We start from the raw sequence: 51,700 nt of genomic DNA on the forward strand, positions 1-51,700 counted from the left end.
ATTCCAGTGACTCATGAGATAAACATGGAAGCTTTAATATGACCTTAAATAACTTACCTTTACAACACAAACCAGAGACATAGGATGTAAACCTGACTATTTATCTGCAAACAATAAATACAATTTGGAAAGAGCTTCCCATAATATTTCATTGGGTGATTGAATATATGAATTAGCTTATGCAAGACAGAAAAATAACACTTAAATCAAAATAACTACTTGGAATGTGTTTTATTAAATAAAGAGTTAATCTAATATTACCATAGAGAACTATGGGTTTTGAAAGCACATTCTTGAATTTGAACATTCATATCCAGATAACAAGGAATAATGAAATGAAAATAGCCATGTATAACTGTGAATGTATTAGGTTGGGCCACACTATGATTCCATATGCCGCTAACCATAACATGTATGAACATACATTGCAGAAGTGTTAATACGCTCTCAAATTCTGGTCTACTATTCCTGTCACTAACTTGGCTAATATGAGTACAGGAAACATGTGCAAAAACTATCATTGTACAAGAAATTATACGTCACATTATTTGTCTCACAAGTGCTAGCATGTAACACCCTTCTATAAGATTAGAATTTTTGCAGTAGTGAAGAGCAAAATACATTTCAATCTCTATGAAAGAGAAGAAAATTTGGTCCAAAATATGCAACTGAGAGACTTTGTGCTACAGAGGGTAATAATCAGATATACAAAACTCTGGCATCACTTCATTTGTAAGTGTCCCTTGATTTTTGTCCGTGCCATTATGCAAGAAATATTTAAATTAGCAGATTAAAATACAAGTAATACTCTGTGATCAATTCAATATCTGAGTGTTATAAAAGACAGAAAAACTTTGTATAAAGTAATGGGATCCATTTACAGCTCTATTAGTGGAAAATTAGTGGTCAGGTCAGTTTTTCCAGTACAGCTGTTTTCTAGGAAATGTTGTATTCTCTTAATGTTTAGTATTTCACAGCATGACTACAAGCTTAAATGACCCCTAGTGTCAGAAAACAGCATGCTTAAGACAAATCACAAGAACTGTTTTTCTCTTTTGAACATAGTTGTGTGAGTAAAAATTACTCTGAACCACATTAACAGTCAGGAATAAGAGTAACCTGCTAACTGCTTCACCGGGTTTTTTTTTAAGGAAAAAATGGAAAGAGAAAAAAACCTCTCTTTGGTTATAATAATGAAAGAAAACAGTCATCCATTTGTCTTTCTTGAGACATCACAACCTCCTCTGGGTAAAAGGTGCCCTTTCTCTAAATTATCTTAAATATATAATTGCTTCACAAATCCATATGGTACACATACATTTTGCAGCAAGATGAGACAAGGGATATCATATTATCAGAATTGCCAAGGTTGGGAGCTCTGTAAGGGATAGTAGGAAATTGAAAACTATCTCATGGTAAACCCGCTTAGAGAATTAAAGTAATTCTAGTATAAGGTACCAAATGAGTAAAAATTCCTGTTGGTGAGCTGCAAATTCTAAAAAGCTCAATTTAAAGTTTATGGAATGAAATAATTATGTAAGAGATTTGGGTTTTATATTTTTTGTATTAAAATTACATGGAAAATAAATATCTTTTTAGTTTTCTTAACTGGACATGTATTTGTGTATTTTACCCAAAGAACTCTGAGATGGAGAAACAGTTCATAGTGAAATAAAATGAATGGCCTAGATTGTAATGTGCAAACTGCAGGCTAGAACACATCCTTCAGCAGAATAACCTAAAGAGTGGATAAAACTACTTCAAAACCTCAGAGCTCACACTTCAAGTTTCTGAGGAATTGTGCCAGTGAGACATCAGGGAGCAGTGGTCTTGACCTAAAGAAATTATTGAATATATAGCAAAAGTGTAGAACATTCCCAAGGAAACCACTTTCTTGTGGGAAAAGTCCCATGAAATTTAATAGCAAACAATAACCTTTCTATAGGTATTTGACTATTAAAATAAGTTTTTTCTAGATATCAATAGTGGGAAGACTAAAATAAATAGGACAGTTGAGTCCCTCTCAGTACTGATTAGAGCAGTCTTCTGGGTTCCTTACTGCATGCCCAGCTACCTATGGTCCTGTGGGACTTGCCCTAGTTTGTGAACCCCAAGGAGACAGGACCACCTCAGTCACACGTCCTTCTACTCCAGAATGCCCAACAATACCCTGTGTCTTGTGGTTGTTTTGTGGTCACTTTGCACTGGCATAGCTGCCACAAAGTTGCCACAAGGTAGCCATGAATTGGGCCCTTGGAAAGGATATAAGACTTTTTAAAGAAATTTCTATATAACACTATAGGATTGAAATTCTAAAGGATTTTTTCTTAAGGGAGAGGGTGTGGGGAGAAGGGAATGACTGTGAGTCTATTGACCTCACACAGGTGTAGAACAGAGAAGGAGGCTGCTTACAGTATTGGGGTACATAGGGTACAGAGAGTCAACATTAAGTCACATATGTATTTGTAGCATATTTTTGTTTCCTTTTGGAGATGCTGCTGCATAGAATGGCAGTCTTTCAATTTCAGTCCCTAGCCTGACAATGTCCCAAAGCCTATGGAGCCCTGACCAGTTAGTTTCTGTGGACAGGCTCCTGTGGGTAGAGATAGGAAAAGGACAAAACCTTTTAGTCTTTTCTTCCATCCTTATGTGCTTAGAGGACCATTTTAGGTTGTCTCTGTGCACCTTTCATCCCCTCACTGTTGTATTGCAGGTGTAAAGGGTGTAATTTTTAGTGGGTCATAACTCAGTCAAATAAAAAAGCCCATTTTCACTCAAAGGCACTTTTCAATGGAGAGTTATTTCCAGGACAAATTTTCAACACTATCCAAAGCCATTTCAGTACTGAAAGGTCATAATTTTATAAAATGGGGAAAGTGTATTTTTGTCATTCACCTCCTACTCAAAATAGAGCGGAACCATTTTTGGTCAAAGTTTCCAAAAATTTCCCTTTGAGGCGAGACAAAGGCCCTTATGCACTTTCTTAACTTTATACCCATGAATAATCCTGAATTTCCACTTGAAAGGTGAAATTTTGTAAAGTTGTGAGTGACTAAAATAAATTAGAATAAAACCAGTAATCCAGCTTTCCTTATACTGGTCACTGCAGCTCCTATATAACTTATTAAAAAGTAGACTTTGGATTTCTATTTGAATGCCATGTATGTAAAGAATAAAAAAGCCTATTCTCATTATATGCTTATAGGGATGAATCCTCATTGGTGTAAATTGTCACAGCTCCATTGATTTCAATTGAAGGATCTGTAGTGGAAAAGTACATTATGTATTGATGATCTTATACCAGTATTGGATCACAGCTTCTTTCATTTAAATCTTTCAGATATTTTTCCATTCTTCAATTGGCACATTTGCATGATCGTATGATGAAGTGCTGGAACTGGAATGTCTGCCAATGATACAAAGTGATATTAACAGTTAAACTGTCCTAATTTTTAGTTTTCAGGACTCTTAGTAAAAAAAAGCATAATTATAACAGTTATAAAAATATAATTACTGTCACTTTTTGATGAAAAGATCTATGTTCATGTCAGAAGAAACTCAATCAGCTGTCAGGAAAATACACTTTTTTCCCCCATTGGATGACGCAGAAACTAACAGCAAAGCAAGTATTTACAGTATAAAATAGTGTCAGAAGTAGCATATTTTGTATATCTGTCCCAATCAGTTACAGTAAGTAAACTGCACCAGAATGAAATTATGCATCTGATTTTATTCTGCATGTTGGGATTTGCTTTTCTTCGCTCTGCTTTGAAAACAGAATATAATATCACGTTGACTTACAGGAATTTGTGTGTTGATATCCCACTACAGTTAGTGCAGTTGAGACAGTAATTCCTATAGGTTTATTTAAAAAAAATGTATTTAAACAGATGGAATGGATATCTGGGAGAATTTTTCACCATTCTGCAAGCCAAAAATTGTTCACTTTCCTGCCCGAGTCTGACTTTTTATTTTTGTAATCGAATACCCTCTCAATCAATACCCTTTAAAAGTGTACAAGAAGCTGCCCTGGAATTATTTTCAGCTCTTGGAAGACAAAACAAAAGTTAGACTCATCTTCTTTAATATCATGTTATATAAAACTAAATTTTGCATTACATCAGTGATTGTATATTTCCAGCAGCAAACCCTGCTGAAGACCTTCCAAAAATATATCTGATATATTTAATAGTAGCAAATAATTTTTATAATCAAGACTAAATTTTAAATGAATGTCACGGTGTTAAGAAATACATAAATCCTAACAGAAACCCAAGCCGAAAATGCTTAATGCTTTATTAGGAGTGAAAATTGAGAACTGCTAAGATATCCTGTAATTATTAGTATTTTAACCTCTTTTAAAATATTGATTTCACTTTAAATTAATTGCAATTACCTTTTCAATTTCAGTAAACTGATTTATTTTTATTATTAAGACTAAAGTAGTAGAGGGGAGGGGAAACTGTCTTACTTATGTAAGGCAAACATTTGCACATGTTTATTCACATGAAAAGTTCCTTTAGGGTTTATAACATTAATGAAGTTACTCACATACGTAAGTATTTGCGGGATTGGGCTCATACCAGGCACTGTATTTTCAGGCAGAACTTGCAAGTGCTTTGGTTCTGACTAAAGATTGATGGCATGATGTGACTTTTGGCATGTAGGCTAAAAAGTTGCAGGCAACAGGCAGAAAATAAACTAGAGGAGGGGATAAATATGTCAACTCCCCTAAAACATATGTAAGTCATAAAGTAAATGCAACACTCATAGAAAACATTTATTTATTTTAACTAATCAAATATGCAAACTGGAAAGTACAAGATATTAAGCTGAAATTGTCCTTTGACTAAAAACTAGCTGTACGTTTAAAAAAATTATAAAAATGTACCAATGTTTAGGACTCTCTAGTTGCACGTAAGGACTTCCCTTCCTCCCCAGGGAACCTCAGAGGATTTTCCTCCATAATCTATACCATTGCCTCAAATTTCTTGTAAGTCTGTTCACAGGTGTGTATACTCAAAAACTGGACAAACTGTGCAGTCTAAATACAGCAGAAATTACTATACAAGTTGTAAATAAAATACAGCTCATTAAACCTCAATCTGAATATTAGTAGAACTCCACTGAGGTTTGGGGTAACAGAATCCATTCCCCAATATACAGGCAAACTATAGGCCTATAGTGCAGCCCCCCAAATAGTGACCTCCGCCCCTCTATGTCCCCTACGTGATGGCTTTGAATCTGTGAAGGCAGAGCTCCCAATAATCCCTCCTGTAGCTTGCCTCCATTCAAGTCTTCTGTGTTGGTGGTGGGGGTTGCACAAACCCCCTGACTAGATGCTCCATATGCATAACCTTATCTGGATTATACATCATTCGGAGGGGTTTTTACAGGCCCTGTAACATGGGGTAAATGTCACCTCAAGAGAATTTGTAATGACAAAAGAGCTTTGTAAAAATAGTGCAAGATTTTGGACAATGGCTAACATACCAACACAAATCCTGCTCCTATTCACAACCTTGGACCCTGCTTTAAACTATTAGTCTCTCTAGGGTCTTCTTATAGGATGTTTCCAACAGACTTGAATAATTGGGTTCCAGGAGTGTACACCTGAGAGTGTAAAATATGGCTACACCTCACCAAGCTCCGGGCAGTGATATAGAATAGATTTTTTAGTATAGCTTACTTGAGAGGAACACAGATCGTACCACAGTGATTTCTGAACACCAATAGCTTATTGTAAAAGCGTTCAAAACACCGTACTAACTACACTAAAGTGTAGAGGTTTGGGCTGTTACTGTAGTGCCTATACTATTTAAAAATGAAAGTAATGAAAACAGTATTTTTCTCAGCAATAAAATAATTGTGTGGAATACTCCATTACTCTAAAAGCATTTACCTTCCTCATCTCAACATATATACACATGCTGAAGTACTTTTAATGTACAATATGTAACATGAAAACCTTTCAAGTGTATTTTTCTAATACAAACACACTACATGACTGTGCAGTTATGAGCAAACACTTGTAATTCACAAGATAGCCTCCCCAGGATTTTCAGGTGTATAAAAATCTTTGGACTAGCGATTAAACTCTGATATAGGTTAGTTGTATCCCATCTTTTGCAGTTCTTTATTTTGTCTTTGAAATAGTACTGCAAGAATGTGGTATTTGTTCAAAATGTCTGTTTTAAAGCATGTGGAAACTCTGCGAGTTCACTGACTGGATACATACCCAAACTGACTAGATGGCATTTTAGGTTTTTCATTTTAGAAACTGCATTTAATTCAGAAAGTGGTCATGGTTTTCACAACATTCTGATAAACCGAGCGCAAGGCCATTTTCCAAAGACCTTTAAAAAAAAAAAAAGGAAAAAAAAAACATGTTTAGGCACAAACTAGCCACATAAGCAAATAAAACTTCATCTAAGTCCTAAAGCTGAAACACTGTTCACTGTGTTGACTGTGTGTAGCACCCTACCACCTAGTGGCCTGTTGTATAAATCTAAACATGTAATAGTATGCAGTTTACCTAATCTCTCTACTGCAGATTTCTCTTCAGTCACCAGCTATGTGAATTCAATGAACATATCCCATCTTGTTGAAGCAGCTGTTTCTGCTAGTTGCTAGAACATGCTGGCCTGCATTTACCTCACTTCAAAGAAGAAATGCAGTTGTGCTGCAGCATGGAAACAAAGATTTGTATAACTATTAGCATGTTGAATGGCTGAGGCAGAAGACAATTGATGCATAACTACTATATTGATGGAAGTGGCTTATCTAGCAAAAGAGTGCGCTGTCCCCAGCACAGAGGCGGCTGGAGGGGTGCTGTCCTACCCTTTCTCTGTGGAGCTGTCAACCCCCCAGCTGCAGTGATCTCTTGGGCTTTTGCCACCATTTCCACTCACACACAATATCCAGTGTGGTGCTCCTGCTGCTCTTTTTCAGTGCAGTGGGATTTGTGGGGCAGGGCTGCCAGTCTTCTCCACACCCCTTCCCGATGCACTGTGGATGCCACTGCCCCTACCTCACGAGCAGCCTGGTAGGGCAGCTCTCCATCCCCAGTTCCTCTAGCTTTCTGGGGGCACGTCTTCACTACCCGCCCGATCGGCAGGTAGCAATCGATCTATTGGGGATCGACTTATCGCGTCTTGTGAAGACACGATAAAATCGATCCCCGATGGCTCTGCCGTCGACTCTGGAAATCCACCGCGGCAAGAGGCGGAAATGGAGTCAACGGCAGCACGGCAGCGGTCGACTCGCCGCCGTCCTCACAGCCAGGTAAGTCAACCTAAAATACGCAACTTCAGCTACGCTATTCATGTAGCTGAAGTTGTGTATCTTAGGTCTACCCCCTCCTCCCCTGTAGTGTAGACCTAGCTTAAGACATACACTGCCCCACCCCCCTGCCACAATTGGCTCATGGAGCTGCTAGTACACACATCCATTCCCATCCAGGTAAAGTTTGAGGTGAACTGGAGCTGCTTGCTGAAGTCTGTACAGCTTAGGGTGACCAGATGCCCCGATTTTACAGCTACTGATGAATGAATATCAGTCTGGGTATACTTCTGTGAATGTCAGTCTCTGGTGCTATTGTCCTAGGAACAGACATAATTATGCAATGCCTTCAAGCAGTAGTTTTCAAACTGGGGTACGTGAGCTCTTGTTAGGAGGTAGGCAAGAAAAATCCTGTAATGGTAGACAACTCATTTTATTTAGTAAGACCTGGAAATCTACTCATATGTATATTATGATCCTAGCTCAGATGGAGGTATGCGGTAGACTACATTATTTGGCAAGGGGTACGCAGCCTAAAAAGTTTGACAAGCACTGCCTTAAAGTAAAGAAATAATAAAAGCGATGCTCCGGGTCCTGTCAAATCTGAGATATCAAATCCTACCCACCAAGTTTTCCCCCCAAAGGGGATGAAAACAGCAAAAAAGCTATGGACCTTGCCAAAAAGGAGGTGCTATTTCATCATGCAATGAACTTCTAAGGACAGCACTAAGCCAACTGACATCTCATCTGGTAACGCCAAAGAATAATTAATGGCAGACATAGAATATCAAGGTTGGAAGGGACCATCTAGTCCAACCCCCTGCTCAAAGCAGGACCAATCCCCAACTAAATTATCCCAGCCAGGGCTTTGTCAAGCCTGACCTTAAAAACCTCTAAGGAAGGAGATTCCACCACCTCCCTAGGTAACCCATTCCAGTGCTTCACCAACCTCCTAGTGAAAAAGTTTTTCCTAATATCCAACCTAAGCTTCCCCCACTGCAACTTGAGACCATTACTCCTTGTTCTGCTACCACTGAGAACAGTCTAGATCCATCCTCTTTGGAACTCCCTTTCAGGTAGCTGAAAGCAGCTATCAAATCCCCCCCTCATTCTTCTCTTCTGCAGACTAAATAATCCCAGTTCCCTCAGCCTCTCCTCATAAGTCATGTGCTCCAGCCCACTAATCATTTTTGTTGCCCTCCGCTGGACTTTCCAATTTTTCCACATCCTTCTTGTAGGGTGGGGCCCAAAACTGGACACACTACTCCAGATGAGGCCTCACCAATGCCGAATAGAGGGGAATGATCATGTCCCTCCATCTGCTGGCAATGCTCCTACTTATACAGCCCAAAATGCTGTTAGCCTTCTTGGCAACAAAGGCACACTGTTGACTCATATCCAGCTTCTTGTCCACTGTAACCCCTAGGTCCTTTTCTGCAGAACTGCTGCCGGGCCACTCAGTCCCTAGTCTGTAGCAGTGCATGGGATTCTTCCGTCCTAAGTGCAGGACTCTGCATTTGTCCTTGTTGAACCTCATCAGATTTCTTTTGGCCCCAATCCTCTAATTTGTCTAGGTCCCTCTGTATTCTATCTCTATCCTCCAGCGTATCTACCACTACTCCCAGTTTAGTGTCAACTGCAAACTTTCTAAGGATGCAATCTACGCCATCCACCAGATCATTAATGAAGATATTGAACAAAACTGGCCTCAGCACCAACCCATGGGGCACTCCGCTTGATACCGGCTGCCAACTAGACATGGAGCCATTGATCACTACCCGTTGAGCCTGATGATCTAGCCAGCTTTCTATCCACTTACAGTCCTCTTACAAGAAGGCTGGTTCCTCTTTTCCTCACTCCAGAAGCAGGTGGTGGGCCAGCATTATTTTTAGTGACTGGGCATTGGGTTTATATAATGCACAGCTGTGGAGCTGAGTAAAGTTTAGAGGAGCACAAACATACACAGGCCCATATCTATTTTTCTTGGCATTCCCGATACTGGAAACACGCCCCAACAGACTTATTTTTAAATCTATTAAAAGATCGCCCACATTTCCCCCCTAGACTGATACCTTATATGACATATTTCAGCTAGAAGCACACTTTTCCAGTGGAATTAAAATCCGCTGAAGACCCAGGGTTATATAACGGAAACAATGAGAGCTCCTTAACTACAATGACCTCAGAGCACTACTATCCCTCAAATAAACCATTTCCTTAGCACAGCTCTCCTGACATGGTGGTTAGAAACCATTGAATAAGTTTCATAACAGAAGTGATAATTGAAGAAACAATGAATTCTGAGTTATCAACTAATTCACTATAGCTTCATGAAAAACAAACCACCACTTTTCCCCCCATGGTCAAACGTATGAGCATGTGAATTGTAGTAGCCCAAGAATCTCTATTTTTTTATTTAAACATTAAGTATATATTAATAGCCTAAATATAACTCAGAAAGTTCATTATTGTCTATTACAGCACCCCCCAGGTTGCTTTAACTTGTGTCAAGACAAAGGCAGATCAGGAACTGCAAGATTCCCTAATAGCATCCTGCTATGCTGCATTCAGCACTAAATCTGCTCCAATGAATTAAATTAATCTCTGGTGCTACTGGATTGATTTCAATAATATACAAAAGCTTTTGCTCCAAGAAGAAGCCTTCGGGAGAGTACTTGTATCAATAGGAAGTGAAGATGGAAATACAAAAAACGAACACTTTAGTAGAGGTAGTGTTTTCATATGCACAGACTTAGTCTTGTGTTTGATATTTTAAATAAGGAAAATACATGCAGTAAATCAATCTTTTATTATAGAGATGTATCAAACACAGTTTGAGGTATACCTATGTACACATTAAAGCTGTTAGCTGTTCTGTTCACTGTTAATAAATATTTCATAATTTTTAAGAAGTCCATGTACGTCTGTTCTCCATGCCTCTGTGGGTGTTTTTATGCAAATCAAAGGGCATTTCATAATTCTGTTACACTGAATTGCTTGGTTAAGTGAACACTGTCTTCAGCATAAACTTTCATGACAGTATAACTTCCTAGAGCACAGCAGTATAAAAGCTCTTATAAAGAGCAGTACAAAAGAAGTATCATTAAAGCTAGCAATCTGTGTTAACATAACTACGCCTATATTAGAAAATAGGCATCCTGAATCAATAGATTTCAGAAAAAAATATTGAGATTGGCTTCTGGGTCATCTTCGGTTTCTGACTCTTCCTTATTCTCTGAAGAGGTGCACACGCCAGGCTCTTTATCTGGTTTTCTTTTTCTTCTGTGAGTGTACACAGAATGAGTCTTCTGTATCATCTCACGAGGTGAGTTACGCATGCTGAGTTCAGTTTTCAAAGCTAACTGTAGGCAGTTGTAAAATCTGGAAAGGAACAAGAACGTATTTATTATGTTTGCTTATGTTCTGCAAACAGAACATTAACACTTTGGCAACACAAAATGTCGTGTATAATGTTTCATATAATTCTAACTAAAATCCAAAGGCAGACCTGATCAGTATTGTGAGGGAGACTCAGGAATACCAGCACATACATTCTGTGCATGCTCTGTCAAGTTCTCTAATCTCTGACCTTCTAGGAATCTAATTGACAGTTATGCCCTATGTATAATGAAAGTCCCATTCATATTGCTGAAAATTACACAACAGATGATCTCAAACACTTTTATGGTTTGCATCACATCTTAATAGCGTCTAATGGTCAATCCTATTCATAATCAGATGCACCATCATCACTCCCATTTGCAATTACTTTAACATCCCTGTGGCAACTACAGCAATTAATTCAGAAAAATATTTTAAAAATATCTAAATATGTTTAACTGTCCTTGGTGCAATTAAGTGTTTTGTCCTGTATCCTTTTGCTTTGTATTTCTTCTGCCCACCCTCTTTTGTTTTTCACAACTGGAAATGAGTAGAAAAGCCAGTACTGTGTAACTAGTCACCAGCAAGTGTTCCACAGACCACAGTTGGGAACCTTAGACTAAAATTTGTACAGCAACGTTAATGGGTGCATTCTAATCTGAATACTTAGGAAATTATGTGTAAATTCCTGTAGATTAAAATGAGATATTCCTGGCTTCATCAAAAGGTGAATCTCCTGTCCTTAAACACTGTAAAAATCTAATCAAACACAAACTCCACATGAAGATGCAGCTGTGGAAGTTAATGCTCTGAGACTAGAACTCAATGTGCTATTCATGCCATATATCTTGAGCAACAATGGGAAGTCCTGTATGGACTTTTTAAAAAGCTCTGTAACAAATCTTCTCTCCCTACCTGATACTGTTGCTTATATATGATTAAACGATCCTCTAGGGTCATCTATAATTTAAAAATACCAAAATCCTCTGAGATCAGATTTTCAATCTGTTTTACTATTATTTTTGTGGCTAATCTTCCTGGTCTACCGGTTAGCAGACAAATGTTACACGTCTCTGGATTTAGATGTAGTGACACAGGATGCACATAATCTAACAAACCTGTCAATTCTCTTCATGTTTTCTTCCATCTTCCGATTAGCTATCTGTACCAGAAAGTCAACATATTCTTCAGTGACCATCAATTTCCCCATGTGACTTAATGGAACTTCTAAGCAATGAGTACTCCGGACAGCCTAGAGGCACACATAAGATGTATTCATTTGAATTACATTAGGAGATAATAGCTCTAAAAAGTAGGTGCATTCATTACAGGAAAACCACCTGAAAAGATCTGGTGGTATTTCTTTGTGAGGAGAGTGATATGCCATGTCAGGAAAGTGTCATTTTTAAATTATTATTCAAATCTCCCACATACTTAAAAATGTGCTCATGTTAATAAATAATTGCTAACTTCTATAGCGAAGTAGAAAAATAGTGCATACCATCATAATTTTACCTCTTCTGCCAACTGTAATACCAGAGTTCCTGAATCCAGAATCTATAGCCACCGAGTGCTGTGAAACAAAAACATTTTAAACAGCAGTTCATACCTATTTTGTCAGACTGAAAGCTTACTGTGGATTATATTGCAAGTTAAGGTCCCAATTTTGCAAAAGCTTAAAGGGCATAGTCCCAACTGACTGCATTAAGAGCCACAATCACTAGTAAGTGTTTACAGGATCAGATGCTAATACTGTAACAAAATACTTTTAAATTAAATTTCAGTGACAAAGACAGATGGTAGTTTCAGTCCTGACCCATTCCATCAAGACAAAGGGGGAAGTTCATTCCTCTTTTGGCACTACATTGTTCCAGTTTAAATAGCAGCTAGTCGAAGCCAATTGTGGGATGGATATGTTCTTAGATCTAGATTCTGCAGAACTCAGTAAAGATTGTAGAAAAAATCTAAGTAAAGATTTTCTTCCCTATATTAACCAAGAACAGGGTGAATGTGAGGAACAAAATGATCCTGTGCAGGCCTACCAATCCCCATTTGAAAGGCCCAGCATTATCCACTTAGCTGATGTCTGGGAGCAAATGGTCCCAGTCAGTAGTGAACTAATTTCTAAAGAACACTGCCATGGGCCAAGGAAAGCAACACAGATAATTCAGGCTCTCTCTAGCCAGTCTGCCTCAGCTAGAAGACTGAAGTGCATTTAAGTGGTTTTATTTTCTAGAAAGCACAGCAAAATCTGCAGAAAGAATCTTAATCCTTATTTTCTTCATCAACATACTTTTACTACCCCAGTTATTAAACATACACTGCTCCTAAGACTATTTCTAAGTGTTAAAATATTGTGGTGCCAACGTTTTTACTTATGCAGCAACAAATGTAAACAAAACAATACAACATTGTTGATCTAATTTTACCAGAAGCTGTGCATCCTGCAACTCTTGACACTGCACATGAAGAATGAATGGTTCAAATTTGAATACAGTGTCACCAGTGGCTTTCTGCAACGCTGTCATCTGGAAAATGCAATGAACATTAATATATTAATACTACAAGGATGAACTGTTACTATTAACATTTCATAATAAAATAGCTAGTTTGTGAAATGTTTAAAAACACCAGGAATGATTTGGCTCCAACAATCATGTTTGTTATTATTTAATTGCTTTTAACTTCCCATTGCTCATAATGCTCAGGATCTCTGCTGATTTTTAAGTATTAAACTGATTCTCTTGCCATGAATTTCTACTAGACCTCGACTTTTAAAAAAAATTATTTGCTTCCCTGTTTGATTATTTTGGACAAAAGAAAAACCAATGATGTCAGCACAGCATAGAGAGTATTGTTTTACTACAGTCAGCAGAGGAACCTTGAGAGTACAAAATATTACTACTACTCAGTTATAGTTTGTTTTTGATTTCTTACATTATTGGAAATGATCACGGACATGTTGATCCTCTTAAAAAGGTACAATAGGTTAAACTTGTGGCCTGAACTACTTGACCTTATTTTAATCTAGGTTTCAAAAATGACTCATTATACTACTTCTATGATAATGTTAAAATAAGATAAAATAAAAGGACTTGTAAACTGAAATTAAACTCATAAGGCACACCAAGGGGAAAAAATAGCTAACAAACAGTTACATAGCTTTAATACTCTAAAGGATGAATTTCACCCTAAGGTCCCAGTTTTGACTTGGGGCTCTAACTAGAAAATCTTCCTGCAACATTTTTCATGTAGATCACTTGCACTTTAGGCAAATATGAACACAGAGCAATTAAAGAGAATGCTGCATAATATACAGTTATAATTTATTATTGTATGCTATGTTTATGTAAAATAAATTTAAGGATTGAGATTATTGGTTTTAGTTTATAAAGGCTGCATTGAAAGTTACATTATTCATTGCAGTTTACACCACAGTCTACTACTATATAATGTTCTAACTCTTTTGTTCTTATCTAGTGTTCTTATATCTAATTGACTTGCCTTCCCATATCCCGTGAGCATCTTTAAAGAAAATACTAGTAGCTACCAATTTGCTATACTTATATTTAGGAAAAAAAATGGAATTGCTTCACCATGCTTAATTCTTTTTTGGCTAGCATCCTTCCCCAATGCTTCCTTTAAATTGAAAATATTTCTTTAATCCTTTTTTAAAATTGAGAACTGTGAAAAATTCAACTATTATCTGAAAACACCCACTCAATGTGCAGCGGCAGTTAAAAAAGTGAACAGAATGCTGGGAATAATTAAGAAAGGGATAGATAATAGGACAGAAAATATCATGATGCCACTATATAAATCCATGGTACGCCCACATCTTGAATACTGTGTGCAGATGTGGTCACCCCATTTCAAAAAAGATATATTGGAATTGGAAAGGGTTCAGAAAAGGGCATCAAAAATTATTAGGGGTATGGAATGGCTTCCGTATGAGGAGAGATTAATAAGACTGGGACTTTTCAGCTTGGAAAAGAGACGGCTAAGGGGAGATATGACTGAGGTCTATAAAATCATGACTGGTGTAGAAAAAGTAGATAAGGAAGTGTTGTTTACTACTTCTCATAACACTAGAACTAGGGGGTCACCAAATGAAATCAATAAGCAGCAGGTTTAAAACAAATAAAAGGAAATATTTCTTCACACAGCGCACAGTCAACCTGTGGAACTACTTGCCAGAGGATGTTGTGAAGGCCAAGACCATACCAGGGTTCAAAAGAGAACTAGATAAATTCATGGAAGATAGGTCCATCAATGGCTATTTGCCAGGATGGGCAGGAATGGCGTCCCTAGCCTCTGTTTGCCAGAAGCTGGGAATGAGCGACAAGGGATGGATCACTTGATGATTACCTGTTCTGTTCATTCCCTCTGGGGCACCTGGCACTGGCCACTGTCGGAAGACAGGATACTGGGCTAGATGGACCTTTAGTCTGACCCAGCAGGGCCATTCTTATGTTCTTATTAGTTTAAGATACCAGTAATCTGGGGAGGGATAGCTCAGTGGTTTGAGCATGGGCTTGCTAAACGCAGGGTTGTGAGTTCAATCCTTGAGGGGGCCATTTAGGGATCTGGGGCAAAAAAAATTAGTCCTGCTAGTGAAGGCAGGGGACGGGACTGGACTTGACTTGATGACCTTTCAAGGTCCCTTCCAGTTCTATGAGATAGGTATATCTCCATATATTATTATTATTATTTTAATAGTGGTGTAAAATAAAACTGCTGAGGAGCCTATCTTCCCCTGTAGACTATTGTACAAGATTTAGATGTTCTTGTGTAGCATTTTCTTTCTGTAACTATCCTTGTTATTAAGGTATCAATCTTACAAATGTAGGTGCTTAAAGTTAGGCCCCTAAATAAATGGCCTCCTTTTTAGATGTGCTAAGTACCCACTGCTACTAGTGGAGCCAATGGGAACAGGAGACACTCAACAATTCTTAAAAACCAGAGGCCATAGGCCCTGATCCTGCATTATGCAGCATACAGGTTACCTGCTGTGCCTGCACGAGCCCCCCTGGCTTCCACAGGGCTTCAAATGGGCACAGCAGTCTGCCCATCTCTGGGCTTACGTATGGATTTTTTGGTGTCTGAAAAATTTTAAGTATTATAACAGAATTTAATATTGACTGTGATCAGACTAAGTGATGTTGGTGGGTGTACTTTTTTAAAGGGATTCTGTTTCACTGACAAGGCTAAGTAATTTAGCAGACACTCTAGGGACAGTTTTTTCAGTGACAGTAAACGGGCAAGAAAGTCATACTAACTGAAATGGTCTGTGTATGTTAGTATGCCCCAAGGCCGCAGTGACTTACATTGCCTGTTGCACTGAAATGCTTACTAAATGAAATAATTGTGACCAAAGGATTTTACCTTATTGCTTCTAGACCACCAATTTCCTGTAAAAGGCTCAGAATTTAATAAGAAAATACTGAAAGTAATTTCCTATTAAGCCTACAAAGTCTGAGGCCCAGCCCTGTCCCCAATGGAGTCAATGGCAAAACCCCCAGTGGGAGCTGGATCAGACCCTTAGTCAGTAAACAGCGAAAGCATAACTGCTGTAACTAATTAATAAAAAATGACTATCACTGATAAGTTATGCGAGTGACAAAGAAAGAAGTTCCCTTATTTCAAATACACTAATGTTTAATAAAGAATTATATAGAAAAGTTTTGCCATATGTTGATTTAATGACCATGGACAGCGTGCTCACTGTCTCATGGAACACTACGCAGTCCCTACTACAAGAAACTTGCATTCTAAGGCTCTGAACCTACAGATGCTTGTGGGTGGATCCTTTTGTGTGCACAGATATCCATGGACTCTAACGGGAATCTGTGAGGGTGCAAGAATCTTCCTATGAAGATTTTACAGTAGTCAAACAGCAGTCCTATAATATAACTACTAATATTCCTCTGTATATTCTTCAAAGAATAGGGTTGACAAATCAATGCAGGTTGACTTTCACAGTCCATTAGGAAAAACTGTACACCACTTTGACATTGTTATAATATGTTGCGCAATTTTAAAATATTACTTTTTAATGGTTTTCTTCTTGTTGAATAAGACCCAGAAATCTTTTGTGAAGGGATGTTTTATAAACCAAAAAAACCCTACACCTTTCCTCAAAGGATCTTAAAGATAGCTATAAAAATTAATTACTCCTCAAATTTCCTATTCCCATTTTAAAGTGGTAGATACACATCGAGGCACAATGGGGTTAAGTAGCTTGCCTGCTGAAAACTCAACACAAAATTCAGGAGTTCTGACTTCCAGTCCAATTTTCCACACTTTATGTTTGTATTCTATGAAAATATAACAATTTTAAAAGTAGTCCGGTAAAGATTTCTCACACCTTTAATGGATGCATAAACATTTTTACCGTATCTACCAACTAGAAGTCAATACAAAAATTGAGACGGTTCCCATTAGCAAAAGCCAATGGCAATACCCTAGTAAGCTCAGACCCCACTCCTAGTAGATGGCAAATCAGAGGTTGCTGAGATTTATATGAAGGTGATATCAAGTAAACTAAGAAAAAATAAGACAGAGGGGCTTTTTAAAGTTTAAATGTATGTATATTATTGTTATGCAGTCTTTACAGTTTTTTTTTTTAACAGAATAACTAGTTTCATTTTATGGGGTACAATGTAAAGAGGAGCATTTAGAGAGCAAAAGGCAGTTTGGAAGCACAAAGTAGTTTGTAAATATTCAAACTGTTCAACAGTTTCTTAAACGGATTTGATTTTAGGTTTCAAAGCATTTTTTAGGATATAATTTTAATTTAAAAAACTGCATAAGAAAGCCATTGTCTTTTTGAATTTGTTCAGATTTGTAGTTGTAAGCTATGGCTGTTTCAATCTTAAAATGAAAGTTGTTAAAATTAAATCATAATGGAGTTTCTGCTGCATACAAAATAACAAATATGCTTTTTTGGAAAGCATCTCTGCCTTTTAATGAAGAGGACAGAGGTCCATTTGTGTTTGCTTCCTTATCTGCTCCCCCGGATAATTAATCATGCATGACAGAATATCCACAGTTCAGAATATTTAACTCTTGCAAGGATTAGCAGGGTAACAAGATTATTATATGGATAACATGAATATCTAGTTATCATAAATAATGATAAATTGTAAGGGACATTAAACTTCATGCTTCAGACAATCTCTGACTATTAGAAAGTAGGATAAAACCTAATGCAGGAGGCAGATTATCCTGCATCTGCATACCTTCCTCTGTCGCATCTGATGCTGGCCACTATCTGAGATAGGATACTGACTAGACATACCTTAGTTATGATTCAGTCTGGCAATTCCTCTGTTCCTATTAGAGGGAAGTTTTGTTTCATTGCTACCATTAATTCAATTTAAACTGCTAGTGACAAAGTCATTACCATCTGAAGACTGTCTGGTCTATGGAAAGTGAGTTTATGGTGTCAGACAGGTTCCTACTGGAGGTGTCTACATCAGTCACTCTACAGCTGACATCTATGTTGCTTGCCTCAGTGGAGACAGCCAGAATTAAATGAATGGTCATGGATGCAAAAATACATTCTTACCACAGAAGTGATCCTTCAATACAGAATTGAGGCACACTTGCCAGAAACTTGACTGTACTTATGCTATGGATAAGGAAAGGGCTTCACAAGCACTAAATTAATATTTTTAGGAGGAAAAAAGCTGATGCAGAATCAGCACAAAATGCTGGTCTTGTGCAAACCATGCAAAACGTCTAACTAAAAACCACTGAAAGTGGTGGATTTTATAACCTGCTGACATTGTACTCTAGTTCATTATTTTAAGAAGGAGACAAAATTTTGACACTAGTCCTGTTTATATTGACCAAGGGAGCCATATTACCGACCTAAACCATGCTCTTGCTAGAAAGGTGCTAACGGTGTTGCCAGCTAACGTAGGCAGAATTTTATCCTAATAACAAAACTGTGCTCTTAAATGAACCTAATCATTCTACTAATATGAAGAAAAAATATAAATTCTTTTCTAGTTTCTATTTGAAATTGTATTTTTTGGATGGTTGGGATGAGGAGAGGGTAAGTACTTATGCATAAACGTTGTACATTATTCACATCTTACCACATCCTCTTTTGCACAGAGTTGATGCGTTACCATGAGCCAAGAACAGTTTTTCTTCTGTACCTCATAGCCATTGAAACCCTAATGAAAAAAAATTATTAAAATAGCACTACAGTTATAAAAACAAATGTCCTTTGCATTCTTGGCTTGGGACACAAGGATGTACAGAAATATTCTCTGATCAATAACCATAACTATATCAACAATCTTAATGTTATTTATTTATATAACTTTCATGTGATTTTTTTTTTAAACTATCAAATCTAGGTAGGTATTTACACCACCTAGATAACAGTAGCTAAGCAGGTAGTTTAATTTAATCCTGAATATTAATGGAAAAGTGTTCTGATTTCACCCACATTCAGCTGTAGCAATGTGATCTAGTATTTGCAGAAAAAAACCACAAAGATGCTAATTCAAGATCTTTGAAAGAACTTTTGTGGTGTCGCACTGATTAATATGAAAAATTCAGTTAGATGTATCTAAACATGAACCTCATGATGGGAAGCAACAAAATACAATCATATATGCTTTCCCCATACCACCTTACACTGGGAATGTTCTCTATTAAAATTTATTTACCGTACATTTTGGAGTTTGAGTTATGCACATAACTAATCTAAGGACCTGTTTACACTGGGGATATTTGTACTGATGTACCTACACCACTGCAAATCTGCAGATGTGCTGCACTGGTGTATTATGGGATCTTAAAATTCTACATCTCTAACATTTAAATAAGGAACTAACTAGCATGTTCTTCTGTGTAATCTAATCTGCACTTTGTATATAAAACTTGTGGTTTTGATAAATTTGTGGAGAGTGTATGATGAAAATTAAGTCCATGAAAAATCATGTAGTATAATTTGTTAAAGGAGATTGGTTTTAATTATCATTACTACAAATCAGTGTGTCAAGACTTAACAATCAGTTGCTTGGGAATGGCTAAAGAATATTAGGATCTGGATAGAACTGCCAATTTAAAACTTTGTCCTCTGGGAGAAACACTCTGACTATACTATATTTTTGGTGTTGCTCAGATCCCAAAATGATAGTTGGTTGCCAGATTAAAACCCTAGACAGATCATGTGATTCAAATGTCAGATGCTGGTGCTGTGTCAATTCTACTTTCATTTTGGTATACTTTAGTGTTCTGTGCTCTTAGTTTACATCACATAGACAACAACAATGAAAATGAGATCATCATATGAAACTGAGCAACGACTGATGCCAAGTCTTCCTACAGCATAAGGTGGAGGGAGAAATGAACCACATGCTTTCAGTAAACTTCTCTTCTACTCTAGTGCTGCTATAAACAGCATGGTGAATTTGCTATAAACACCAAAAACTTTAACTGTAATATTCCAAAAACTATTCATAAGCTGGATAAGAGACAAAGGTGGGGTGGGACAGGATAACACATCTCCATGTATCTGCAGAACAGAAAAGCCTACAGCATGCACGTAACTAGGGATAACCTGGGCCAGGACGGCTACAAGCCTCGTGCCACTTGTGGGTTGTAAGGGCCATGGCTTCTGCACGGGGGCAGTTGAGCTTGGGGGGGTGTGCGTGTGTTATTATGGGGTGTGTTTCTGGCCCTGTGACCTCACGGAAGCCCCAGCTCGAGAACAGTGGGCGCCAGAAGGGAATCCCAGCGCTGCACAGCTGACTGAGGGTCCCCAGGAGGCGCAGCGCGGAGCCTGCCGGGCAGCGCTGACAGCGCGGGCGCTTCAAGGGGGGTGGGGGTGGGGTGTCTCCGGAGCGGAGCCGCGCTCGGCGCTGTCTCCCCACCATGACACCCCCCTTTCCTCAGACCACCGCCAGCGCTGCCGGGCAGCCACTCGGGCTGGAGGGGGCCCCGGGGGCGTGGTGGCGTCTGTGGTGCGGCCCCTGGCCCGAGGGAGGGGGCCGGGGGGCGGACAGCCGGACTCACTCGGGCGGGGGCCTGCGCGAGCAGAAGGCGCCCGGCGCAGGAGCTGGTGGTGCAGAATCGCTCCTGCCCGTTGAGGAGCTGCACGAGCTCCGCGATGGCCTCGTCCACGCTGCCCTTCCTGCTCTCGTCCGCCCGGGCCAGGCGCTGCTCCTTCCAGCGCCGGAAGGCGGCCATGGGCTCGCGGGGACGGAGAGCCGGGCCGGGACCGGCAAGCGGGCGAGCCCCAGGCTGCACAGCCGCCCTACTGGCTGATGGTGGCCGGGTTAAGCCAAACCTGCCGGCCCGGCTGCGAAGCGCGCCGGGCACTTCCGGGCTGGGGGAGGGGCTCTGTGGGCCGTATCGGCGAGTAGAAGCCGGAAGAGGCGGGGCTGGATGGGGGCGGGTCTAACGGCCTGGGGATGGGCGGGGCGCTGGTGCTGAGCGGGCGGAGCTGCGGCTACCTGAGGAGGTCGGGCGGCGGGAGGTGAGGCGGCCTCGCGGCCGGGGGGGTTACGCCGTTAGCCCCGGGGGCAGGGGGTGGTCGCAGGGCGGCTAGAGGGCCCGGAACTGAGGGGGGCCTGACGGCAGGGCCGGTTCCGAGCGGGAGGGCGCGGAGACCCGCCGTCTCTGGGGAGCCTCAGGGCGACCCCTGCTCCTGCGCCCCCGGGGCCTCGCTCCCTGTGTCCCGTGTCCGGGCCGAGGCCGCTTGGCTGGAAACGGGCTAACCCGCTCCTCGGTAGCGGGCAGATCCCGGGCAGCGCCTCATGGCGCTGCCACCAGCCCGGGGCACGGGCCAGCGGGCTGGGCCCTGGGGCCACGGCTCAGGCACGGGGGGCTCCCCTCGCTCTCCCCTCCCTGGGCGCGTCCTGTCCGCACACCCCTGGCTGTCGGGGGCGGCGGCCCGACGCGGAGCTCAGAGCCGGGATCCCCGGGACGGCCATTGCCGTGTTCGGGCTGGTGTTCGAAACGGCGACAGCCTCCTGAGCCCTGCCTGGGGCAATGGCAGGAAACCTTGCGGGGAACCAGCTGTGTAACGTGGGCCGGGGGGTTGAGCAGACCAAGTCATCGGATCTAGCGCTTTGGGCTTTAGTATCGGCTCCATGGGCAAATCCCTTAGATAGAATTTGAGTGCTTAAAATTAGACACTGGAATGTAGGTTTAGACACCAAAATGAAATTATGAAAAGGCTTTGAAACTAACCCACCACTCCAATATGAGATAGGAATTGATTCCATTTTACAGCTGGAGAAACTGAGGCACAAAGGTGTTAGGGTCAGAAACTTCTAATGTGAGCACTTACTTTGCTGCCTGAAGGAGTGGCATTTAAATTCACTGTAACTCCTTACTTTTCTAATCTTTAAAATGATTATTATGCTCTAATAAATTTGTTAGTCTCTAAGGTGCCACAGGTACTCCTGTTCTTCTTTTTGCGGATACAGACTAACACGGCTGCTACTCTGAAACCTTTAAAATTACTATAATTTAAAATCTATTTTGCTGGACCTGCCTCAGGGGGGCCAGCTGTACAATTCGAGAACCAGTTTTCTAGAAAGACTTAATATCTTAATACGAGGATCCAATCCTTCTGAAAACCCTATAGGTGGTTTTAGGGACAACAGCTTATATGTTATCAGGTGTTACTGGAGACAGTCTTGATTCTCTTAATTGGGAGACAGTACTTTAGCAGAGTTAGAAAACATACAAATATTTTATGGAATATGAAATGCCCATGATTTTGGAATTGGGATGTTTGGAACTGAAACAATAAGCCAGTTTGGAACGATGCTTAATAATATACAGGGGCACCATTTAGTTGTTTGAGTGTGGTGTTTCTGAAGCCAAACCTAGTTTCCAATGTAGGACTAAAAATTAGGCAGGAGTAATTCTGAACCTTGCACCTGGAAATGAACTTTGGTTTGAAAGTATAACAAATACACTTTCAGCAGGGTATAAATAAATCTGTGTACAGTCTTGGAGTCCTATATTTCCATTTCCCTTATGTGGAGACCCCTGTTATTCAATTGGAACTTTTAGGCTCTAGGCTGCAAGTGAAATTGCAGTTATGGTTAAGAGTATATGTGTAAAATTTCTACACAAAAAATATAAAATGTGTAGTATTCTCACAGTGTGCGGAAGAGACATTTAATGAGCACACAGGCAATATTTTAAGAACTCTGTGATGTCTGCTAGGGAACTCACTGCAGATTTAATTTATCTGGGAAAAGTGTAAATAGGCACTATAGAAAATCCTTAAATTTGGGTTTGTCTACATATGAAAATTATTCCAGATTAAGGTAGGCTGTGAATTTAAAGCCCAATAACTATTCCTGAATAACATTATGTTTTGGTGTGGCTTAATCCAGTTCCAAAGAGGATTAAGCTAATTTGGAAAAAGGCATTCTTATTCTGGAATAACTACTGCATGTATAGATAAACCCTGAGACGATCGAGCGCTAATGAGAATTAGAAGCTCTCAGAGGGGTAGCCGTGTTAGTCTGGATCTGTAAAAAGCAACAGAGAGTCCTGTGGCACCTTAAAGACTAACAGATGTATTGGAGCATAAGCTTTTGTGGGTGAATGCCCACTTCGTCAGACGCATGTCACCCACGAAAGCTTATGCTCCAATACATCTGTTAGTCTTTAAGGTGCCACAGGACTCTTTGTTGCTTTTTAGACGGTCTCAGACTCCCAAACTGATAAATGCATTTTGCAGTGCCTATGGAAGCAAAACAGGGTCTCCAATGTCCTGGACTATGCTTTCAAATAAAAAATGAAATAACTTGCAAATGTATTTTATTCATGTTCATACTTTTAGGTTTAGAGGATTAAAAGGCATAAAGAGGAGCTTGTGATTCAAGAAAATATAGTAGAACCTCAGAGTTATGAACACCAGAGTTACGAGCTGACAGGTCAATCATGTACATACCTCATGTGGAACTGGAAGTACCCAGTCAGGCAGCAGAGACAAAACAAACAAATACTTGTACAGTATAGTACGACGTTAAACATAATATTCTAAAAAAAGGGAAAATTAAAAAAAAAAAGTTTGACAAGGTAAGGAAACTGTTTCTGTGCTTATTTCATTTAAATTAAGATACAGTAGTTAAAAGCAGCATTTTTCTCATGCACTGTAAAGTTTCAATGCTGTATGAAGTCAATGTTCAGTTGTAAAGTTATTTTGAAAGAACAACCATAATGTTTTGTTCAGAGTTATGAACAACCTTCGTTCCCGAGGTGTTTGTAACTGACATTCTAGTGCAGAGATTGGCAATGTTTGGCACTCTGCCTGCCAGGGTAAGCCCCCTGGCCGGCTGGGCCGGTTTGTTTACCTGCCGCTTCTGCAGGTTTGGCCGATCACAGCTCCCACTGGCCGTGGTTCGCTGCTCTAGGCCAATGGGGGCTGCGGGAAGCAGTGGCCAGCACTTCCCTGGGCCCACAAGGCTTCCTGCAGCCCCCATTGGCCTGGAGAGGTGAACTGCGGCCAGTTGGAGCTGCGATCGGCCGAACCTGCGGACGCGGCAGGTAAACAAACTGGCCCAGCCTGCCAGGGGGCTTACCCTGGTGGGCTGTGGGCTAAAGGTTTCCGATCCCTGTTCTAGTGTATCTGTCTTGAACTACTACATTTAGCTGTTTTATCACCAGAGTTTGTGTGTGTGACCCCCTGCCCTAACCGCCCCCCACTCTCGGGATCCCATCCCCTATCCAACTCCCCCCTGCTCCGTGTCCCCTGACTGCCCCAAGCCCTAGCCATACCCTGCCCTTTGACAGCCCCCTCGGGACTCCAACGCCTATCCAACTGATCCCTGTCCCCTGACTGCCCCCCAGAACCTCCTGTCCCTTCTTCAACTCTGCTCCCCACCCCCTTATCATTGCTGCTCAGAGCACCAGGACTGGCAGCCGTAAATAGTACACTGTAAGTAGCACATTCCTACGGGGAGCAATTTAATACACTACACCTCACTTAATGTTGTAGTTATGTTCCTGAAAAATGCAACTTTAAGTGAAACGATGTTAAACTAATCCAATTTTCCCATAAGATTTAATGTAAATGCGGGGGGGTTACGTTCCAAAGAAATTTTTTGGGGCAGACAAAAGGCATTATATAGTGTACAGTACTGTACCGTGGTGGGGAGGTGCCCCTGGTTTACCCCACATAGGCACAGCCCACTGCAGACAATGAGGCAGGCAAGGATGCTAGGAAGCACCTTGCGCAGCAGCAGCTTCCCACCAGAAGAACAGGTGCTGACTTTGCTGGGGGATGCCTCTTCCCACCCCCGCTCCACTCCAGGCCCGGCTCTTCCCACCCCCACGCCATCTCCTCCCCAGAACACGCCGCGTCCCCGCTCCTCCCCCTTCCTCTTGCTTCTCTCCAGCCTGCTTTGAAGGGGAGAGTGCCGCTTCTCTCTGGATGCAGGCTGCGCTGCTGCTGCTGCCCCTCCTGAGTCCTCTGGCTCGTGCTCGCAGGGCCGCATTCCAAAAGGGGCTTTAGAGCTGCAGGCCGGGGCCCCCTTAGCCCAGGGCCCTGTAGCCTCTAAAGCCCCTGCGTTCTGGGTGGCCCTGCCTGCTGGGGAGTGGGGGCGTGGCAGCTTCCCCACTTGCTCCCTCCTTCCCAGAAATCTTGGTGGGGGGGAAGGCTTTTGTTTGTGCTCTTTGTTTTGTTGGAGTTCGCTCTTGGGACTAAGAGGGATCAGACATCAATTCATGCTCTCCAAATCTTTCTGAACAAGTCTCTCATATTTCAAACTTGTAAGTAAACAGCCAGGCAAGGCGTGTTAGTTTTATCTTTGTTTTCTCAACTTGTAAATGTACCTTTTACTAGAGTGTTTACCTCTGGTTGCTGTAACTTTGAACCTAAGGCTAGAGAGGGGTCCTCTGGGCTCTTTAAGTTTGATTACCCTGTAAAGTTATTTTCCATCCTGATTTTACAGAGATGATTTTTACCTTTTTCTTTAATTAAAAGCCTTCTTTTTAAGAACCTGATTGATTTTCCCTGTTTTTTAGATCCAAGGAGGTTGGATCGTGATCCACCAGGAGTTGGTGGGAGAGAGGAGGGGGGATGGTTAATTTCTCCTTGTTTTAAGATCCAAGGGGTTTGGATCTGTATTCACCAGGGAATTGGTGAAGAGTCTCTCAAGGCTACCCAGGGAAGGGAATTAGCACATTGGGAGTGGTGGCAGCGGACCAGATCTAAGCTGGTAGTTAAGCTTAGAAGTTTTCATGCAGGCCCCCACATCTGTACCCTAAAGTTCAGAGTGGGGAAGGAGCCTTGACAACTCATGTTTTTAATGTAGTTATTTACATGTGTGATTCACTTTAAAGCCCACACATTCCCACGGGAGATGGTGGTAACGCTCTTCGTTTGCAAGGTTTGTAAGATGAAAGACCATCTTTTCTATGAAAAGAAATCAGTAGTGAGCCCCTGATTTAAACTGTTGTCTAAATGTAGGGAGTTTGATCCCTTCCCTCTGAAGTGAAAACTGGATTGTGAAGTTAATGCAATATTTTCTCATCTTCTGATATTCAGATCACTATGGCAACTGGAAGAAATGTGATGAGAGCTGTCAGAGTTTCTGAATTTGGTGGACCTGAAGTGCTTAAGCTCCTGTCAGATGTCTTATTGCCGAATCTGAAAGAAAATCAGGTGGAAATGATAGATGTAAACTAAGATAATTGCACTGAATGGTAATGACTTGAGTATGAATTGAGTGACCATCTTAATTCTGAATATGAGTAGGTTGAGCAGCATATACATAAATAAAACCACAGGTATCAGATTTAACTAATTAGTTTTGTTATTCTAATGCAGTCTACATATTGAATACAAAAGACTTTCCAAAATTTTCACATCCATACTAAGGGCTCTTTAATAGTCAAGTCAATTGCTTTAATAATACTAAGCTGTTGATGCAAAATTATGGTGATTGTAATGATATGTAACAAATAACATTTTCTCTTCAGGTCTTAATCAAAGTCCATGCATGTGGTGTAAACCCAGTGGAGACATATATTCGTTCTGGTACTCATGCTAGAAAACCAGCTTTACCTTACACTCCTGGCACAGATGTTGCTGGAGTAATTGAAGCTGTTGGGGAGCATGTAACTGTATTCAAGGTATTATATTCTGTTCCTTTTTTAATTGATTGCTTATGCTTTCCCTACATTATTGTTGCAGTACTTACTGCTATCTCTATAATTTATGGCCTGTCAGAATTTCCTCTGGGTTTTGGAGACCTCTAATTAGCCATGAAATGCATGCATCCGGGTCAAATTAGTGGCCCTATTCCTACAAGCGGCTCTGCAGGGCTGTCTCTTACACCCATACAGAGCCCCATAAAGATCTGTGGAGTTCAGCATCGGTGCAGGAGCCTGACTGCATGGTGCTGCTTGCAGGATTGGGGTTTTGTTTACGCAGTCTTGATCCAGAAACATTTTTGAAGCATTGTAGGTGTATTATAAATGTCAAGATTGCTGTAATTATTGTCATCATCGTCCTGGACTGACAGGAAGGACCCTGAGATTATTTTGCTGATATTTTTAATATTCAGACTTAAAATGAAGGGGAAAAAAATGAAAGGTGTATCTACTGATAACAATGTTTAAATACTCAGCTGCTGTCTCATGGTTATATTTCACCTGCTGCCCTTTGGTTAAACCATATCTTGGCTGTTAAAAGATAAATGTGTGTGGGGGTTTTTAATTGGCCTTCTCTTTTATTTCCTTACAGGTGAGTAAGATTCTTGACCAAAGACTAACAGCAGAATATGTATTGTTTAAAAACTGTATTGGGGTAGAGAGTTGGGATTCTCCTATTCTGAAGTCATATATGACAGTTATTGAGGAGACAAGAGCCTTGCTGGCCTGGAGATGGAAAATAAGGCAGAGGTGTTAACTTTAAAAATAAACAAAACACTTTTTGTTTCAGCAGATTGACAGCTCCATTTTCTTTGCTTTTAGTTTTTCATGTAAATTTTGGCATTTTGTGCTTAAACTGAAGGGAAAGAAGATGAGAGCAATAGTTGCAGACAAACAGCTTGAAAGGGCTGAATAGAGGAGCCAATCAGAATAGAGAGATTTGCATATTGATGGTATGTAAGAAATAGCCACATAGCAATTATGCAGATCTTGGCACTCTGGCTAATAATAGGTGTCAGCAAATCAAAGCGCAGGGATTTACATGCTATGCAGGTACTAAGATAATCATACAGTGATTTTGAAAGTCAGACACCCACAAGTGGTCAGAATGTACGGAACTGAGGAAAAATTGTACAAAACATGAAATTACCATGTTCTAAGAACTGGGATGTGCTATATGCAGCTCACAACCAGTGCCAAAGTAGTTGATACTCGGTAGCTGGCAGGGCTGGAAATAAGTGTTAAAACACCCTGTGTGTTGGGATGTGTATTATTCCCTGTTTCTCACACAGCCCACTTGGTGATTGGTGTGGAGGTTGTGATTTTATCCTGTTGAAGGACTCCCAACAATAACTATTACCAATAACTATTCCTGTTAAGAATGTATACTTCTCAGGCTTCAAAAACTGCTTAAGTGCTTTTCATAAGCTTGTAAAATGTTTCTAACATATTCCTTGTGGCGTCCAGCTGGATGAATTCAGGTTCATTAAGGATCACCTTAATCATGCAGTAGCTTTGTGTGTGACGATATAGAACCTAGGATGTAATCTGCGCACACACCTTTTGAAATCTGGATATACAAAATTGTGTTGCAAAGATTTCACTTCCTTGACTTTTATAAAATCCTTTCGGGAAGATAATTATATATAAAACTTTTACAGAAGTGTTACATAACAAACTTTGACTAAAGTACTTGGAACTTGTGTCTAAACCTTTTTTATTTTTTCCTGCCAGAAAGGTGACAGGGTTTTTACTAATGGTACCATCTCTGGTGGCTATGCAGATTATACAGTTGCTGCAGCTGACACAGTCTTCCCCTTGTCAGATAAATTAGACTTCAAGCAAGGTGCTGCCATTGGAATCCCCTATTTCACTGCTTACCGTGCACTCTTCCAAAAGTAAGATGCCACGCTCTGTATCTTCTGCTTTTGAAGACTTGAAATACAAACTATAGAGTAGACACGCCTTCCATAATAGCCAGTTACATGGCTTACCTTTTCAGGGCACACTGCAAGGCCTATTTTACCTCTCTCTTTCATAAAGAGATGGGAGACTTCTTAGGTAGGGTAGTGATGGGAGGAGGACTTTGGTGGGGATTCTGTTGGAGGGTTAAATTAAATGTGTGCTTACATTATTGTCAGAGGGTTGTGATCTGGAGGTGATTGACCGTCTTTCTTTTTAAGAATGTATTTTTAAGAGTGCATCTGGGGCACCCAGAACTGGGATGGGCACTCTATATAATAAAAAAGTATATACACTGAAAGAAATGAGTTGTTTGTTTTCCTCCTTCTACCCCTCTTTACTTCACCACTATCCCTAAGAAGGACTAGATAGGACTTGTTTCAGACATAATTTCTGCTTCTTGATTGAACCGAGGGGTTGCAGTTGCGTAACCTATCTTTCCATCACCTCTGTCTTCAGAAGATATTGGCAGAACTCCTACTAGCTCATCTATCTAAGTATTTAACCCTGCCAATCACCATGGTATTGATTCATAAATCTGTACTATAGTGATAGACAAGAGTGCCTTGTCAGCTAGGGGATAAGAGATCAGGACTGGGAATCCAGTCTAGATAAATGCGTAGAACAAAGCATTGGGCAATCTAGTTTATCCTTTGAAAAAGTATGTGTAGATTATTTTAAAACCTGGAAGACTAAAGTTGAAGAAAATGTTGTTTTGAATATTAGGCTGGTGTTAATACACACCTATACCAACCATGAAACTGGTACTCCCATTGTTGTAGCTTATATCTATATTTACATTCAGGAATGAGAGCTTTTAGAATTATTAAGAGATAAGAACCGATTCTCTTCTCTAATCCCAGAATGAATCAGGACTAACTCAGTGTAAAACTAAAGAGAGGAAAATTAGGCGCATTGAATGTGATCTAAAAAGATTTATATTTAATTCATATAACCTAACTACATCTTATGGCTAGACAATGCATAGGAGCTGCTCAAGTTATAATGTATTAAATAGTTCAATATCTGTCATTTTGTCTTCTAGAGGGCATGCCAAACCAGGGGAAACTGTGCTAGTCCATGGGGCAAGTGGAGGAGTAAGTATTTTGAAAAAACTTAAGTTAGCAAGTATTTTGTGTATCTATTTTTGTGATTGGTTCTAAGACAAATGGTTCTCGGTCATAAAGGCTCTTTACACTTAAAGTTAAATCCTATCATCCAAAATATAGCAGCCTGAAACTGCACAAATTACCACATATGGCCCCAAGTGCTGATGTCATATGAACTCAATTAGATCATATGTAGGGCATCCCATGGTGTAATCACAAAGTGGAGAACGGTCAGAAGCTGGGTCAGGAGCCATACAGCTAGTCTGCCTCAGAGAAAAGTTAAAGGAAAAGTTGTGTTTTGAAAAATTAGGCAAACTGTCCTTAGTTGTGCAAGAAATGCTCACTGGCTGGATGGGGACTTTCTGTGCTGTTTCTCACCCATTAACTGTAACCTAGCTAGAAAATGGGAGATATTGGAGGAGATAAAGTCCATTCAGGTATGAGATTAAGTTTTCCCAACTAGCTTCTGTATTTACAAAAGGCTAACCTTTGGCTCTGCTGAATAAACAAGAAGGCTGAGGTAGAGTAAGAGGGAATAGTTAAACTTTAAGTGGCCTCTATTTCCCCTTTCCAGTGGCTGTAAAAACTGTTGCGAGCTGGCCAAGTTTTGTTGAGTTACTCGGTTGGCTGCAAAAGGCTGATTATGAAAGTCTCACATGAGAGAAAACTCGGATCTCTTGTAATATACTAGACTAGAAGGATGTTCAGCAATATGTTTTTTCTTTATTTTCATAAATTGAGTTTTGATTTTCTGTTTCCACTTCTTTTATATGCTTCTGGGAACACACACATGTTTTTGCTTTACAATGACATGGTCCACAAATAAGATTATCCTCTATAGATTTGCAGACTGTTACAAAAACATTTGCAAGTGCAGTGAGAAGAGAGTAGGCAAAGAGACACAGACTATAGTGATAAGTGTGGATGTTTATGGTAGGTCTTTCATTGACATACGCTTCTACAATGATCCTTAAATCTTGCATTCTTTTCAGGTTGTTCATTGAACAACTTTTGGATGTTGAGATAATCTAGTCATGCCGTGTGTTAGTTTGAAATGTAAATGTCAAAGGTGACTTCAGTTTTTCAAATAGGTCAGTTGATAAGCCCCTGGCAAGAGTGATGGTCATGAGGATTTCTTATGGGGAAGGCAGTTTGTTTACTTTACATAACACTCCTGGGTGCAAGTTTCATTAGCAGAGCCATAAATGGCAGCAGATGGAATTCTGTTGGTAACAGAAATGGAATGAGGCAGTTTGCTACCAATAGCCGAGGAAGTCTCTGTCTCCAGGGCTGATCAGGATAGGTTGCAGAACCTGCCTTTGCAGGAGGAACCAGGTTGAGAGTAACCCCAAAAGAGAGGCAGAGTTTTGTGCATGCTTGTTCTTCGTTTCTCTTTTGCATTCTGCGCACCATGTAAGCAGTCAGTGTGAACCAGCTGAGACTGTGATGTGCCTCATGGACTTGAAGCCTGCCTGTCCTCCGGCACTAAGAAGACTTTACATCTGCTTGGCACTTATAAAACACCTCTCACCACCAACTGAAATATAAAGCAGGGATGAGAGGATGTGGTGGTAGGGAATGCAGATGTTTATTTGGCAGCATCAGTGTCTGACCAGGCTTCCAGTGGTTTTACTTGCTGCCTAAAAATGGAGGCTCATGTGCTTACTTCCCCCTCCAAAATCTGCTACTCTCTTAGGCTTCCCTGCTTGGGAGTTTTCTCTGGGGTCCTCACAATATCTGGCAACTACGCTTTGCAGGGCTTCCTTTGGCTTTCTGAAACCTGAGTGTGGTTTCTCAGGATTCAGCAGAAGGGGCAGTGAGACTAGGGAGTCTCGTCTGTTTGTGGTAATGTTGGGAGTCTGGGGAATGAGATCCTAAATGGACCTATTCTGCAGTTAAGAGTCAAGGTTGTGATACATTATGTGTGGTATATGGTGATCATGTTAGTAGTGTCTGTCGGTGGGAAGAAAAGATCATATATACTGTTACATGGCTTAACTTTTCACTTCCTTGGTTTTGTGTCAGGTGTGTTGTGTGCTCAGCACCTTTACTAGTACACAATGTGGTGTTTGTGTGTGTGAGAATGTAAATCAAAATACTGTTTCAGTTATGCTAGTGATTTGTTATGCATAAAAACATATTTTAAGTTAATTTGACATGTAAAGTACTGAGTCACTGATAGGAGATATTTATATTAAGAGTGGGAAAATAAATGGTAAAGGGAAATGTAATTCATTTTTCCAGGTTGGAATAGCAGCATGCCAGATTGCCAGAGCTTATGGTTTAAAGGTTTTAGGCACAGCTGGAACTGAAGAAGGAATGAACATAGTTTTGAGAAATGGAGCCCACAAAATGTTTAATCACAGAAAAGCTGATTACGTTGATAAGATTAAGGTAATTTACTACCAGATTGAAAGTTTCATAGATCTTTCACCCTCTTTCTCCTTCCATTAAAATATTCAAAATCCATTTTGGTTTTTATTAATTATCTTCCTTTTAATTGACTAGAAAATCTACTATAGATGGCAATCCTGTGATGGCAGCCAGATGAACTAGATAGATTTGTAACTTTTATGAAATGAAACATTTGGTAAACAGCTCTTTATATTTTTCTTTTGAACCAAGATTAGGGTTCCGTAGGGGTCTGCCATTTGAGCAAAATCTACACAACCTTTTAATTTCTGCTCAAAGGAGAATTGTTAATTTTAAAGATATGGATACCAAGAATATTAAATCATAACTAAGACTGCGATTCTTTCACGGAGGTCATGGATTCTGTGACTTTCTGCGACCTCCGTGACTTCCCACTGCTCGGGGGCCCAGTGTCCAGCCACACCAGCTGCTGCTGGAGCGACCTGGGGCCATCTCTCCGGCGGTCCTGCAGACCGCCCGAGCAGCAGTCCTGAGGGAGGCCCCAGAGAGCGACCGAGCAGTGGTCCCGGGGGTCGCCCCGAAGCCAGCCACACTGGCCTCTGCTCGGGCGGCCCCAGACAGCTGACTCTGGGGACCGCCGGAAAAACAGCCGGTGTGGTTGGCTCCAGGAACTGCCCAAGTAGTGGTCCTGGGGGTGCCCTGGGGACTGCCTGAGCAGCGGTCCCGGTGTGGCAGTCAACCCCCAGCACTGGAGCAGGCTGCCCCCTCTCTCTCCCCCAGCAGGGGCCCCCAGACCAGTGGGGCACCAGAAGTAGAGTTTTAGTCAGGGGTATTTTTGGTAAAAGTCATGGACAGGTCATGGGCTGTGAATTTTTATTTATTGCCCGTGACCTGTCCATGACTTTTACCAAAAATACTCATGACTAAATCTTAGCTTTAATCATAACTAGGGCTGTCAATTAATTGCAGTTAGCTCATGCAATTAACTCAAAAACATTAATCGCGATTAACCGCACTGTTAAACAATAGAATACCAATTGAAATTTATTAAATATTTTTGGATGTTTTCTACATTTTCAAATATATTGATTTCAATGACCACACAGAATACAAAGTGTATAGTACTCACTTTATATTTATTTTTTATTACAAATATTTGCACTGAAATAGAATCAAAACAAATAGTATTTTTCAATTCACCTAAGTACTGTATTGCAATTTCTTTATGATGAAAGTTCAACTTACAAATGTAGAATTATGTACCAAAAAAACCTGCATTCAAAAATAAAACAATGTAAAACTTTAGAGCCTAAAGTCCACTCAGTCCTCCTACTTGTTCAGCCAATTGCTCAGACAAACAAGTTTGGTTAAAATTTGCAGGAGATAATGCTGCCTGCTTCTTGTTTACAATGTCACCTGAAAGTGAGAACAGGCGTCACATGGCACTTTTGTAGTTCTGTCAGATATGCTAAACATTCGTATGCCCCTTCATTCTTCCGCTACCATTCCAGAGGACATGCTTCCATGCTGCTGATGCTCTGTGTAAAAAAAAAAAAAAAAAAAAAAAGTATTACATTTGTGACTGAACTCCTTGAGGGAGAATTTTATGTCTTCTGTTGTTTTACGTGCATTCTGCCATATATTTCACGTCCTAGCAGTCTCGGATGATGACCCAGCACATGTTTGTTTTAAGAACACTTTCATAGCAGATTTGACAAAGTGCAAAGAAAGTACCAATGTGAGATTTCTAACAATAGCTACAACACTCAACCCAAAGGTTTAAGAATCTGAAGTGCCTTCTAAAATCTGAGGGGGATGAGATGTGGAGCATGCTTTCAGAAGACTTAAAAGAGCAGCACTCAGATACAGAAACTACAGAACCCGAACCACCAAAAAAGAAAAATCAACCTTCTGCTGGTGGCATCTGACTCAGCGCATCTGACATGTAAATATCTTGCGGCGCTGGCTACAACAGTGCCATGTGAATGCCTGTTCTCACTTTCAGGTGACGTAAACCAGAAGTGGGCAGCATTATCTCCTGCAAATTATAACCAAACTTGTTTGTCTGAGCAATTGGCTGAAGTAGGACTGAGTGGACTTGCAGGTTCTAAAATTTTACATTGTTTAATTTTTGAAAGCAGCTCTTATTTTGGTACATAATTCTACATTTATAAGTTCAACTTTCATGATAGAGATTGTACTATAGTACTTGTATTAGCTGTGTTTCCTATTTGCTTTACTATCTCATGAAGGGAGGGAGCATTTAGAAACTGAGATCCCAGCAAGTCACAATATAATGAAGATAGACTTTCAGAATTGCATTAGATATGTCAGACTTAACATGTAGAAACCCCAGGTTACCTACAGCCTGTGAAATATACACAGACACCCAAATGTGAATTTTTCTCAGTTGGTTATCTCTTTTTATATTCTGTGTAGGAATTCAGTGATGTGCGGGGAGTTGATGTGATAATAGAAATGCTAGCTAATGTTAATCTCGCCACTGATTTACAACTACTGTCACCTGGAGGACGGGTGATGGTAAGTATTTTCTCTGTCATTGCCTTCAAATTAAGTTTATAATTCGTTGAAAAATGTTTGGATTAAGTGTCTCTTTTTTCTTTTCTTTTAAAACTTTTTTGTATCAGATCGTGGGGAGTAGAGGTCCAATTGAAATAAACCCCAGGGACACTATGATGAAAGAATCCAGCATAATAGGAGTTAGTCTATTTTGTGCAACTAAGGTAAGGCATTTTTAGTTCAAAGAATTTACTTAGAGGAGATATTCTAATAACTTATAAACTTTTAGTTTAAGCAAATTAAATGTTTAGCAAAATAGCATAGTTGGGTTTGATTTGAGGTGTAAGGGTACAATTTTATTAGATTATATAAATTTTATTTTTCTAAATGAACACGTAGAAGAATTATGATAAATCTCAGAAATGTAATAAAATGCATTTTAATTGTAAAACTTGGATTAAAACTTTGTATAAACATCTAATATACTTTAAAAGTGCACATGACTTACAGTAAATACTATCTTCACTATACAGAAGTTGATGCATGAATGTGAAACCGCGCTTCTTGCTGGTATAGAAGCTGGCTGGCTTAAACCTGTAGTTGGCCCTGAATATCCATTGGAAAAAGTTGCTAAGGCTCATGAACACCTCATTAACAGCCGTGGTGCTTTGGGAAAGATGGTACTCCTTATATGATAAGTCATGTAATAAAGTTTCTTTCCACTTATATTGTGGCTGTTCTAATTACACCCTTGCTTATATGGTTCATTTAGTATGTTTTACAAAACATAGAGTTGATCACAGATATTCTATAATAGCAAGTCTAATTTAGACAGGGAGGATGCCTTAAATGAAAATGCTTTATTATGTAATGGAAAGCAGAGTGCCAGATTTAAGCTTCTAAGTACTCTTTCCCCTCCTCCCTCCCGCCCCATCCCCCACCATTTGGCTGACCTGGAAATTGCATCTTTTTCCTTTCTGCGTTGGTCTTGTCACTGATCTCTGTTCTGTCCTTTCCAGGTTGGAATATTGTACAATGCGATACTTACTGCTTCCCTTGAATACTACAGGGAAGCTTTAGCTAGTGCAGAATGTGGCTTTCAGCCTGTCTTTTAAAGTGGAGTGACATATATGTGTAAGTAGGGCTCTGTGTGTTCTGTAGCCACAAAATATGTTGCTATTCACCATCTGCCACAGAAGTGTGCTTTAGAATCCAACCTTTGATTTTAAAATCATTAACTTTCTGGCCCTTATGGTTGCTAAGAGCCTCCCTGATGTAAATTGAATGTAAACAGGTGCAGCGTTGTATTCCTGAATCTGCCTCAAACAATATCCTGAGAGGTGTAATTGCCCAAATTATCCCAATGGGAGGATGACTCTGAAGCCCAGTGTCATCATTCATTATTTTACTACTGATCTCATTTTAGCAGAAATAGCCAGATAATGTGCTGATTCCTTGCTATTGAAAGGGAGGGCAATGAGGAGTTCAATCCTCTCCCTCTTTCTTTTGAATTTAAAGTCAGTTCCCTCATAATGGGAGGGAAAGAGGACCCGCCTCCCTCCTGGGTGCCAAGAATTCAAACTGTCATTTGCTAATCATCAGTCCCCTTCATGAATACAAAAATATGCAGCATATTGAAAATGTGACCACTCTATAAAACAAATGAATGTTCTATGAAATGAGGACCTCTGTACTGATTGTATTACTCTTCATATCTAATACAATAGAAATCTCAATTTTTCAATTTGTTAATCTGCAGCAGAAATTTGCGTTTGCCATACCAGAATGCTATAGAAACCAGTGGATCTTGCAGCAGAATCCAGGTCTAGCTTGCCTGCATTTTATAGTCCTATTTGAAGGTCATTTCATGAATGAATTTAATTTCTCTACCTTGTGGCCCAGGACAAGTACTAATAATCAAATATGGCTATTTTGGTTTAACTGCTAGTCAGTGTTCTTGGTTGGCAATATCAATAAACAGTAAACAAACCGTTATTCAAGTGTGGATTTGTTTTCGCTCGCTTACATTTTTGTTGTTTTCTGTTACCACATCCTGTATTTTATTAAACTAGTGAACAGAGCAAAGAGCGGTCCTCCCCATTCCTCCAGGACATGCCAACGATAATTTAATCATGATACGAGCACATGTTTTGGATCAATATACTCCTATCCTGGGGCTAGTCCACTAATGAAGTTGGTAGTACCATGTTGTCCGTACTCTCACTTTACATGCAAATATGAAATATTTTTGTCATTGGTTCTAAATAACAACAAATCTTGACATGGATTCAAACTGTATTATCTAGTTCTTGATATGCCAGAAGAGTCTTACTCTAAAAATCTGCACTATTTTCTAACATTTGGTGTGTAATCTGTTTTGAATTCCATAGGGGTAAATGTAGCAACAATTGTTTTATTTATGTAATACAATTATCATTCAAGAGACAGGAAAAACATTTGTTACAGTGTATTAAACTGGAACATTGCCAGTTGAAAGCTGTCACTGAGATGTTATCATGGCTCACCAAAGGCCTTTCTTAGTTCTGAGGCGCCTACGGTAAGTACAGTTAGCTGACATCAATCGTTTATACCTGTTGTTTGGTTCAGTGCTCTTCCTTTTTTAAATGGATTCCCTGCCAGTGTATCTGTATAGGCTCCCCAGGCATCCTACTGTGAAACAAATAAATTTCATATCCAAAAGCTACCATTTATATTTGTAACTTTGAATCAATGAAAGGGCCTGTGATTATTAAAACATTGTTCATCGAACAGTTTTATTGAAGACACAAGCAAATAACAAACTACTCCACATCACTTCCTTTGTTCTCACTATCCTTTTAACTGTTTATAGGCTGGTGAAGTCATTCAGCAAAAACCTGCTGGGTTAATCATTTGATAACTTGTGTGTGTCTGGGCAAATTTCATGTTTTGGGCAATACACAACCATTTAAAACATCAGAGTGTAACGGTGTTTCCCCGGTCATGGAACTCAGGATTGTGGCCCCGAATTAATCGTACTGCCTTCTAAGTAGCCTCTCCCACCTAGTCCTGTTAGTAAGCCTGGTTAATTCATTTGCCACGGACAAAGAAGTGCCTCTGCACCCTTTCACAGTGCTCCATACAACTTTCTGGCCTTTTTATTAATCTCAGCTAAATACAGAGTAGATTACACTACTAATATCATTAAGGGTGTTCAAGATATAATCCAAGTAATATAAAACACAATGTGTTTGTGATACATGGACGTTCACAGCTTAGACTTTAAAGTACTGTTTGATATTACAGGAGCTTCCCTTAATGAGATGATTTCCCAATGAACATCAGATACAATTTGACCTATATCAGAACATTTCTACCCAGGTTAAGGAAGAGTTCTCATAATTGCAGTCTGCTAGTCTGTACAGTGGTGAGTATTGAAAGGTCTCCAATAGAAAGAAATTTGTAGCAATTCCACTGTAAAAAAAATTCATTTGTTATGTTAAATATATAGCCTGAATTTGTCTGTTTCAGCCCATCTTGACTTAAAATCCCCCTATATCCTTCAAACAGATGCACAATTTTCTCTGAAAGCCTTAAAGGATAGTGGTTCCATTACACTTCTGTTTTCTACTCTTTGCTTTCTTTGAATAGCCACTTATTCCTACTGACGTTTATCTTATTCTAAAGTAATATAGAAAAACCAGTGAAACTGAATCTTCTAAAACTTGTAAATCTCTCCTGCTTTTGGGAGTACTCATTAAATTGTTTTGTTGGCTTGTCCTCGCAGCTTACTAAAATACCATATGTTTTATAAACCTATAATTCATGTTCCTTTTCAACATCTTGATCTGTAGTGCTTAAATTAATGCACTACAGTTATCTCAGGGTATGCAATTGGGGAAAAATAACCCACTGACTCATTAAGTCTCCTGGGCATAGAATTATTTAGCTGTCTTACCTATGTGTCATGAAGGAACAGTTGCCCTCATTTCAGAAAGTCAGGCATTATTAGTATTGAGCTGTTTGACTTTTTAATATCTCTCATTGAACTGCTGAGGACACCTGTTTTAAAAAAAAAAAAAAAAAAATCTGGGCTCACCAGTTGTTTTTTCAGTCTTGCTATAAGTAATTGGAATCAAGTTTTATTCGCTAAGCTGCAGCGGTAGCAGTGGTTCAGAAGAATACAGGATATGTAAGCACACAAGTTATTTGAGCACTTGGCCCTTGTGTAATCAAGAAGAGTGATATGAATGATAACAAATGTCAATCATCAGACTCCTCTGCCCTATCCTCTACTCAAAAGAAATTTGAAACAGCTTGGTCATTGGGATGGACTACACTGAGAGTGCCACTTCAGGGCAGACTGCAAGAAACAGGGCAGAAAATCCCCACAAACTGGTGGTTTATTCTATAATTAGATTCACCAAACCGGTAGCAAAAGAGCTTCTGTAGCACCACACTGGTTAACAAGAAGCCTAATACAGTCCCTTTTATGTATTCTGGTCCTGGGCTCCTATCCAGACAAACAGGTCTAATGTAGTGAGAGGTTACTGAAAACCGAATTCAACATATGTGAGGGTCTACTCATCTGAAAGGTTCAGATGCTTACCTGCCATGTCAATATGTATCTCAGATCTTACCCAAATATCACACTGTTAGGCAATCCTTAGTAAACTAACTGAAGATTTATTAAGAAAAGTATAGTTATAAATGGTTAATAGATAATATACATAAAAATGATTGCAAAGTCCTTATCATGTTTATAGCAGTGATGGAATAGACTGCTGGCTTGCAAAAGGTCTCTTTGGTAACTTCCAAAAGATTGGATGGTCCTCAGTCCATTGTTCAAAATACTCATTTTATGTGTAAATCCACAGTCCAGAGAATTGGTACAGGAATGAGGCAAAAAATGGAGATGTCTCAGGTGTCTTTTATATCCTCTGCCATGTACATGGAAATTCACTGTCCCAAACAAAGCCCACAGCCCCTTTGTATGGAAAATTACTGACGAAGACTGAGTCTGAGGTCACATGTCCACATCACATGATCTTACATCTTTTGCTGAATCACGGGTGGCCCTTGGCTCCTTGCTGGCTGAGGCAGCTGCAGGAAGACTCATTGAAGAGCTGATCTCCCTGAATGGTTCATCGACATTGGGCTGGCTAGATAGGATATAAAACTACCTTGTGGGTGTCACCCCAGAACAAAACACATGTTTGAGATACAAATAGCAAATAGTCATTACTTCAGATACAAAGATGAAACATGCATATAAGTAGGATTAACATACTTAGCAGATTACAACTTTTCCATTGATATCTTACATGACCTACTTTTTATATAAGATTTTTTGCAATTGCATAACACTGGTAGCAACAATGATATAAATGGTCATCATCAATCATACAGCATCACAGAGCTTTTGGGGGGGGCGGGGGGGAGGCCTAACTATTTACCGTATTTTAAACCTCCATTTCAGAAAGTATACTAGACTCCTGTGGCTTGATTTCTCCACTGCCTAATCACTCATCTCTCTGCAAAGGGAGCTGTAGAATGCTGTCAGATCAGACTGTGTAAGGCAGTGAAGAGTCTGGCTGCCTACTCATTTTCCAAGTGTAGAGAGGGGCCTTATTGTAGTGGTGAAGTCTATTAGTAGGCCTGATTATCTGTTGCATTGCACCTTGTATAGTCATTTACACCAATATAAAGTGCTGCTGAATCAGAATGACAGCATTTTTTGTGCCCTTTCTGCAGTGGTATTAATGACTGCAGTAGGTGAAGGGCAACACACAATTGGTTCCCGTGGCTCTAACAATAAATATTGTGGGAGAGCACAGCAATACCTTGCTAGCCATAAGAGTATTTTAAAAAACCATTTTTTTAAACATGAGATGATCTGATTCTGAACTTGGGCCTCTGTCTACAAGGAAAAAATCAGTGCAAGTGAGTATGACCCCATTGATTTAATCATTGCTCCCATTTACGCCAGGACTGAATTTGGCCTAGTGCTTGTAACAGACTGAGCTAGACAGTGCTAGCTAATTTAGTCAGAACATAAGTTAAAGTACAATAAGCCCTCTGAACCAGTAAAACTGTAACTAATAGCGGGTTTCCTTGTAACAGATGGAACGTCATCTGTCAAGATTTCATATTTGATACAGGATAGAAATTATTGGCAAAATAGAATTATTGGAAAGTCTGGGTCATGTCTCATTAAATTTTGGGTCCAGAGAGGATGGAATAAATTACTTCAGGCACAGTCCAAAATCAACTCAATGGAAAGCAAATTGACATCCAAAAGGACATCAGTCAGGAAAGACAGTTCATACTTGTGTAGATTAACTTTCCCCAACTTTGGGCTAGAAATGTTTTCATATGGTTGATTCTATGTTCATCTAAATTTCTCTTTTTTTCCTAACAAACCTCATTTACTTAAAATCATTGTGCTCTTGGTTTCTTTATGATAGATTGACACACAGCCATCCTGGAGAGGGAACCAAACCTTTAGATTCTGAGGAGGTGTAATACAGAAGACTTACATTTGAGGGTTTGTGGGATTTGGATCACTGACGTGTGTATGTGTTTGCCATTTTGTGGAGAACAGATCTGAAAAGATGGAGAGGATGGGAGCTTGTCGGAAACACAGCTGGTGGTGTTGGCATGGGACGGCACCCAGCTCCAGGACTTCGGAAGTGCTATTATAAGGGGTTGTAAAGCTGGCTTCACCGTTCCTCGCTTCCCCAGCCCCAGAACTGAGCCCTGTATGTTTGGGGGGCAAAGTCAGACAGAGGAAATGCTGGATGTGGCTGAAGCAGGGGCAGAAATACTGCCCCAGTTCTAGTTACCTGGGAATTTTGCTGCTCTCAGCTGGAATGCTTACAGTAAACAAAGTGTGAAATAACTTCACCTGAAGTAATGAATTCAGCAATAGAGCAACAGCTTGAATTACCTGTTTCACCTATAAGGAAGGTCCAATACAAAAGTTCAGCATTTGAAGTGCTTGATTAATTTTAAATCTTTATGCACATTTTGCTATGCCTATGTAATTTTATGGGCATATATTAATAATAGGCTGGGCAACCCTGTGTCCTAATTTACTTGGGAATGTTGATTTGTGGTTTATGCTGGTGACATGATCTTTAAGAAATGCACTGTGATTCCTTTGTAACGCAGTATATTGAATGGATGTTTGGTAGAGAGTTTTGCTGCCTGATTTATTTCTGTAATAATACTTATAGTTACAGTGCTTTACAGGTTCAAAGCATGATTCATACATTAACTGAGTAGTCCTCACAACACCCCTGTAAATGCAAATCTGTATTATCCCCATTTTACACAGGGGGAAACTGATGCAGAAAGGTGAAGTGACTTGTCCAAGGCTATGCAGCGAGTCAGCAGCAGGTCTGGGATTAGAACCCGAGACCTCTTCATTCCCAGCCCTGCTGTTTTCTCTGGATTACACTAGTTTGTGAGTATTTTCAATTTGTAGAAAGAAAATGAGCAATAACTTATTGATACTAGCACAGAACTTCTCTTATGCTAAAACTTTCATGAGAAACGACTTGTTTCAGGACATGTGATAAATGGGAAATGTGGTTCATACACAATCATGTCTTGTCTGGCAATATCCCCTAAACTAGATTTTAATCAGCTAATTTTATTTTTGTATCCCTTTTATGCCACTTGTGTTGTGCGATTAAGATATTTCACATTGAAGTGACTTTCTGTTTTGATTATAGCTTGTATTTTTATGTGCAAGCGTAAGTTTCACCTTATAATAGATAATTTATCTATATTCAATTTGCATAATCATTTAATATAATTATTAACCTTGTGAAAAGTCATGTTATAGGTTAATAAGTTTAGATTTTATTTGGATTAAGTTTGTGTGGTGTTCATGTCCTGCTCTTAAAAAACATAAGTATAAAGGACTTAAATCTCTTACAACTATGGTAGATTTAATGCATTTTAAGCAATTTCTTTTACAACATGCACTATTTGATATGTTGGGCACTACTGGGTCGTTAAAGCAATTAGTTGAGTTAACTGCATCCATTGTGCAATAGTTCTAATGCCTGGGGAAAGGATAAAGGGTCTTCTTAGAGTTAATGATTTCAGACTAATATTTCAATGCTTCCTTTTGGAAATGCTTGAGAGGAGAATAGCTGGAGGTTCCAGTTCACATTCCTCAAAGGTATAGTATGTCACTTCCCCCATTTTGCATCCTATGTGTTGTTCTAGAATGCTGTGCAGATGCCCAAAGGAACAGAAGGCAGCTCATTCCGCTTTGCTTTCCACTGCAATGGGGAGCTTCTGCTCTACTCAGTCTGAATTGGAAGGTGTAAGTGGTAATTTTTCTTACATATTTATAGCCACATAAGTGATGTGGATGAGTAATTGGCTAGTGCTAAGAGTTGCTGATTATTGTTCCCATTCATTTAGTCAGAATGTAGTTTTGCAGTTAGTCTGTAATTCCACATCTTAAAACCCCCTGGGTAAGGAAATACTTCTGGTCTGATTAACATGCTGCAAATAAGAGCAGCAGTTGATTAGGGTTACCATATTTCAACAATCAAAAAAGAGGACGGGAGGAGCCCTGCCCTAGCCCCGCCCCTGCCCCTTCCACTCCCTCCCACTTTCTGCCCCCTCAGAACCCCCAACCCTCCCCCCCACGCCTTGTCCCCTGACTGCCCCCTCCTGGGACCCCTGCCCCTAACTGCCCCTCAGGACTCCACCCCCTACCTAAGCCTCCCTGCTCCTTGTCCCCTGACTGCCCCCTCCTGAGACCTTCCCCACATCCTAACTGGCCCCCTAGGACCCTACCCCCTACCTGTCCCCTGACTGCCCCAACCCTTATCCACACCCCCACCCCCTGACAGCCCCCCCTAGAACTCCTGATCCATCTAAACCCCTCTGCTCCTTGTCCCCTGACTGCCCCCTCCTGGGACCCCTGTTCCTAACTGTCCTCCAGAACCCCACCCCCTACCTAAGCCTCCCTGTGCCTTGTCCCCTAACTGCCCCCTCCTGAGACCCCCCCACCTATACTCTGACTGCCCAAAACCTTACACCCCCAACCCCCAGACAGCCCCCCCCGAACTCCTGACCCATCCAACCCTCTCCCTGCTCCCTGTCTCTTGACTACCCCCTCCCTCCCCCCCGAACCTCCGTGCCGCTTCTCTGAGCCCCTGGCCCCCTTACTGTGCTGCAGAGCGGCGCGCTCGGCAGCGGGGGAGGGGAGCAGGGTCGGAGCTCCAGACTGCCGGAGGCCGAGGCGAACGGCCGGCCGGCGATCTGCGAATACAGGGAGGGGGAGGGAGGGAGAGAGAGGAGGGGAGTGGTGTCAAGTTGCAGGGGAGAGGAGGGGGAAGTGGAGGAAGGGCTCAGGCTGCCGGAGCCCCGTGCGAGTGGCACGATCCAACCGGCTGCCCTGTAAGCTGCGCGCGCTCTGCATGGGGGGGAAATCCGGACAGTTACAAATTCCCCCCGGACGCTATTTTTAACTGAAAAAATCCGGACATGTCCGGGGGAATCCGGACGAATGGTAACCCTACAGTTGATACATGTGACAGCGGTGAAGGCCATTGCTGCAGGTGACACTGGTTGCACACAATTTTGAGTCTTTGGCCTTATAGCAGGAAATTCACTTTCCTTACACAGTGTTAAGGCCTTTGAACATTTGGGGCTACTTTTTTTAAATGGCCTGTTTTTCTGTTCATACTTCAGGATCACAAAAGACAACAGGTGCCAGAGATGGTATTTTAATATCTATCTGATTAGACCTACAGATCAGATAAGATTAAGAATGCTCTCATTTTCACTTGCAAATAATTGTGGGTGCAAAATAGAGGCTGAGTTGAGGCCTATTAAAAAGTTAGCATTTGGGGCCAAATTTTCAAAGAGGATTCACCCCAGCCTTTAAATCTGTGCCAGCAAGATTCACATGCAGAGTTGTTTGCATGTGCAACCTGGATTTACGTGTGCAAACAGAATAGCTAAATGTGGGTTGTCTATGCAAGCCATTCTGAATGCAAATTTACAAGTGTCTTTTCAAAATAATATACCCAGAGGACCATATGTGGTAGCTAGACATGGGTCTTATAAAATTCATATATCAACACTCCAGCTTGCTTTTGCACCAAAGAATTACCATTCAACTAAACAGCTTTCAAGTACAGTAGGAAGGGGGAAGGCAATCAATCTTGTTTCTGATGGTCCTTCCCCAAATAATTTTAGAAGACTTGTAATGTGTTAGCCACTTCAAGAATTCTCACAAATTTATTTGTAAATAAGCACTCACAAATATGTCAGCAAGTGTCTCTCTCAAGAATAAATATTGAAGTATGGTACAAAAAGGAGTTAACCCTCTCACTATCACTATGAAGCAGGTAAATATGAGTAAACAGACGTCGTCAGAATTGGGATTAGAAATGGGGTTTTCTGGCTTTTATGAAAAACTAGAAAATATAAATTATAAAACATTTTAAAATATAAATGGATGTGGTTTTGAGGACCCTTGCTGATATATTGTAAGTGGGTGTGTCTACATGTTTGCGCATTCTTGGAGTCAGTAACATGACTGGAGTCATTTGTGAAAGGCGTATTACAGACTATTAAACGTTATCTTCTCATTGCAGTTGACAGCTGCTTAGTATGGTGGTTATTCTTTGGTGAAAATCTATACCAGTCAAATGACTCTCAAACATTAATGAGATTCCAAATCAAACTGAGGTTCTCTTACATTTTAGGATCAGATTTATGTTCAGGATGTGTATGACTCTTCCCACCTGCTACCGCTACTCCTTTAAAAGAGTTCATTGTAACTGTTCCAATTGCCTATTTGTTCTCTGATGTTCTTGACTGCATCAGTTTGTTACATTCAGTCATATTGGATTTTTATTACACTGTACAACTTTGAACGTATTCAATTCACATTTTACTCTTGAAAGAGGCATTGTCTATTATCATTGGCAGGATGGAGCATGTAATAAATGAAACATCAAGCATAAGTGAGAAAAATGGTAGCAGCGGTGTACATAGATAGCAAGAGCACAAATGAGTCTTTCAACCTATAGGTTCCCCATATATCAGTGACACTTATTTTTGACAGCTTCTGTTAATTTGCAAACTTGCCTCTGGCAAGAGGACAAGGAAGCAGTAGCACAGTGAGATGAATGAAAATACCCAGCTGTAATAAGTGAGCTGCACAGCGATTATAAGATGTGAGAACAAAGGAGTTTAGTATGGAAGATCTGCTTATTGGGATCCTAATTATCAGAGCTCTTTCTGCAACTTTGGTAGGGAAACTGTTTCCTTTAGATTGGACAGAGCACTGAAAATGGCGCTTAGGAAATGGTGCCATTGTGTGAATGCACTTCAATTGGTAACATTTAGTCCTTGTTTGGATGAGGGAATCCAGTAAGAGATTAGAGCAAAGGAGTTCCTGGTTCCCATTAGACCCAGTTTGTCTGTTATAACACCGGTCTACAATTTTTGAGAAGTCGTCTGCTTCAGAGATAAAATGTGCTATTTATTATGTATTTTGATGTGCTGAATTCAAATGACAATTAAAACAACTGGCTACTGTTTAAGATATTTAAGTTTTGACATTTTATGTCTATGTATATTGTGTAGATAGTAGAGTTTTAATCATAAATTGTAAACCTAGGTCTTTTCATGTGTTTATGGTTGCTTTACATGATAATATTTCACCTGTCCTGTTTATGTAACACTTTAAAAATCAGCAAAAGGGTTATATAAATAAAATGTATTATGAAACAAAAGGCAAAAAACTATTATGTACATAGTTTAGACCTATTCAGTGTCTACTCGGTGCTTCTTGGCTTGTCTCTTGTATTCATTAAATGGAGCATCTCTTGTCACTGTCCAGCAATAGTCTGCAAGCATTGATGGGTTCCATTTGCCCTGATAGCGTTTCTCCATTGTTGCAATGTCCTGGTGAAATCGCTCGCCGTGCTCGTCGCTCACTGCTCTGCAGTTCGGCGGAAAAAAATCTAGATGAGAGTGCAAAAAATGTATCTTTAGTGACATGTTGCAACCAAGGCTTTTGTATGCTTTGAGGAGGTTTTCCACCAACAACCTGTAGTTGTCTGCCTTGTTATTTCCGAGAAAATGTATTGCCACTAACTGGAAGGCTTTCCATGCCGTCTTTTCCTTGCCACGCAGTGCATGGTCAAATGCATCATCTCGAAGAAGTTCACGAATCTGAGGACCAACAAAGACACCTTCCTTTATCTTAGCTTCACTTAACCTTGGAAATTTTCCACAGAGGTACTTGAAAGCTGCTTGTGTTTTGTCAATGGCCTTGACAAAGTTCTTCATCAGACCCAGCTTGATGTGTGAGGGTGGTAACAAAATCTTCCTTGATTCAACAAGTGGTGGATGCTGAACACTTTTCCTCCCAGGCTCCAATGACTGTCGGAGTGGCCAATCTTTCTTGATGTAGTGGGAATCTCTTGCACGACTATCCCATTCGCAGAGAAAACAGCAGTACTTTGTGTATCCAGTCTGCAGACCAAGCAAGAGAGCAACAACCTTCAAATCACCACAAAGCTGCCTCTGATTTTGGTCATAGTTTATGCACCTCAAAAGTTGTTTCATGTTGTCATAGGTTTTCTTCATATGGACTGCATGACCAACTGGAATTGATGGCAAAACATTGCCATTATGCAGTAAAATAGCTTTAAGACTACTCTTTGATGAATCAATGAACAGTCTCCACTCATCTGGATCGTGAACGATGTTTTGGGCTGCCATCACACCATCGATGTTGTTGCAAGCTACAAGATCACCTTCCATGAAGAAGAATGGGACAAGATCCTTTTGACGGTCACGGAACATGAAAACCTTAACATCACCTGCCAGGTGATTCCACTGCTGTAGTCTGGAGCCCAACAGCTCTGCCTTACTCTTGTGTAATTCCAAATCCCTGACAAGGTCATTCAGTTCACCTTGTGTTATGAGGTGTGGTTCAGAGGAGGGGGATGGGAGAAAATGTGGGTCCTGTGACATTGATGGTTCAGGACCAGAAGTTTCATCCTCTTCCTCTTCCTCGTTTGATTCAAGTGAGAATGATTCTGGTGCATCAGGAACCGGCAGTCCTTCTCCGTGGGGAACTGGGCGTATAGCTGATGGAATGTTTGGATAATGCACAGTCCACTTTTTCTTCTTTGACACACCTTTCCCAACTGGAGGCACCATGCAGAAATAACAATTGCTGGTATGATCTGTTGGCTCTCTCCAAATCATTGGCACTGCAAAAGGCATAGATTTCCTTTTCCTGTTCAACCACTGGCAAAGATTTGTTGCACAAGTGTTGCAGCATATGTGTGGGGCCCACCTCTTGTCCTGCTCTCGAATTTTGCAGCCCAAATAAAGGTGATAGGCTTTCTTAACCATAGTGGTTATACTGCGCTTTTGTGATGCAAAAGTCACTTCACCACAAACATAGCAGAAGTTATCTGCACTGTTCACACAAGTACGAGGCATCTCTGCTCACTTTGGCTAAACAGAAATGTGTCCCTTTGCAAAATCAAACACTGACAAATAAGAGAGCACGACACTGTTTGATTTCTAGAGCTGATATAGGGCAATTTGTTCAGCAGAGTGATGTAAGCTTCGTTCTGATTGCATCATTCATGACTTCTAGGAATAACATGATGCAATTCATATCATGTATGATGCAATACCCGCTTCAGTTTGCATCATTAATTGTTTTGCCTAAAAAGCAAGTACTGTTCAAACCCAGTCATAGATTTATTCATAGATCCAGTCAAAGATGTATTTTAGTCATTTCTGGTTTAAATTGAGATCCCTTCCCTTTATAACTCACTTATCCTCCCCCATTCCCAAGTCAAGGGTCGTATATACTGACCCAATAGCATATCTTGAAAACTAGAGCCAATCAACAATTTTAAGCATAATTTTTGTTCTCAGTGACCCAGAATTAGTAAAGTTTGACTACATTTATTTCAGAAGCATTTTGGCTGTAGAGCAGTGTAATCAGGCCCTTCTGGCTATCATAAGACTTTTTGATTTTGCCTTGATTCTGAAAGTGTTGTATTAGCTTTGATCTTTTCTGACCCCTTACTATAGTTTTGTTTCCTATTTTTAAATATTCCCTATACTAGTTTTTTCCCCCATTCTACCCTCACCAATGCCATCCTAATCAGACAAGATGGATTACATGGACAAAAGGTGCATTAATTGCTCTTGCTATCTCATTTGCTTCGTGACTCCACTGTATTGAGCTAACTTTGAGTCTTAGAAGATCAATGTACTGAGGTAACGTTCCTGTCCATCAGTTGTGGCTGCTGTTAACAGTTTATTTCAGGGATTCTCGCCAGCAGGTGTCATACTAGTTCTACCACTTTTGATATAGTTCATGCTTCACACTTGCCATTGTTTGAAAGGGAATAATAACAATAAATTACACAGAGTTTGAAGAAACATAACCTTTAATTATTTTGCCCATTGCTTAATGAACCACACAAATAAGAGGGAAAGTTTTAATGTTAAAAGCAAATTGAGTATGATGAACAAAAAAGAGCTCAACATAGAACTGAAAATAAAGGAGGGGGAGAGAGAGAGAGAGAGAGGGAGGGAGCCAGCCTGCAACAGAAAGGAAGAATGTTCTCATAGGATGGGGACTGAGGCTCAGGAGATCTGGGTTCTAATCCTGGCTCTGTCACACACTCCTGCTTGTCCTTGGGCAAGCTGCTTCACTACTTCAGCTGTAAATTGAGGAGAAGAAATCTAATTCCCCAGGTCACCAGGTTATTGCAAAGATAAATCTATTAATGTCTATGTGGGTCTTGGATATTATGGTGACTATCAAATCCTATACATAAAAAGAAATTGAGCATTATTCCATAAAGACATTGTATATGTGCTATTCCAGAACAATTATGATCAATGCTTTAAGGACTGATAACTGCAAGTACAACTGCTTTTGGACACTGTTATATCATCCTCAAGCCTTAAAGTTTTCTTGGTTTATTCTGAAGCAGAAAATGAGACTCCTTGAGTCAGATTCTCAGATGTATCTGGGTTATGCTGGCGGCACCACCCAGAGAGTCCTTTATGTTGGGGAGTCCCCAGCTGTTCCTTTAGCGCAGCTTTCTGTCCTTTTTGTAGAGCAGAGCAAAGAGGATAGAATGAGATCTGAGGATCCAGCTCACAGCACCTTACTAAAGAGCCCTCTGAATGAGGCAGAAATAGTCCTTTCAGCACAGTTTGTGGTTGGGGTAGTTTGCTCAGGTGAGGCCAAGTGTTACTGAAGCGAAAAGAGGGAGCTGTGCTGGAAGGTAATACTTGTTGCTCTTACTATGCCAGGAAGCAGTGCTGACTTTGCACGTCACTTCCTGGCTATTAAAACACTTCCCTCTGTAGCAATTTGTGCAAGACTATATTCTTCTTGATTTCTTTCTTCTGATGATAAAATAGCCTTTTTGTGTAGTAACAGCTGTTAGCTGTACTTTCCAAATCTTGGCTTATTTCTCTAGGGTGTGGTCTCCATTACTGTGTTTTACTAGAGCCGAAATCAAGGGGTCTGAGTCAATAAGATCTTGTATTTCTAGAGTGCGGAACTGCCAGTAGAAAGGGTGCCAGCAGGCAGTTTACATTGGGGGGCAGGGGGAGGGGGGAGAGATGCATGGTAGGTTTAGTGAGATGGAAGAAACAAACCATATGCTCCTGACCTTGGTTTCTTCCCAAGACTACAGAGTTTGAATACATGTCAGATGGGAAGAACAAACCCAAAAGAATTTTCCTCCTACAAAGTTGGTTCCGTTACTGGACATTTTCACTTTTACTCCAAGGTGTGGTTTGAGCATGTAAAGTTTTTCCCACAGATTACTGAACAGACACAAGCTGTGGACACGTTTGGGAAACCACTGGGGTTTTAAAAACCTGCTCGTATGGGGCCTAATCCTGCAAGTAACTGAGGGTATGTCTGCACAGCAAGCCTCCAACCCAGGCTGACAGAAGTGGGCTAGTGGGGTTTGCAACAGTGCTCTAAAAATAGCTATATAGACAGACAGTGCTTTGAAGTTGTGGCTCGGGCTGGAGTGCCAGCTCTGAAGTCCACCTCCCCCACGCTGTAGGCTTCAGAGCCTGAGTGCAACTTCAAAGTGCTGTCTATACAGCTATTTTTAGAGTGCTAGTGTGAGCCCTGTTAGCCCAAGTCTGTTCACTCCAAAATGCTGTGTTAGCTGTACCCTATGGGCCTTCAACTCCCATTCAGCATGCCGTGGGATCTGGCCGTGGCTGCATGGTGTATGCTTCTCATGCGCTTGGTTGCAGTGTACAAGACTCCCCTGAGAAAAGCTAGCCTTTCACTTTATTTTTATCCCCTTCTTACAACCTTTCTTTTACTTTCTTTCTTTAGATGGCTTTTTATAATGTGTACACAAAACCTATTTTGCACTTTAACTCTTTGGAACCCTTTAGATAGCGAAAGTCACCTTTTCATTTTTTTCCCCTCACAAACACAGCAGGTGAGCATATATCTAAGATAACCATCTCAAAGTGGGTTTGTTAGTGGCTTGACTGCTGCTCAGAGGTCATGTACAAGACTGTAAGAGCAACGTCAGCCAGGTTTGAGCTTTGTTTTAGGTTCTCAACAGATCTTCAAGGTGTTCCACACCTTGTGACGTATTTTTATACAACACCACTACTGCCAGAAACTACTATAAAAGAAACAATGTTTTGAGATGAGGCTTACTTTAGATTTTATCCCCAATCCAATGGTTTCCATATTTTAGGATGTCTGTTACTTCTCTCTTATTCTTTTGCCTTGTGAGTAGCTAAAACATTTGTAGAAAATTATTACTTAATTATTACTTTAAAAAAAGTTAGGGTATTTTGTTGCTTCAATGGTCTTCAGTTGCTCCAGGTCCCCGCCCCTACACATACTCACTTACTCCATT

General features: G+C 40.4%; 2 protein-coding genes and 1 long non-coding RNA gene across 4 annotated transcripts; 2 read left to right on the forward strand and 1 right to left on the reverse strand.

Annotated features, from left to right (window-relative positions):
- Positions 1-10,071: 10,071 nt before the first annotated feature.
- TYW3 (tRNA-yW synthesizing protein 3 homolog) lies at positions 10,072-20,995 on the reverse strand. Its single transcript, XM_054036600.1, has 6 exons — positions 20,701-20,995; positions 18,768-18,848; positions 13,092-13,190; positions 12,164-12,235; positions 11,781-11,914; positions 10,072-10,662 (listed from the first exon to the last, which is right to left on the reverse strand). The coding sequence occupies exons 1-6, from the start codon at positions 20,872-20,874 to the stop codon at positions 10,455-10,457; spliced, it is 768 nt and encodes a 255-aa protein (XP_053892575.1). The 5' UTR covers positions 20,875-20,995; the 3' UTR covers positions 10,072-10,454.
- Positions 20,996-21,079: 84 nt separating this feature from the next.
- On the forward strand, positions 21,080-36,770 carry CRYZ (crystallin zeta). 2 transcript variants are annotated; one of them, XM_054036597.1, is made up of 9 exons: positions 21,080-21,163; positions 26,204-26,320; positions 26,638-26,790; positions 28,546-28,709; positions 29,819-29,870; positions 32,127-32,276; positions 34,695-34,796; positions 34,904-34,999; positions 35,309-36,770. In XM_054036597.1, exons 2-9 carry the CDS (start codon positions 26,210-26,212, stop codon positions 35,468-35,470), a joined length of 990 nt encoding a protein of 329 aa, XP_053892572.1. In that variant the 5' UTR covers positions 21,080-21,163; positions 26,204-26,209; the 3' UTR covers positions 35,471-36,770. The 2 variants fall into 2 exon arrangements, with proteins under 2 accessions (XP_053892572.1, XP_053892573.1); XM_054036598.1 differs by lacking the exon at positions 21,080-21,163 and adding an exon at positions 23,495-23,733.
- A 2,718-nt stretch (positions 36,771-39,488) lies between these two features.
- LOC128841535 (uncharacterized) lies at positions 39,489-43,361 on the forward strand. Its single transcript, XR_008445869.1, has 3 exons — positions 39,489-41,301; positions 42,094-42,222; positions 42,996-43,361. It is a non-coding gene; the product is annotated as an uncharacterized LOC128841535 (long non-coding RNA).
- The last annotated feature ends 8,339 nt before the right edge of the window (positions 43,362-51,700 follow it).

The sequence above is a fragment of the Malaclemys terrapin genome, chromosome 8, assembly GCF_027887155.1.
Source record: "Malaclemys terrapin pileata isolate rMalTer1 chromosome 8, rMalTer1.hap1, whole genome shotgun sequence".
NCBI lineage: Eukaryota > Metazoa > Chordata > Testudines > Emydidae > Malaclemys > Malaclemys terrapin.

What these genes read in the sequence shown, in the direction of transcription:
- TYW3 (XM_054036600.1), bottom strand. Translation starts at nt 20,874, where the DNA reads ATGGCCGCCTTCCGGCGCTGGAAGGAGCAGCGCCTGGCCCGGGCGGAC. An exon ending in TCGCGCAGGCCCCCGCCCGA is followed by an intron (nt 18,849 to 20,700) that starts GTGAGTCCGGCT and finishes TTTTTTCATTAG; the next exon opens with GGTTTCAATGGCTATGAGGT. An exon ending in TCTGTGCAAAAGAGGATGTG is followed by an intron (nt 13,191 to 18,767) that starts GTAAGATGTGAA and finishes TGCATTTTCCAG; the next exon opens with ATGACAGCGTTGCAGAAAGC.
- CRYZ (XM_054036597.1), top strand. Translation starts at nt 26,210, where the DNA reads ATGGCAACTGGAAGAAATGTGATGAGAGCTGTCAGAGTTTCTGAATTT. An exon ending in TACCGTGCACTCTTCCAAAA is followed by an intron (nt 28,710 to 29,818) that starts GTAAGATGCCAC and finishes TTTGTCTTCTAG; the next exon opens with AGGGCATGCCAAACCAGGGG. An exon ending in ATTACGTTGATAAGATTAAG is followed by an intron (nt 32,277 to 34,694) that starts GTAATTTACTAC and finishes TATTCTGTGTAG; the next exon opens with GAATTCAGTGATGTGCGGGG.